Source organism: Martes martes (assembly GCF_963455335.1).
Source record: "Martes martes genome assembly, chromosome: 4".
In the NCBI taxonomy this organism is placed as follows: Eukaryota; Metazoa; Chordata; class Mammalia; order Carnivora; family Mustelidae; genus Martes; species Martes martes.
In genome coordinates, this window is record NC_137891.1 from 160,644,812 (window position 1) to 160,716,900 (window position 72,089).

Sequence of the window (72,089 nt, forward strand, 5' to 3'; positions counted from 1 at the left end):
AGGACTGTTATCTAAAATACAGAAATAATTTTTATAACTCAACACTAAGAAAACAACCTTACTTTTAAAATAAGCAAAGACCTCAACGGACACCTCACTAAGGAAGGTATACAGAGTTAAGTAAGCATCTGAAAATATGTTCAACATATTTTAACTAGGGGACTGCAAACGAAAACAATGACATACCACTATGTGCTTATTAGAATGGTCAAAATTAAAAATACTGACAGCACTAGATGCTGATGAGGCTGCAGAGCAATAGGAACTTTCATTCATTGCTGATGGGAATGCAACATAGTTCAGCCACTTTGGAAAAGAGGTTGGCAGCTTCTTACAAAAGTAATCATACTCTTGATATATGATCCAGTGATCATACTCCATACCATTTACCCAAATGACTGGGAAAGTTGTGCCCACACAAAAACCTGCATTTGAATGTTTACACCAACTTTATAATTGCCAAAACTTGGAAGCAACCAAGATGTCAGTAATTGATAAAACACGGTATATCCAGACAATGAAATACTATTCATTGCTCCAAAGAAATGAGCTCTCAAACCACGAAGAGACATGGAAGAATCTTAAATGCATATTTCTAAGTGAAAGAAGCCAATCTGAAAACGCTACATATTCCATGACTCCAACTACATGACATTCTGAAAAAACGATGGAGACAGTAAAAAAACAAAACAAAACAAAGTATATGTGTATGTGAGTGTGTGTATCTCAGTGGTTGCCAGGGGCTAGAGAAGAGGGAGGGATGACTAGGCAGAGCACAGAGGATTTGTACCACTGTGGCACAGAATACCAATAGTGAAGGAAGCTGTAGGAATGGGGAACAGGGGCCATACGGGAACTCTCTGTACTTTCCACTCCATTTTGCTGTGAGCCTAAAACTGCCTTAAATAAAATCTTCTGTTTTTTGTTTTTTTTTTTAAGTCTTTACCACGGGACTTTCCAGGGCCATTACTATGTGGGTATTATATTCTAGATGCACAAGAGGGGATAGAACATGCAGTCTTTCCCAGACTTATTTCAGCACTTTTGTAGAACACCTTTTAGCATCTCCCATGCCTCATAAGCAGCTCAAAAGCTGCTGCTTTGAGCCACTCCATCCCTCCTCCCCCCACCTACCATGGGCGGGGGGGGGGAGTTCAGCTTTTGCCATCTCTCTGCTCCCCTAAGTCTGGTCTTGTTCCCTCAAACACACTGTTCGCTGCAATGCAAGGGTGAGCTGCCTAAAACTCAACTCTGACCATGTCCCTCCACCATTCATAACTCTAAGGCCAAACTCCCTCTGAGGGTATAGGATGCGCCTATGATCTGGGCTGGCCACACCTCAGTCTCATCTCTCCCCATACCATCTCACACCAGACTTTACAAACATTGCATTGCTTGTGCTTCCCCAAATGAGCTGTGCTCTTGTAGGTGTCTTGGTCTTTGTTCACAGGGTACTACTGCCTGGAATGTTCTTCTCCCTATTCCCATCCAACCTGCTGGTTAACTACTGCCTCGCCTTTGGAACTCGACTCAATGCCCTTATCCTTAGAGAAGTTCCCCTGACTGGGCTAGAGGCCCCTTGGCTCCCACAATACACCATCTAAGCAATTCTACGTCTGTTGCCCCGTGAGACTGTGAGCTTCATAAGAGCAGGAACTATGTCAGATTCATTTTTCCTCAACTGTTCTTCCCAAATTCTAAAAGCTGATGGGCCCCCAAGGCAGAGTCCTCTTCTCTCTATGCTTTCTCCTTAGGTATTTCATCTGATCTCATGGCTTTATATAGCATCCATACCCTAATGACTTCCAGACTGATTCCTCCAGCCAAACAATTTCCAGAGCAGACATTTATACTTGCTCTATTCTTTTTCCAGATCTCCACACAAGTGGCTGCTTAGATCTCAGTTCAAATATAACTTCCTGACTACTTCATCTTAGGGATCCCACACCCACACTTTCCCCTTTACTCATCTTATCTTGTATCTGAAATTAAACAGTTTATTTACTTGTTTATTGTCTGTCCTACCCATACATCCCATGAAATTGGTAAGTATTGATTCACTGCTTTATTCCCAAGCCTATGACAGTGTTTGGCACATTGTAAAAACACTTATGAAATATTTGTTGAATGAATGCCCAACACAGGTCTGGCACATGATACTTGTTAATATTCGAATGCTAAGGGTCTGATACTGTGCAGAAGTACCACAGAAATTGCTTCATTTGACCTTAAATATGACCATTAGACTCCATTTTACACGGAAACCCAAGGGTTCAGTAGCTTGCACAGAAAGGGACATGAATATTGGCAGCCAGATTCAGAGCTTACTTCCTTTGCCACTGAGCTATCCTCTCATTTACCTCTGAAATATTTAAAGGTGTACTCAAAGGAAAGAAGGGAGGGAGGGAGGAAAGGAGGTGGGTCTCAGCTTCTCTATCTGGTTGGGGAGAAAAGGACTTCTAGTTTCGATGTTCTGTGGCTCTAGCAGGAGCAGATATCCACAGTTTCCTCAGCTCACAACTCCAGACACCACTGGGCAAAGGACAAAGGTCCCCTCTCTGACTCCCTGAGCCTGGGCCTGGTCCTTTGGCATTCCCAGTATAAAATTTTTTAAAATACAGGAAGTGGGGGAACTACAACTGGAAAGCAGGAAACCAATATGCAACTCACCCTCCTCCATGAGTGACACACATTAACAGCCAAGCAAAGGGTCCTTCCCTGCAATATTTATTAAGGAATTTACACATACACAGGAGAAAGGCAACCAGGAATTGTGGTTCCCACAGGTGAAATCTCTTAAGCAAAGTTTTCTTGTTTTAATTTTCAAGTAGGGTGAACAATGACTGACAGGAAAGCTGTCCAGGCTCTCTGCCTCACACACCTGGAGGAGGTGGGGAAACAGAGAGGCCTGGGATACACAGGCATGAAAGGGTGATTGGCAGATCGGGAGGGTGGGGGAGGAGGAAGGGAGCTGTGCGTGAGATTGCAAAATTTTTTTTTAAAACTATAAGAAAAAGTGGCAACAGTTTCAGGCTGTTGATAAATTAACTCCTCTCTGTGTAAACCTCAAACAAAAACAAAAACACCCAAAGCAGATGGGGAAAGAGTGGGAGGTGAAATAGACACACACACACACACACACACACACACACACACAAAGCAGTACACACATTAAGCTCTGCATTCCCACTGGAGGGGCTGGTCCTCCAGCCATAGAGCCAGATCCCACTGCATGTAGGATGGGAGGTGGGGCAGGGGTGTGTTCTTGTGTGGGACCTTTGTGAAGTCTTTGGTGCTAATAAAGGCTGACTGAAGCAATGAGTCCTGAAGCCTCAGATCCAGAAAGCAATTCAGGGCAAAGTAGAGTAATATTTTTGCTCATCCCCACAGGAGGGGGTTTGCCTCAGCCCAGGGCTAGGGCCAACGTGATCTAAGACCCAAGGAGTATTTAATTTGATTTCAGTACTTTCTTCATTCCCATAAATTATGGGAGCATGATATCTCCCTCTTCAACCAAAAATTCAAACATGTAGAAACAGCCAAGCAACACATACAGAAGTACCTCTAAACCGTCCCCTCTTTGCCTAAAAGACAACACCTCCAGACCTTTCTGAGAGTCTGAGAGGAGGTTTAACCTCAGGGGAAAGGTACTCAAAAGGTGTGCACCCTTCTCCCACAGTTTAAGTGCCTTCTGCCAACAATTCCTAAGGTGCTGGTGCCAGGAGAGGACTGGGTTGAGGCTGCAGAGGAAGTCGGGATGGCGAGGGGACACATACAACATAAAGCAACAGAGAGGTCTGCGTGTCCGGGAAGTGGCTGGGCTGGGCAGAATGCCAACCCCCAAATGACAGATTGAGCAATTTCTAAACCAAACAGAGAGGTAGGAAACAGGGATGGGATGGGGGAGTTGGGGAAAGAGGAAAACCGGGAGGGAGAGGGCTGAGGAGAGTGGTAGCCATACAGGTGTTTTGTTTTTATTTCCACATCTGAGGGCTGAGAGTCTGATTTGCTGCCTGTCCATTTCCGCCGCTCATCGACTGTCCATAGGTCAGCATGCCATGGGCTCCACAGAAGTTCATCCCAGCCATCTGCTGGGTCATCTGAAAGGGAGAGAGGAGACTTTCAGACCCGGCTGTGGGCATGCAGCCAATTACTGCAAAAAGGCAGGGTAGGAGTCCTTCCGTCTGCGGGGAGGGGTTGAATGAGACAAAGGGAAACTGTTATGGTACAGATCTGCCCTGAACCTTAATAGACCACTTTGAGGGCTCCAGACCACGTAAATAAGGACTTCCCAGAAGGGAGATGCTGACAGAGATTAATGCTCAGAGAGGGAAAGCAGTCCTGGAGCTAGCCAACATAAAAGCAGCATGAGACGTTATTCTCTTTTTCCTTTCTAGTCTCTCATCCTAAAAAGAAGGGGCCTATTGTGAACTTGCCAGCCCAGAAAGTATGCAGCCGAGCCCCCTCGGCTTATCTCCAGCAGAGTCATGACTGTCAGTGCCAGGGAAAGTGCTTGTGTGTGCTCAAGCCTAGAGAAAAGGAAAAAGAAACTGGACCGTTTAGAATGAACAAAGGCAGGCAAAAAAAAAAAAAAAAAAAAGAAAGAAAGAAAAAGAAAAGAAAAGAAAGAAAAAAAGAAAAAAAGAAAAGGCCAATGGTCTTCAGTGTGTGAGAGGGGAAGTTGCTGGGAGAAAAGAACCAGTGGAATAAGGTCTGGGTGGGGCTGGGGCCTCTTTATGAATGAGACTGAAAGACTGGCCTCTGGCAGTGAAGAGAGAAAACTATTTATTGAGGAAACTATTTATCAAGAAAAATGCCTTAAATCTCCCAAGCCCGGTACATTTCTGTGTAAGTTCTTTTCTTGAGGAGAAGGGCTATTTTCCTGCCACCAACTTTAAAAAAAAAACACCTCAAGTTTATAGAAAAGTTGAAAGAACAATATAATGGAATCCACATATCCTTCCTTAAATTCACAATTGTTAACACCTTGCCCTATTTTCTGAGATCTGCATATCTTGTATGGGACCTTTGTACATATATATGTGTACATTTTTTAAATTTTTTGTTTTAAAATCTTTCTCAAAGATTTTTATTTATTTATTAGAGAGATAGAGAGCACGTGAGATGGGAGAAGGTCAAAGGAAGAAGCAGACTCCCCTCGGAGCTGGGAGTCTGATGTGGGACTCGATTCCGGGACTCCAGTAACATGACCTGAGCTGAAGGCAGTTGCTTAACCAACTGAGCCACCCAGGTGCCCTATGTGTACATTTTTGATGAGCACTGAAAACAGCAGATGTCCTGACATTTCACCAATTAGTAAGTCAGGAGGCAGCTCATAAGAAAGAACACTTACCTAAACCCACAATACAAAAAATTTAACATGATCACAATACTCTAACATAGGTTACATTTCATTTTCATATCTCTGTAGTCTCCTTTAATATAGAACAGTTCCCCCACCACTTTTTCTTTCCTGACGTTGTTTTCGAAATCCAGGCCAGTTACTTTGCAGAAAATCCTTCAACTTGGTTTTACCTCACATTTTCTCATGATTGGATCCAAGTTAAACATTTTTGGCAAAAAATTCTATGGAAGTGATATCATGTCCTTCTCAGTACAAGACACCAAGAAGCACATGATGTTCATTTGTCCCACTGTTGGTAATCTTATATCTGAGCACTCCACTAGAGTACTATCCACCGTGAGGTTTTTGGATTTTTTTGTTGTTGTTGTTGTAATTAGTAAGTAATCTAAAGGGTATTTCTTTGAGAATATGTGAATATCCCATTCTTTCTACAATTACTAGTTGCCATTCTTCTCTGTAAAGAAGGCTTTCCTTCCCTCTTTCCCACACCCATTTCAAAAAATGTATCACTATAGACCCATGGATTTCTTTCCCTTTAGTGTTATAATCCATCAGTGTCATTCCTTTTGATGTTCAAACTGTCCCATATTTGGACAGTGGGAACCTCTAGAAGTTGGCTCATGTGTCCTGACATATTCTCAACAGTTTCATAGCACTTCATTACTTATACAAATAAATATGAAGGACTGAAAATAGCGAATTAAAATCCCAACTATGAAAGCTAGAAAAAGATCAGAGTAAGTCAAAATGCAGCATATAAAAGGAAATAATAAAGATAAACCATAAACTGAAGTCAAAAACAAGCAAAGAAAAAATTTAGACTAAATTAAACAAAATCCTGTGGGTTTTTTTAATATATGTAGATGTATAATTAACAAAATAGACCACTAGTTAGCCTAATAGAAATGCCAAGAGGGAAGGAAACCACAAACATACCAAATAAGACATGACAAGGGAGAAATAACCATTGAAAGAGGAAACTTTAAAAAATCATGAAACAGACTGCTTGGCTTAACCTTTGATAAATGAATTTGAAACCCCAGATGAGTTAGCTAATCTAGGTAAACAGAGTTTTCCAAAACTGACTTTCACAGAACAAAGAGAGAATGCTATTAAATTACTACACAAAAGGTCCACACAATTGCACGTGGGAATTCTACCCAATCTCCAAAGACCTATATAAATGATTCCAGACTACAGAGAAAGGAAAACAAGAAAGTAGTTCTTATACAGCAGGTAAACATTGCCACCCAAACCTGAGAAAGACAGTGTGTGCACGCATACGTGTAGGCACATATGCTGCTCCAATAATACCTCTTTTTGCCCATCTCTTTGTTTTCAGACTTTGAATCACTTTGTTTCAGTGGATTTTTTTGTATCCAGTGTAAAATTAGGCATTGCTTTGTAAGCCAAACATCTTTTTCTTTTCATAAAAGAGCTACCTGTTGATAAGACTGATGTTTGGTCTTAATTCTATCATGTTACATTTTTACTGTGTTTTGCTGTACTTCATAGTCTACGTACTCCGTTTTGTTGTAAAGTATTCCTCTGGTATTTATAAAGTTTCATTTTCGGTTCTAGTGGTTAACTTTATACTAATAACTTCTATCTTTTGATTCTTTTATTCTGTACTCAAGCTTCTTCCATTTGACATGTCAGCTTATTATACCCTTCAACTTCCACCTATTTCCTATGCAAAAATCAAATTTATCCTACCTCCTCCTTTTTACCTTCTCTTCCTGTTACCATTGTTTGTTCTGAGTAAAACATATATTCACCATCAGTCCTTTTGCCAAAATGTCCCCACTCATCTCGTAGATGGATGAAGCTTATCTTCTGGTACATTCCACAGGAAAGACTTATACGTATGGTATTCTCTGATTTCTTGCATATTCAAGATTTTTTAAAAATAGCCTCAGTCCTTGAAGGATAGCTTGTCTGGCTGTGAAATACTTGTCTCACATGTATGCATCTTGAAAATACTACTCCCATCATTGTCTTTTTTTTTACGTTGCAGTTAGAAGTCTAATGTCAAGCTGAGTGTTCTTTTTGTCTTTAAAAAATGGCAGATCTAAGGTCCTGAGTCAGTCTCATAAAAAATGGCAGATCTGGGGGGATGGGAGGTAAAGGGAGTGTTGGAGCCCTGAGAATTTTTCTTGTTCCATAAAATCTAAAAGTTTACCGGGATATATGTTAGAGTTGACCATTCTGGGTCAACTTTTACACAGTGGGTTCTTTCAATATTATATTCTTTTATTTGTAGGACGTTTCTTGTATTATCGATTTAAATATATTAATTTTTCTCCACTATTTAGTTTTTCTTCTTTGGCATCTCCAAATATATTTATGTTAGGCCTTCTTTGCTTAGTTTCTATTTTACCTTCTCTTAGATTTTACCTTCTCTTTTATTCTCTTAGATTTACCTTCCCTTTTATTTTCCTGCTTCCTTTATTTAGTTTCCATTCTCTGACCTGTGTCATGCCTTTCTTCAAGGCCAAGTATATTTTCAGTTGAATCTATTCTCCTTTGGTTAACTTGTAATTCAGACTTTATTTCTAAGATAATTGTGTCTCTTCAATTTCTTTCCTGAATTCTGTAAAGTTTCATTTCATAAATTCCAATTTTTGTCCATTTTGGTTCTGAGTTTTTATATTTCTGATTCAAGCTGTTTTGTCTTCAAGTGTTAAAAGACATCTCATTCAGGCTGGTGGTTTGTATAACAGTTTCTTCTGTTCATGGTTGTTTTGGGGGGAGAATTTTCATTTCTTGATATGTTTTGATTTTCATTTTCTATTTTCTTCTAGTAATAGTTTGTATAAATGTGACCTGCCACTTTCTATTTATTTTGTAGTGCCTTATTTTTCTGAAATCAGGAATAATAAATGGGTGTGAGAGTCCAGGGAGGCTTACTAGATTTCCTAGTTCAAGAGTGCCCTCTTCTGTTGGTATGGTGAAATTATTTGGAAGAAAGGGAGAGGATGGTTTATCTTCTCATTTTGTGATTCCCTTTTTCCACTTCTCATTTCTTAGTTTCCCTTCACTACCAGGTCCCCAAAGAGTACCTCTCCCTTCTAAGTCACCCCCACAGGGGATTCCTGAGTGGCTCAGTCTGTTAAGCATCTGACACTCAGTTTTGGCTCAGGTCATGATCTGAGGGTTGTGAGATCAAGCCCTGAGTCAGGCTCCACACTGGCTGGGCATGGAGCCTGCTTAAGATTCTAAGTCAACCCCATTACTTAGAAGAAATGCTTTTCCAGAGCTACCACCTTTAACCTTATATATTTCAAGACCCTCATTTTTGATTCTCCACATAACCAGAGTTCTAACTGGCAAGTCTCAGACCTCTTCTCATCATCCCTCTAATCTCATAAGTCTTCCTTCCAGGGGGTGATTTTGTCGATCGATGTTCTGTCACCTCCAGCCCTCTGCTCCTTCCCCTCTTTCCACATAGTCTCTCTGATGCTGGCACTGCTGGATTTGGGTGTTTATTGCCATGTAATGTGAAATTTGCAGTATACCATCTACTAGATGTGGCAGTCATAGGTTATGAGTGGTTTTATTTGCATTCCTTATTTACCTATATAGGTTTTTAAAAAATTCTTGTTTTGAGGAGTTGTGTGGAGAAACTTAGACTGAGGCAATTATCCTCATTCTACAGTAACCCAGAACTCCTCAGAAAGTCTGATGTTAGGTAGACCTTCTAGGAATAAAAAGGGTGGGGGAGGGTGGCAAACCTAAGAATGTCTCGCATTATCTCATTCATGTTATAAGGGTTCAAAGGATAAGGGAGAGGTGACGTGAGACAGCCCTGAGGGAGGCTCCAAACTCTTGTCCCAAGGAAAATGGGGTAGCTTACCTGAGTAAGGTTCCACTGCAGCTGCTGAGCGGGCTGAACCCCATACATAGTCTGGGGCACAGCTGCCATGCCAGCCATGTAGCCAGCCTGCTGGGTGGTCATCATTCCATTTGGCACACCCATCATTGAAGCCTGCATGCCACCCATATAGCCTGCAGGCATGGCCATGGGGGCAACCATCCCAGAAGCTCCTGGCTGCGCTACCATGCCTACTGGAGGGGGCATCATGCTCCCCATGATGCTGCTAGGAGGGGTGACCCCAGGGAAGCTGGGGTAGGCTGTGGGATATGCCATCTGAGCCGGAGCCATGAACATTGCTGCCAAGAAAACATAAACAGAGAACCGTTTAAGAGGAAAGTGCACCAAGTCAGTCCAAGCTCACTGGCTACTTACTCCTTGCCAGCTAAAATTTCTGAGCAGCATTTCTACTCAACTCAGAATGCTCTTTCACATAGCAGAACAGTGAGATTCCCTACAAGACTTGCAATGCCTTACCAGTGGACTGCTGACCTAGCCACTTTCCTTTCAGGGTCCATGTCCAGACCCTGAGTCAGACTTTACAGTGGTGTGACTCCAGACCCCACGAAAGTATGGCTGTGAGTTACATTAATATCTACCTGCTGACACTTTGTAACCTCACAAGGAATGTCATGTTCAGGCCTGTTTAGGGTATAATGTCCTGCGTCCCCAAGGCAACTACCCCCTATTACAACAAATAATTCCTGTGTGTAAGTCCTCATGTCTCTGTCTGGCATAATGCCATCATCCCTGTGAAATCTACCTTGGGCAGGCAGCTGAGGTGTCTGGGATCCATACAGTGAAAGGATGGAGTCTTTAGAGAGCTGTTTCTTGCCTGTTTCTTCCGATTTGCTCCCTGGCTCCGGAAACAGGTTCAGGTTTTCAGGAACAGAGCCGGCACTCCCTGCAGTTGGCATGGAACCTACAACCTTAGGGCAAAGAGGGCAGGGGGAGAGGGGAGAATTGGAATGGTCCTCACAGAGGTCTCGGTAAGGACCGCCCTCATTTCTCTGCTGCTTCTACATGTGCAATAAGAATTCATGGGCAAGTTAATAGCTTCCTGACGTTTCTACCACACAAATATTGAAAACACCTGATAGTTAAGCTCTGGTGCAATTCTTTATTCCACAGTTGGACAAGTGATTCGGTGAAAAACAAACAAACAAAAATCAACCTACAAATGACGCAGCCACGGAGAACTGAGTTTAGATCCCAGCGCAGCCACTTACTAGTTGCATAACGAGGGCTAGTCATAAATTTTCTGAATTAATGTTTCCTCATCTATAAAATACCCATTTTGCAGGGCTGTGGTAAATATTTTAAGTTATAAAAGAAATACGCAAACGGGTATACAAAATCACTTAGCAGTGTGCCTGGTCATAAGCACGTAGTCCACCAATGGTAGCCATTAACAGTTTCAAGTCTTTTACACCTACAAATTCTCTGGCAGTAACCCTCATGCTGGGGAGCTGACCTGAAGTATCAGCCTTTACAGTGAGACATACCTTCAACAGAAGCCCACTCAAAGAACCCACTTTTTTTGGGCAGGAGACAAAAGGGAATGAATAGTAATCCTAGGCTATAACAGACACGACACAAGGTTTAAGGGAAGAATCAAGAATTAAGAAAGCTAATTAATTAATTAACTAATTAATTAAGTCCAACCCCACCAAAGAAGTATGACTTCGTTCCATTTTATCAAAATTATCCTTTTCAGAATGTTCTTTAATCCTAAGGCGTCCACATGACTCACCTTTCTGGAAACTGAAGAAGAGGGGGATGGAACAGAAGCCAGAAAATCTAAATCCTTCTCTAGGGTATTGCTGGTCTTACTATTTGCCATGGAGCAGGACACAGGAGCATCTGGAAAGAGAGAGCAAAGCTCAACTGTAGCACTGCTCATTAAGCCCATGACTTCCTTCTACTCTAGACACAAACCACACAGAGAAAACCTATATGCTCCATCCGGGACCTGGAAATCTAGGCTTTGGACACCATCCAGCTTGGATGTAGCATTTCAAAAAAGGCCTCACCTTACCTTCCCCAGAGCATGCTGGAGAAGGCTGGAGCCCAGCTATCTAGGATGGGGCAGCAGAAACCCAGACCTGAAGGCTTTATTAGCCCCCTAGCAAAGGGGCTCGCTGGCTCCCTTCTGGCTATTTGAGGGGAACAGCTGTGTAGCTTTTCTCTCTTTTTCAGAGATAAATGGAAGGTATAGAAATTATAAACCTAAACAGCCCATAACCTAAATCAGCAGAAATGCACTGAAACCAAAGTACAGCCATGAGATCTGTGAAGGGTAGAGAATGGGTTCTATTTCTGAAAGGGGCAGACCACTAGTTCAGGGTTTCAAAGGTTTGGAGAAAAATAACCACAAGGTTAATAGGCCATCTCAGAAACACACTGCACCTGAAAGTGAGAGGGATGGGGGCATGGCTCATGGGTGTTGGTTTAGTGAAACTTTTTAATGTTTACTGAATACTTAGTTTGTGCCAGGAAAGGGGCAAAGAGCTTGAGAGGAATGATCTCATTGAATCCTCCCAACAACACTTCTGAAAGAGACAGTTATCATCCTTATGACACAGATTAGGAAATTAACGTAGAGGTTAAGTAAACTACCCAGGGTCACATACATAGTAAGTTGCAGAGATGGGACTCCGACTCCAAACCACTATGCTATACTATCGCTCTGAAAAGTGTAAACACTTCTTAGAATGACTGCTCAGAGGTGAAATAGGAAAAACATGAAAGAACCATCTTAGCGATGAAGACACAAAGTAAAAAATCCCATCACTATCTATCTTCCCAGGGTGACAGAGAATTCATCATAATGTGTAAGAGTATGGGAGTGGGAAAGTCTGACTCTTACCAAGGCCCAACAAATCCATGACAGGGGCTGAGGATTTCGGGGAGCTTTTCCGAGGTAGCTGTGGATCTTCTTTTTTCTGTGGCTAAGGTGAAAATATGTTAAAGAAAGAAATAAGCAGGTGTTTTTGAACAGTTTTTTTCCCTTCGTCACTGTAAAGCCACAGGTGTTCTTGTGGTATGGCTGCTGTTATTCAGAGTTCCAAAGAAAGAAAACTCAGGAAGTGTCAGGTGAAAGAATCAAGTCAGGAAGCGTAAGTGCATAAACCAAACCTAAAGTGAAAAATATATCATCTGTGCTTGTCTGGCTTTCTGAAACCAAGACAACCACAGATCAGAAGATCCTACAAAAATAGCAGGTTTGGGTCCCAGAAAAAGCCAAGAATAAAGGTAGGTGTCTGAGGGTATAAGAGCCCAGAGCCAACAAATCTCCCAGTGATTAGAAAAACTTTAATACCAAAAGGGAGATCAGTTTAAAGATTACCTAATTCACTCTGCCCGTATCATTAATGACTGTGTTCTGCAGACAGTGCGATTCAGAATGACAAAGACTCTTCCTTAAGCAAATAGTAAAAAGTCCTCTCTCCCAAGATTCCAAGCTCTTACATTAGAGTATCCACTACTATAGCCACAATGTCCTGTGAAAAAAAGAAAGGTGTCTACTTCAAGATGATAGAGCAAGAATACAGGAAGAATTAAAATGGATCGGTACGGCCCAGCTTCTGGACTGTTCTTAACCGCAACAGGAAAATGAGGTAGAGAGCGTCTAATGAGAGAGGATGCACAAAGCATCTGCTCAGGAGGTTATCACACATTCTGGCATGGAACGTGCCTCTAGCTCAGATGGGGCAGATGCCATTCCCAAACCCCTCACTGGCCCCAAAGAGAAGAATCACTGAGCAGATTAGGCAACAAGGCAATGGGAAAGCATCAGAAATGGCACCAGGCAATCTAATCTAAATGTGGAACTCTCTGGTCCCAAGTAAAACGGTGCAGTATGCTATCAACCCCTCCCCACCCACCAGAAGGCCTCCTTCCCCTCCCCTCCGCATATACACACACCCCAGGCCATCCCAGTGCGAAGACTTTCCCACTTACCATTTTAACTTTCTCAAAAACAACAGGTTCCATTTTTTTCTCCGGAGCTGGTTCACTTCCTCTTTTCCACTTGTCATCTTTTTCTTTCTGTAATGATTTAACAAGACAAAGAACACAGGCCCCACGGTGACCAACAGTTAGACAAATTATAATTCCAAATGTGCAAAAAGGACAGAAAAAATTCCTATTGAATCTGACACAGGAGTCTGACAAACGTAGGGGTTTCTTTGTACTACAGGAGCCTCAGTGCTGTAAGAGGCATCTTTCACATATTACTAAGTACCTCCTTGTTCTGTCTAACTCACCTATGACTCCTGAAATGTGAGTCCAGGGTACCTACAGAAGTTAAAAACGTTTCACCAGTTTGCTGCCCCTTTGTGACCCAAGTTTAACTCGCTCATGCTTTGAGGGGTTCCCCTCATTTTGGTACACCAGTAAATAAATTCGTGTTCATCTTACCTGACATATATCCTTTGTGATTTTTTTTTTAAAGATTTTATTTATATATTTGACAGAGAGACCACAAGCAGGCAGAGAGGCAGGCAGAGAGAGAGAGAGAGGAGGAAGCAGGCTCCCTGCCAAGCAGAGAGCCGCATGCGGGACTCGATCCCAGGACCCTGAGATCATGACCTGAGCCGAAGGCAGAGGCTTAACCCACTGAGCCACCCAGGTGCCCCATCCTTTGTGATTTTAAATTCAATCATAAATCCTCTCAATCTTCATCTCCTCTTTTTAAAATCAGAAAATAAACTGTAATTTCAAGCTTAAATATTAGGAAAACAAAAAATTAAGGAAATAAGGCTAAAGGGGAAAAAAAAAGAGCAAAAGGATTAAAATATCCCTTTTAGGGGGTCCTGAAAGAGTTGCCTGAAAAAAAAAAAAGCACATCAAAAATAAGAGGTTAGAAAGTCTCTTAGTTTTTGTTACTTCCAGAGGCAGTTTCATAATTCTTTCATAGATTATAATATTTGGTCTCATTTTTAACGTCAAATAAATACCTAAATGCAAAACAGAACCTCAGAGCATACTTGAGAGCACGGACTTATAAGAGGAAGTACATTCAAAAAAATATTCAGGGTGCCTGGGAGGCTCAGTGGGTTAAAGCCTCTGCCTTCAGCTCAGGTCATAATCCCAGGGTCCTGGGATTATGCCCCGCATTTCGATCTCTGCTCAGCAGGGAGTCTGCCTCCCCGCCCCCCATCCCGCCTGCCTCTCTGCTTACTTGTGATCTCTGTCAAATAAGTAAATAAAATCTTAAAAAAATAAAATAAATAAAATAAAATAAAATACTTTCTTGAGGGGAGAAGGATCTCAATAATAATAGTGTTGATAGGGAACAAGTAAAACTAGCACTCTTCTACAATGCCTAGAAGACAGCATAAAACAGTGTAACTTCTGGAAACTATATTGGCAAAATTAAAAAGAGACAAATACTGAAGCCCTTTGACCTAGATAATACCATATCTCGTCATGTATCTTAAGAAAATAATCCAAAATGTGGAAATATAACCTTATGCACCAAGAAGTTCATCCCAGAATTATTTATGCTGAAGAAACATTTAAACAACCTTTCTTGTCTTCTATATTGTCTCCTCCACAGGAGAATGGTAAAATATCTGTGATCTAGTAACTCACTGAAGGATGTAACAATTAAGTTATGAACATTATATAAGTAACATAAAAATACATTATATGCTACACTGAATGAAAATAGTAGACAATTTATATAACTATTATAATTGTGCCTCCTAAAAGTAACTACAAAAAAGAGGGAACACACACACCAAGGTGATCATCACTGGTAAAGATGATAAAGGTAGGCATGGATTTTCCACTTTAATTTTCTTATTATCTGTAATATGATATTATAATCACAAAGAACACATGTGGCTATGTCTGTTTCATACATGATGTAGTGCTTTAATACAGAACACTTTATTTCTTGAAGTGAAAAATACTTTATCCATTTAAAAATAATACTCTAACAGAGCCACTTTTTTTCAATTTGATTATTAACTGCCTTCACTCAGCAAATATTAATTCTTAGCATATAAATCTTCACAAGAATATTTTCAAAAACTAAGTACATCAAATAAAAATTCTTGGAAGAGCTTTTTGGTAAACAGAAGGTATTTCTTTCCTAAGTGAAAACATTCAGTGAGTAAAACAGGCTGTTTGCATGGGTACAGTACACCAGCAACATAAGTCTGAATGAACACTATCTTCATAAGGCAACTCTTCCCTCCTCCCCCATTGTCTAGATTATCTCAGATACTCATCTCTGACCTCATCTGATTTCATATCTTTTGGTACAATGAACAGCGCTGAGCAGACAGACCAGTTTTCTACAAATCAAAGGAAATTTGTGTGCTTTGGTTCCAAACTCTTTTTGATGATGCCATCCAAGCTGTGGCTCTACACTGGGTTGATTCTTTCACAGAACAGTTATGACAGATTCCAGGTCCCTTTTCTGGATGACTATGAAGTAAGAGTCCCTCATACTAAGTTGAGAAGGAATCATCTTTACCTAACTAAATATATTACCCTGCACTTACTTGCCTACATTGAAACTCACCTGCTAGTTGATGCCCCTTTTCACAAAACCCAAAAGATCAATCCAGAGCAGATTCCAACTAGTTTGACTTTAAATTACCTGGAAGGACTTAGAGTCCTGTATATTCTCCATTAAAATACAAAACTGGAAGATGATAGATTGGACTTATGTTAGAGCTGGAGAATCCCATACTCTATACTTCTGAAGCTAAAAAAATAGTCAATTATTCCTAAGCAAATTTACTATAGAATTTATCAAAGGCTTTTTTAGGTTGTCATACTGGTTCCTCTTTAGTTGTCATTAGTCAGGCACCTTTTCTTCTTTCAGAAACCTTTTGTATTTCACCTGTATGTTATTCTTGTCCTAGTTACACTGTGTTTCAGATTCTAACCAAATGCCTAGGATGGAAAGTGAGCTTGGCAACTGGTAGTCTCCTTCTAAAACCCCTTTCAGGAACAGGGTCCCACTGTGTCCATCAACACAAACTGAAGAAAACTTTGGTGATTTAGTTAATTTTGTTGACTTCATTTACAGAAAAAAATACATATATACACAGACATTTATACACATAGATACACAGACATATTACTGGTATGCCCAACATCTCCATTTGAAGGAATAATTTGGAACTGGGAATCACTAACGCCTAAATACAGATCAAGGCAAAGAACTCACTGACGGTTTGCCCTGTCTGTCCCTGACACGAAAGTCTGCTCCATGATATCTTGTGGCCTTGATTCAATAATTGGCTTTTTTCTATTTTTTTTTAATGATTTTGGAGTATTTCAGTAGCTCTTCTCAAATTCTTCCCTGGCCCGATTTATAAGCAAATTACTTATTTTAAACAAAGCTTGAAAGATTTATAACCAACCCTAAAGGCATTGATGTCCAAACTTCGGTCCATGTATTTCTTCTTCTCATATTTATCTCGAATAAATCCCTCGACAGCTCTGCAAAAGCTTATTAAGGATAAATCAAACAAATCTTTCCCATAGTATGACTCTAACAGGTCGATCTGTATTCAACGGAATGTTGTCCTCCTCTTCCCCTCCTGCCTTGTTTCTCCATATGGCTCCTGTTTCTTCACATGCAGTTTCCCTGAACAGAACCTTAAAATGCTTCCTTCATGGTTACTGCAGGGAATCACCATTTCCTATGATTTTCCTTCAGGATAATGATAGCAGCAAATGGGATTAATCTTCATACTGACATCAGAGGAACCTATGACTCTTCTAGAATACAGGTAAAGCAGCCAATTATCTATTTTAAAGGCCCCGGGTCAAAGGCCTTATACAAAGGCACCCGGAGTGCCCCTTAAAACTACAAGTCATTGTGCACCACTACCAGATTCTGATCAGTGTCTCTTCTGCAGGGCCCCAAATCTGCATTTTAACAGGTTCCACCCACACCCAACAAAAAGCAAACTCTAAAAAGACAGTCTGCAAACCACATTTTGAGAAGCACTGCCTTTATGACGTTTGGTTTTGTGAGCAGGGTGCTACCCCCTGTTGAGGGGATGGGGGAAGAAAGTTATTGATTAACTGGTTAATAACAGTTCGTTCTTTCACAGAGGACACAGAAAAGGCATTAAGAATGAATGGTAGTTTTGCTGATTCAATACAGCACAGTAATCTATTCTTTTTGGCACACAATAGTTTCAAAGATTCAAAAACTATCAGAGATGTCACTTTAGGGGGGAATTCACAGTGAGCCTCTGCAGTCTTAATTCCCAAATGAGTCTTCCCCATGTGACAGCACCATTCCGATATTAGAAAGTATAAATATGCTTTTTGTATGTGTTGGTGACAGGAGAGAAAAAAGCAAGACTTTGACTACACCACATAGAGATGGCCTGGTCAGATCAAGGGGCTTGAGTCTTGTGTGACTCTCCCAAAACACCAAAATACCAGTCAGCCTCCTAAGTCGCTCCAGAAAAGATACGGGTCTATTTGAGGTCGCCGAAAAGTCTCAGGAAGGTAGGCTTCATAAAGTCGGTTTGCCTTTCCATTTCCCATCTCCTGCATGCACTGCAATCAAAAAGATGTAGAAACATGGGATGTCGGATGAGGAAAGACTTGAAAAACTTCTTGCCCAACTGCAGCATTTTACAACTGAAGAAGCAACCCGATGGTGGCAGAACAAGATCTATGCGCATACCCTGATTTCCCATCCACGATTCTCTCCACACCAGTGCCAATCATTTGTCTCCATGATTGTCCATCACACACACACCCCCTCGTGCTTTTTATTGAAAAATTTGACAAGATATATTTAATTCAGTAATAATTCAAGACCCCATTTGAAATCTCAAGACACGCAACTACCAATTAAAATGTCTACTTGATAGGCAATAATCAGTATGTAATCAGGCAGGCAATAATTGAGTAATAACTAGAATTCTGAGTTTATACTGTTAATTAATCTATTCAGCTTTATTACCAAGACATGTGTTTCCCATTAGGCCTTTTAAATAGACTCCTTAACACTTGTGAGGGACAAATCCCTGAGTTTTTTATCTTCAAATTCCCAACTACCTCCATGGGATGTAATTTCCTTCATTAGATATAGTAAAGTGTAACTGAAAAATACAAATAATCTTTTAGACTTTTATAAAAGCAGTCTAAAGTAATTTCTAAAGCCCTTTTCTGGTTAAGAAAACCTCTTATTTCCACCACCAACTGTAGCAACTATTTTCTTTGGATCCTTTCTTCCCACTCCCACCCCCCTAAAAAAAGGAAAAAAGTTTTAATTACTTCTAAAAGTTTTGATGTAGGAAGAGAACAGAGAGGAATGAAGCTAATAGAGCTGCAGATCTTAAGCCAGCGAGACTCACCAACATAAGTGTCTTATTCCCAGCCCACCAACCTAACAGCAAGCAAGATTCACACACATATTTTAGCAATAAAATATGTCTGTAAGTTGGAGTATTTGTGTGTGTGTGTGTGCGCGCGCGCGCGCATGCACAACTATCTAAAACTACAAATGTTAGATCTGCACATCCCAGGGGCCTTAGAAAATAATCCAAAGATCCCCCTTTACACCTTGGGGGTATATCCATGGGGTCCTAGACCACAGACTTTGGGTTTTGAAGGAGGTAAAATATGGGTAGAATAACTTATATCTTAAAAAGAAAGAGTAAGAATGTTCTTTTAAGGTATAAGAATCTGACATAAGTGTTTCACAACTAAATTTTTCTTTTATCTTCACCCTTGTGCCCCGTATGATTGAAATTCATATGGAACTACTCTTACATGGAAATATGGAAACAGCTGACTCACTGTTGGGCTATGTAAGTACCTGAATCTGTTCTTGAGTCCACTGGTCGAGGTTAACTGATTTTACCCTGGATATGTGCACCCCCAGATTCCTGTGGATTCCAGCACATCGAATGCAGATGAAGACACCAATGTTCCAGGAGGCCCATCGTGGCCCTGTGAAGGTCAGGAACAGGGCAATAAAACACATATTAAAACAACATTCAAGGCCCAAGTGGGAATACTTAGATTATCAGACAACATTTCTGCTAGAACATAAAGGAGGGAACCGTTACCACATTCACCTTTTTAAATGGTTTTGTTCACTCCTCCAAAGATCAGTGCCTTTTTTTTTTTAAGTTTAGTTTAAATGTAAAGATACAGTAGTGTGGTTTTTTTAGTATATTCACACAGTTGTGCAACCATTACCACTATTTAATGGCAAAACATTTTCATCTCCCCCAAAAGAAATCACAAACCCATTAAAAGGCACCCCCTATTTCCTCTCAATTCCTCCCCACCAGGACCCTGGCAACCACATATCTCTCTGTCTCTATAGATTTGCCAATTCTGGATATTTCACATGAGTGGAATTATATAGTACATGGGTATGTATGTATGAAGCAGCTTTTTACAGTATTTGATAATGATTGCTAAAATGCAGATGTTGTAACACTGTTACTCATATAAAAAAGTATCCCAGGAGAACAGTGCAAAGTCACATCACACTCCATTTAGTATCTTGCATGAATAGCCTTCTCTCAAGAAACTTTTCAATGATTGTTGGGCCTGGATTCAGTTTTCCTACCAGGAAAAAAGATACAGACATGCCATGCCAGCCCAAGTCTCAGCCTGAAATTTAAAACTTTGTTTATCTTCCCCTCCCCACCAGGCCTATAAAATATGCATCCTGATTAACTTAATAGGATCTTCTCCCCTTGAGCTGATGTCCCCACTTTACCCAACTACAGAACTCTCTCGATTCAAGACTGTCAAATAACAAAGATGCTTACTGTAATAAAAAAGAAATCTCAGGTATACATTTTAATAAAAAACTTATATAATCTCCCACCCCTTGTCAACTTTGCTCATTCTATTAATGACTCTGGAAAATCATCAAACTCCTCTTCATTGTTTTTAAGCAGGAAAAAAACAACTTGCTTTTATATGATACCTGCCAAAAAATTACTGAAAAGTCACTAATGTTTCCTTCTCCATCATTCCACTAGGCAGAGGTTTACCATATAAAATAAGCATATCAAAGTTAGAGGTTGCAATAAAGAATGAAAAGACACAAAATGATTCTTTACAGAGATAAACAGGATCTGTTGGAAGAGCCAAGGGTACTGAACTTCAATTCTGCCAGACACAATTACTTGGTTAGTCTGCAGGTTCTGATAGCCACTTTAATGAAACAATGCTAGAACTTTATGGCAAAAAATTATTCTTAGAAATCTGAATTCACAATTATTATAAATAAGAATGTAATTTTCTTAATATTCAGATAACTGTGGCACAATACTATAAATACAGAAAGCTCCAATCCTCCCTATAACCACCAGGTGGTGTTCTCTGCCTGAAATTTTACCCCAGTACCTTCTTATTGCTACTATTTTGATAGGTTCAGATTTATCTTCTGAAAAGACCTTCAGCCGCTTGAAATCCCTAAATGGATTTGCACAGAGGGTCTGCCACACAGCTAATACACGCAAATGATGAACACACATCTTTCACTGGTGGGGAACGATATAAAGACAAAATGAAAGGCCTCAACAGATAGAAACGAGGTTTCTCTGGGTTTGTGTGTCTACACTGGGCTACAGTTTTCATAAGGGAATATAGGTGTATGATTTAAGTTATAGGGGATTAAAAATGGGACCAAAAGCTAATATTTCATGTTTCTTTACCATTTTCTCTTTGCTCTAGATTCTAGAATGCATAATGAGATAGTTAAAATACATTTGTTTGCTAACACAACCAGAAGCCACAACACTAACTATAAAGTTAGCTGTGGAATGTTACGCTGTTTGCTTCCAGGCCCTAAGTCCACAGACGCTGATTCCCAATCCTCTAAGCCACTGTCACAGCTGTGGAATTTCTCCAGATCCCATTATAGAGTATATAAAGTCTCTTTGCCTCTGAGGAACACAAGGCCAAGCCCTGATACTATGGAGCCACTAACAAGGCCTCAGTACAGAAATGCAGGCAACACTATTTTCATGAAAGTCAGACAGCCTCCTCTGATCCCCTCCCACATCTGTCCACAACCTTTTCCCAGTGGAATAGTGACAGTTGTAGCTCACTCAGCCTCCTTTAGTTTTAAGCCACTAGATTGATTAGTCAGTAACTACATGCACTGTAAAAGATTATGAAACTGGAGAAGAGGAAAACACAAAAGACGAAAGTTACTTTATACATGTAGGAAAATGTTGTTATTAAAAGTACAATTTTGGGGGCACCTGGGTGGCTCAGTGGGTTGGGCCTCTGCCTTCAGCTCAGGTCATGATCTCAGGGTCCTGGGATCGAGCCCCCACATCCGGCTCTCTGCTCAGCGAGGAGCCTGCTTCCCCCCTCCCCCACCCCACTTCCTGCCTCTCTGCCTACTTGTGATCTCTCTCTGTCAAATAAATAAATAAAATCTTTTTTTAAAAAAGTACAATTTTTGCAGCCAGAAAAAGCTTAGGTTTAAATGTTAGCTCCATTAATAATTAGCTGCATGAACTTCAGAGAGATACTTAAACTTGCTAAGCCTCAGTTTCATCATCTATAAAATACGTACATCACAGAATACAGAGGGATGATAATATAAGAGAGCTACATGTAATAACACGGTATAGAATGAGATTTCCAGTATCCATTTCCCATTCATCATCTTGCCTGTAAAGCCTGGTTAACTCATTAATATGCATATACCAACACTCTATGCAACACCACAGAACACTTCTTTTTAATTTTTTTTTAATTTATTTATTTGTTAGAGAGAACGAGCGAGCACAGGCAGAGAGTGGTAGGCAGAGGCAGACGGAGAAGCAGGCTCCCCGCCGAGCAAGGAGCCCGATGCAGGACTCGATCCCAGGACGCCGGGATCATGACCTGAGTCAAAGGCAGCCGCTCAACCAACTGAGCCACCCAGGCGTCCCAGAACGCTTCTTTTTAGACAGAAATATGAGTTCTAGTCTTAAAATGTCAGAACCAAAACTGACTGACTAAACATCTGAAAGGAAAAATTAACCCTGGATCCAATTTCAAATATTCTACAAAACATAAAATTTTATAAGCAGATTCCTTTATCTCCCTGAAAATATTCCTTGAAAATATATTATCTAAATCCCCACCTATTCCCCTTCTCTGTTGTACTCCCCTACCCTGCCTTTGTGCCTACACATGTATTCACCACACATACAAAGGCCCCAAACTGTCAACCTGACAGACTTGGATTCCACAGTACCTGGGATTGCAGCAACAAGGCCAGCCTACTTAAATCTGGTAAACTTCCAAAGATAAAAACAATTGTTCAGTACACATTGGTCATGGCAACAAAGCAGGAAATAACAAAAGATACCCCTTTCCAAGTTGAAAATGGAAAGGGACTCTGAGAGGCAATATTATCAACCATTTTGAAAGCAAACAGGATAGAGAAGCGATATAAACTGGTAGTAGTTAGCACAACACAAGAACAAGGTCATGGCTAAGTGAACATATTCCATAGGCCCCGAAGAGCAGGTTCCAGAAGCATTAAGTAGTATTAAAACTAACATGTAGTCACTCTGCAATAAGCAATCAGTGAAAAATTAAAAAGTATATGGATTTGGTTGATCTGTCAAGAATTTGACTGTGGTAAGCACCACCTCAGGATCAGGGAAATCTGGGCTTATAATGAGTAGTTGCATATGTTCTGACAAGTCTTTTTAGGGCTTATGTTTCCATTTGTAAAACGGAAAGCATGTAAGTAAATCCTATTTACATTCAACTACTGGACAGCTTCTACATACCAACTACTGCTGCCCCGCTATAAATTTCCTTTGCCGCTACAACTTCCCCCACCACCACAGCTGCTAGCTTTAGAGGGTTCTGGGCTTGAGAAGTTAGCAGAGAGAGAAAAAAACTACAGTTACAGATAGCTTGAAGCTAGTTATTCTAATAATTACAGCTTGTTGATCTCTAACCTATGGAGTTCTAAACAAATAAATACTGAGCAAAAGAAAAACACACTGATACATCGATGGCTTCACACACTGAGACTTGCTAGCATCCTGGAGCAGTTGAAAAGCTCTTCAACACCAAGGGCCAAGGAAGAAAAAAAATTTCTTCCATCTTTACATGCAAGCCCTGTTGAGTCTACCCTGGAAACTCCCAAGTCTATCAATCTCTACTTAAACCTATCTCACCTATAAGCACTTGTTCTTTGAACGTTATTTACTGAGTACCTACTATATGCCAACACTCTGTCTGCTTAGGTATAGGGATACAAAGGCAGACACAGTACAGCTAAGATTCCCTGAATCAAAAAGCTCACAGACTAACTGGTCTCTAGCCTCCAACCAGAATAATCTTTCTAAAACTCAAATCTGTACAGATCAGAACCCTGAATACAAATGTGACATAGTTCTCACATAGAAATGTGAAAATGTAAACTGGAGCGAATTTTCTGAATGGCATATTCCAAACTAAGTTCTCAATCCCTTGCCACAAAACCTGTTCTTCCTCCATTCTTCTTTGGATCTTAGTGAATTACAATTCCACCCATTCAACTGTATCAGTCAGAAATATACACCTTTCTCCCTCAATCCCCCATATCTATGCTATCACCAAGACCACAATATCTCTCAGTTCAGAATCCCTTCTCTCTGTTGGCAATGCTATTTCTCTAATACGACGTCTCCAGATCTCCTGGACTAGTGCAATAACCTCCTGAGGTCTCTCCACTTTTATTTTTATGTTCTCTTCCCCTCTAGCCCCAAACCAAAACCATTCTCCACAAAACAGCCAGCCTGAACTCTCAGAGAAGAAAAAGCAACCTTATCTTTCAGCTGTGTAAAACTGTGAAAGACTTTCTATTATCACTGTTGGATTAAAGAACAAAATACTTAACATGGTCTCCAAAGTCTATGTGATCTAGCCCATGCCCACTTCCCCAGGCTCCCAAATCCAATACCAGTCTTCTTTCATTTCCTCAAAAAACAAACATGCTCCTTACATAGGGCTTTTAGCCTTTGTACACGTGGACCCTACTGCCTAAAAAGCTCTTTCCCTGACCCCTATCCACCACTTGCAGCCTGGTCAACTCCTATATATATATCAAAGGTCATAGCTGTAAAGTTTCTTCCTCAAAGGAAACTTTCATTGGCCCCCCAATCTAAACCAGATGATAATCTTTCTTCTGTCCTTTCTTCTGGCTTTAGCATTTTACTATAGAAAATTTCAAACACACAAAAGCAGAGTATAATTAACTTACCACCTTCTGCAATTACAAACCTCTGGCCAATGGTTTTTCAGCTATGCTCCCACACACTTTCCCTTTCTCCCAACCTTGGAAACATTTTGAGGCAAATCTCAAATATCATACCATTTGATCTGTACATAATTTGGTGTACATCAGTAAAAGACAGGACTTTTTAAAGGTTACAAAATTTCATTTACCTTTTGCTTTTTCCTAAGTCACACCACACTTTATCATATTTTTATTTGTGTAATGGTTTAACACGCCTTCTCCACTAACCGAGTGCCACAAGAGCAGACAGCAGACCTGTGATGTTTGCTGTCATGTTCCCAGGACATACATGCCATAGTTCCTCAAAGAGCAAGAATTATTTAAAAGTAAATAAATTCTTTGACTCCCCCCTCCCAACCCATTCAATTCATCAGGGAAAGAACAGGTAAGAATTCATCAAGGAAACAATAGGTCAAGAACACATATATTAAGAATGTTCATTAATATATTTAGAATTATTTAATAAAAATTAGAAATAACAGATTACATAAATGTTGTAACTCTCTAATATATAAGTATTTCCAAGTTACACTAATTTTTTAAACAGACTTCATTTTTAAGTAATCTCTACATCCAACATGAGGCTCGAACCCACAACCCCCAGATCAAGGGTTGCACGCTCCATTGACCTAGCCAGCCAGATGCCCCCACAGTATATTAATCTTAAAATTGAGTTTCAAAACAGTATATGCAGAACAATTCCATTTTAAAGAGTGTGAATAAATATATGCATATGCACAGAAAAAATGTCTAGAAGAACATATATAAAATATTAAAAGCTATTATTTCTGGGTAGTAGGGCTGTGAAACACCTATTTCCTTCTCTATGTTTTTATGTACTCACTGAATTGTTTGCAATGAACTTCTATTACTTTGTAATCAGAAAAAACAGTACAGATATTTGGAAAACAACACAGCCATCCATGACTCCTTACTGGCTGCAGGAAAGGCTGAAACACCTTAACATGACATATAAAACCCTCTAGGAGCTTGAGCTTTACACATGCTGGGCAAATCATCATTCTGAAACTTGCCATGTACTCACACCTGTTTACCTATACCATTCTTCCTACGTGGAATGGCTTTCTCCCCATTTCCTGCTTCACAAACTTCAAAACCCAGTCCAATGTCACCTCCTCTCTGAGGCCCTCTAATGGAATAAACCTTGATCTTCTTCACGTTAGTAGTCAGTGTATGCTTTGCTCTTCTAATACTTAGTATCTTATTATACCTAGTTACTTACAAGTCTCTCTTGCCCTAAATAGACTGGGAGCTCTAGAAGGCAAAGACCACACTCCAACATTTATCTCAAATATTTAGCCCAGTGCTTGCAAACAGAACATCCAAAATTAATATTTGTTAAGTGAAGTCATCAATAAGATAAAAGTATATACAATTTTTTCCTGTTTTGCAAAATGAATGTTTTCAAACACCTTAAAGGTGAAGCTACCGCACAGAAAAGGGATTGGTTACTTTGGTGAGCCTCCAAAGGCCGAACTAGCACCAGTGAGTAGAAGTTAATTTTAGCACACTCTGGGGAAGAAGTTTGTAACAATTAAGGCTGTGTGAAAACAAATGCAGGCTATCCAGAAATGGTAGAATCCAGTAAGTGCAGGTGTGCAAGCAGAGGCTGGATGAACATCTCTCAGGGACAGCAGAGAAACCTGCACAGTGGATGGGCAAACCACAAGCCCCAAGGTCACTTCCACACCACAGTTCTATTAGCTGATTTTTAGGTAATTTGGGGGTCCCCTTCCATTGACCTTCAATGGCTCTGAGAATGCAGCATGAGATAATCAATTTATGAAGATGTTAGGTCTCGATGAATCTAAGGAACTGAATCAAATTCAGTGTGTGGAGCCTCTGACTTGCACTGAAAAATGGCCTGAATGTGACAGACACATGAGTAAGAAGCTAAATCAACAAACTCTGGTGTGAAAACAGGGATTACTTGACTTGGTGTGAAAACAGGGATTACTTGACTTGGTCCGTCATTAAATCCCAACACAAAATTTAGGAGTCAAAGTGATAAAGAAGCAGTGATTATTTAAAGAACAATTCTAATGTTACCTCAGTTCCACTCATCATGTCCCTTCACCCCGATTCACTACAAAGAATACACAGAAACACCAGAGTAATCTTGGAGAAATTAAGGAAGGCTGCTGAGAGGTATGTTTACCAGCCAATTTTCATCTACACAAAAGAAAAATTCACTTAGTTCTAAAATAACAATAAGCAGTAACTTTGAATGTCTGTATGCATGAACATTTTAAGGAACCATCAGATCAAAATAACGGCTTACTCAATCAACCTCTGCTCTCAGAATGTTCTGCAAGAGAAGTTCCTTTCCATCCGGTCTGTCTTACAAAAATACTGTTTCCTTTTACAAAATGAGACACTGTCCACGTTCACGTATTTGAGAAAAGCAGAAGTTAAGCTTTTAAATGTTTGAGACAAAGCAAACTGAAACTTTTCTGAGACCGATTAGAGAATAAAGGTAAATACTACACGAAGGAATTTTAAATTGGGAAATCAGAGGTAGAAACAAACTTAGCAGTCACTGAGTCTAATCCCTCACTGAATGTGGGCTATCCTTCTACAGGAGACCATCTGGGTCTTCATTGAACAGCTTCAGTGCTAAGTGAGTTACGTACCATTTCAAAAGGTGGTTATACTCACTGTTAGATGACAATCACTATTAGAGATGCCTTCCTAATACTGAATCCCATTATTCTGCATTTTTATCTCCTGGTGCTTCTTCTAGACTCCTCCCATATTTATATAAAATAACAAGGTATGCAAGATAAAGATGGAACTTAAGATAGTGTCTACTCAGGGCTGCTTGGGTAGCTCAGTCGGTTAAGCATCCAACTCTTGGTTTCAGCTCAGGTCATGATTTCAGGGTCCTGAGATAGAGCCCCACATGGGGCTGCACACTTGGTGCAGAGTCTGCTTGTCCCTCTTCCTCCCCCTCTTCTTCTCCCCACTCTCTCTCCCTCTCCAGTAAGTAAATAAAGTCTTTAAAAAAAAGAAAAAAAGAAAAGAAAAGATAGCAGCTACCCATACACCCAACCGAATATGAAACAGATGAGCCAACTCAATCCAGGTCAGTGATAGAACAGAGACAGCAACCAGATTGCTATGACATCAGTGGAGATGAAGCGAAGCAACATATCCTCCTACCAGGTAATCCAAAAAAAGGTTAGTGAAGTACAACGCTGCCAAGCACTCACTGATGAAATGATTAGTCAATCTACATCTAAACCTATTCCGGCAGTTAACTTAAAATGTCTTTTCTCTAAAGACATTAAAGCTCAGAAATCAACAGGGAAGCAGACATTCTTCATCTTCCTATAGGTGTTAGCAGGGCTTATAGACCTGGATTCGCCTTGACTTTGCTCAGCCCTTGGGTAAGGGAGAACCAAAAAATTAAATATAACTGAAAAGGGGCCTAAAGGAATCAATCCAAAATAATAACATAGCCAAAAGGCCAGGGGCCAAAACAAGACACATGTCTACAGCTGCATGCAGCAGCTTTGCTCAGCAGCTTTACACGGTGGCTACTGACTTCCTTGATATCCCAGCAAAAATAGTGCTTGCTTTGAACTAGTCAGAAACATGCCTGTACAGACCTCCTGTTATTTACTTAGCCCCTGCTGCCGCACGGTTAAGGACAGGGGTTATCTAAGCTGTGCCACTCATCAGCTGTTTGACTTCAGGCAAGTCAATTCACTTCTCCAAGAGTCAATTTCCTTACCTAGGTAAGATTATCTCTGAAACCTATCTCTTCTCAAAGGTAGTAACATTATCTCTAAAATTCATTGAGCTACTCTGAAAAGACTCAAGGGCAGTTAACTTTTAGTAAATTTAGGGTCTCACCGGTCTTACTTTCCTGGTTAGTAGTAGGTGGGGATTCACTGTAGGTTAGGCTGTAACTATTCCTTCCCGTCTGTCCCAGCAGTGGATAACTAGTGCATACTTAGGTGATGTTTCTAGTAATAAAAAAAAAACTACCCAATCAACCAACCTGCACCACTATTACTCAACTCTTCAGAACACTTCAGAATGGGAAGGGCAGGTCCAGTAGGGCCTTTTTTTTTTTTCCGGTTCTGAAAAGGACATTCTAGCAAGGTATGTTCGATGATGTTATCACCCCATTCAAAGACATGTAACTGGACCCCCACGGTCTAGTGAACTTCAAACTCCTAAGTGTGGCTTAAATTCTTGCCTGATCCAGGCCCTTCTATAATTAATTCTTATTACTCCTCTCTTCACCTCTATATACCAACAAAGACATCAATTCCCCCTTAAAACTGAGTATACAATACCAGCTGCTATGCTCCAGCTACAGAGAAATGTCTGAAGGCAAATCCTCCCCACAGACACCCAGAAGCCTTTTTCATATTCAGGAAAGGGGCACAGACAGAGGGACTCTTGGGCGAGGTGAGTCCCCGATTCCAACCACAGAGCCTCCAGCCAGTCCTGGAATGGCTGTGCAGTATTCTTGGTGGTGCTGTCTGAAAGCCAGAGACAAGGCCTAAGTCTCTTGGGGTTTCCCTGGGAAGTTCTGGTATGTGCTGCTATGATTGTTTTTACAGTAAAGAGCCAACATATTTTAAGGAGGGAAAAAGAGCTAGTCAAAAGATTCTCTGGCCAGGGTTGAAGAATCTCATAAAGTCAGTAAGAAGATTCTGCTGATTACACAAGCTGATGCCTCCAATGGAAGCCAGTCCTCTGATGTTATGAACATAGAATACTGCAAAAAATACAAATCTGAACATGGCCACCTGTTCGTTTGAAGACACAACAGGGGGGCACCTGGGTGGCTCAGTGGGTTAAAGCCTCTTCCTTCGGCTCAGGTCGTGATCCCAGAGTTCTGGGATCAAGCCCCACATCGGGCTCTCTGCCAGCAGGGAGCCTGCTTCCCTTCCTCTCTCTGCCTGCCTCTCTGCCTACTTGTGATCTCTCTCTGTCAAATAAATAAACAAAATCTTAAAAAAAAAAAAGACACAATAGGCTTTCTTGAAAAAGAACAGAAAAGTGAGCCCCCTAAGCTATCCTTTCATGCAATGACGATGGCTTGTCTTCAAGGACGCACACATGGCCACTCAAGGAGACATCAAAATCTCTCCTATTCCTACTGACTGGCGCCAAAAACACTAAAAGCATCTCGGAAGAATGTAGAACAACTTCAGAGGAAAAGAATGGATGGTATGGAATGGATGGTAAGCCTAGAGCTGCTTTCCCAAGAAGCCGGAGGGTGGAAGCAAGGAGTGTGGGAACCGGAGGGAAAAAAAGGCTTGAAAATTCTAAGACACAAATGAAATAGGCTGTAAATGATAAACGGACAGCCAGCTAAAAATCTCCGACTGAGACTGTGCTGGAGATGACATGCCTCCTGCTCTCTTAAGAGATACATGACTAATGGCAATTGGGATTATACAAAAAGTGGATCAGAAAATGGAGACCACCTAGACTATGAGTCCAAAGTCGATTGAAGAAACTCATCCATGACTTAAACATCTCCCTAAAAAGTCCCGAAGGGAAAAAGCTAGGAACATTTTTTAAATTATTTGAAGAAAATCTAATGAAAAAATAGCTTACAGGTCCAATGAGAAATTTCCAAACTGAGCAAGTATCATTGCAGTTTGAAGATTCACAGCTTACAAGTGACTTTCAAGAGCTTTAGCTGAAACTTCTAACACTGACCCAGCTACAGCAAGAACATATAAAGAAACGTGCAGAAAGCTAATCAACAAGGTAACATACTGCTTAGAAATGAAGAAACTTCCCAAAGTGTACAAAAGCATCAGCGGTATACACCAGCAGTGCAGCTTCTATGGAGAGAGGGCCAAAGACCTAGAGAGAGAACTGGAAAGAAACACTTCCTCTGCCAAAGATGGATTATGTCCCATGAGAAAAAAGCTCAACAAAGTTGGTTGGCTTCCCTGTCGACTGAGAGGAAAGCTCAATGAGCTAAGAAAAGAAACTGGTCATAGCAGACAAAAATTGGCTAAAAAGAGAGTTTAAATTCCAACTTCCCCCCAGTGGCTATTCAACAAGCGGAGGCCTGAAAGGGCCAGGGCATCCCTCTCCTTCATCAGGTTCCCCAGGAAGTAGGAGGGTTAAACTATGAGGCCAGAGGGACCCAGGGGCACATGTAGGTTTGACTTAGCTTCTACAGCAGCTACACCCTGAACATCCACAGCCAACCATGGGACATTTGCCTATTTCTCTCTTTAAAAGTAATTTTGATTTATCTCTTTTTAGGAAATGGCTGTTATTTAATGGATGCTGCATTTGCTTTCATTGTAATTCCTAAGAAACTGCTTATGTCATTCTTAGGAACATGTTATTTCCAGTTCATTGGACTCTCCAGAATTGGACCGTACAACTATTGCACTTTGATGTAAATAAAATATTCACTATTACTTAAACCATTAATTGAAGTCTGACATGATCACATAGAGATATTTAAAACAATACAGGAAATGCAATGAGCTGTTAATTCAAAATTTACAAAAGTAACTTAATGTTTATCTCAATAAATTTTTATTAGTTTTATTTTTATTTTTTTTAAAATATTTTATTTATTTATTTGTCAGAGAGAGTGAGCACAGGCAGACAGAGAGGCAGGCATAGGCAGAGGGAGAAGCAGGCTCCCCGCTGAGCAAGGAGCCCCATGTGGGACTTGATTCCAGGACCCCGGGATCATGACCTGAGCCGAAGGCAGCCGCTTAACTGAGCCACCCAGGCGTCCCTTTTACTAGTTTTAAAAACAATGCAACACAGGGGCACCCGGGTGGCTCAGTCAGTTAAGCATCTGACTCTTGATTTCGGCTCTGGTCATGATCTCAGGATGGTGAGATTGAGCCCCATCTGCTGGAGATTCTCTCTCCCTTTCCCTCTGACAACCCCCCAAAAAACAAATATACAAACAAAAACAATTCAACACAAACAAAAAGCAAATGACACCCCCAGCTAAACTTGGTAATATTTATATTCCTTTAGCCCTAAATTTATAGATTAATTTAGGGGAATTAACATTTTGCAATTATTTCTTAATTTTTAAATTTCCTTTTAACCATTGTTACTTCATTTAGAATGTGCTTTGCTATTTAAAAAAGTGTGCTTTGCTGTTTAACTCTTTTTAAATTTTAAGGCAGTCAAAATAAAAGTTTTCCCCTCTAAAAACAAACAAACAAACAAACAAAAACCAGTTCTTGTTAAATAAATGCTCCCATGAGAGAGCAGTATACAAGTTGTAGTACATGCTGCTGGGCCTCCAAGTGGAAAGCCCCACTCTTTCTGGAGAACTTTCATTTTCACCTGGAGGATGAGGTCTCTTATTGTGTCAACCACCTCAGGAAGAGACCTGGATGCCTAACTACAGAGAAATGAGTAAAAGAGCCCTATGTGAGCAGCAGCACTAAAAGGCTAATTTGGATTTTACCTCAGGTCAAGTTGTCTGGAGAGTAAACTCCTGGGTGGTGGATCTCTAGATAGTACCTCTCTCATGGAAGAGAGTATGGTGCTCAGCAAAAAAAATCAAGCCAAGTAAGCAGGAAGCTACACTGGTCCCATAAAGCTAAGGCATGGAGACCTCAGGATCAGGAAGTAGAACAGGGACTAGGAACAAACCAAGGGAGGATCAGCAATTAAATTTTGAAAGGGTGATTATTTTTTAGTCCAAAAATAGTGGATTACTTTTTAGGGGGGTATATTTTGTAATAAATTCCCTTTTTTGTTTTCCCTTTGTACTCAGAGTTCTAAACAGTCTTAACAGGGCTAAGGGAAAAGAATCAAAGGAAGTGATTTGTGTCTCTATACGAGCCAAAGCTTTAGAACAGAGATGGCAACATGAGGAAAGCATCGATAATCCAGGAGAAGCAACCCCAAGTGAGAAAGAGAAGCAGGCAGGACACACTGGAGCTTCCTGGGCACCTATCATTTCTACTTTGGACACTCCTTCCTGAATTCGTATTTTGGAGGCTCTAAGTTTTGGTCAATAAGGAAAACTGGACTGCTTATACTTTCCTGATTAACTCTGGATTTCTCACAAATAGCTGTACCTGGGCTATTATTTCTACTTGCAAAACATCATTTTGTTAAAATCTTGCTCTATCCACTTTCCCAATCAAGCCTCTTCTCCTTCCTGCCCTGATTCCCAAAGCATCTTGTTGTTGTCCTGTGGCACTCATCTATGGCTATTTTGTTGTTGGGTTTTATTTTTACCTTTGTTTATTTTTGTAAGCTCCTTTATGTAACAACTAATTTAGTATACTTTTTTAAAAACCTAGGATCTTTCTTATGTGGACTTGAGGTTTAAATTGCTTATTTACTCAGAAAATCACACAAAGATAATATACATCATCCTACATATAAAGTTAGGGAAAGGGTATCCTTAAGGGTGCCCTTAATGCTCTTTGCCTCCTGGGTAGCCCATGATATTTTAGCTCTAGCCAATTTCCTCTGCACAAAGACTCTGCTTAAAGCATTTATGAATAAGATAGAAGAGTGTCGGGTGAGACATGGCATCTCCAAAAAGGGAGGGAGGAAATAAAAAAATAGCTGCTTTCATTGGGGGCAGGAAGGAGATTGTTTCATTAGGAGCTAAACAGTGAGACTATCTCAGTACAAACAATTGTTTGGCTTGAAGGCTTTATGTGGGCAATTACTCCAGCAAAGGCTCAGCTGGGATGGAACACAGAGCCTGCCAGGATGGAGGGATAGGGACTGACACAGGCTTAAGTGTCTCAGTCATGGCTTTGGAATCCCAAAGCATCCCACCAAGGATGCTCACAAAACGTACTCTGCCCAGTTGACAAACAGTACCTAACCCAGTCAAGACTATGGATTTGCAAGAAATGAGGAAAAGATGGCATGGGGTGGGTGAAAAGTCATTCAACCTAAAATCAACATACTACAGCAAAAGTAACAAGTATTAAAAATAGATCTCATAAGAGAACTAGTACATTTCAATCATTACCTCACTGGCTAACAGCAGGCTATGGGGAGGAGGTGTACAGGGAGGCATCACTAAGCTAAAAGCTGGGCAATCATTTTTTTTTTAAAGATTTTATTTATTTGATAGAGAGAGACACAGTGAGAGAGGGAACAGAAGCAGGGGGAGCGGGAGAGGGAGAAGCAGGCTTCCCGCTGAGGAGGCAGCCCGTTATGGGACTCGATTCCAGGACCCTGGGATCATGACCTGAGCTGAATACAGATGCTTAACAACTGAGCCACCCAGGCGCCCCTAGGCAATCATTTCAAAGTTGGCCAAGTGGACCTGATGTTTCAAAACTTGGTATTATAATTGAAAGAATTTCCTATCACTCATGACCTCATTTCAGGTAACAAAAGCTCATCTGATTCACCTGAAGTCATTGGCTTCACCCTCTAAGGACATTTACTTCTGTACATTTTTTAGGTTCTTTCAGGTTAAAGCCTTAATTTTCTCTTGGTAACAACCAGCATCTACTCATATTGTGAAAAAATACTGAAGATGCCAAGGGAGCCCACCCCGTTAGGAAAGGCATATCTTGAAAAGAAGCCACTAAAGAAGAGTGATACAGCCCTTGACCAATGAGGTTGCTCTTCATTCTCCATCCCCAGGATCAGTAATAAGCAAAAGAGGAACAATATGAAAACACATATTAAAAATAGCCCACCTTCAAACAGTATCCCTCTTCTCTTCCTGGAGCATGCAACTGAAGCAATTTTCCCCAAGGGGCAATGTCAATGTCTGGAGACATTTTTAGTTATCACAACTGGGGGGGCGGGGGGGGGGGAATAGGAGCGGGGGTAAAGAATGCTACTGGCATCTAGTGGGCAAAGCCAGGGATGCTGGTAAACATCCTACCAGGCACAGGATAACCTCTCAACAAAGAAGCATCCAAAATATCAGCAGTGCTGAGGTTCAGAAGTCCTTCTCTACAGGCATCATTTCTAGGCCATTTAGTTTGAAGCATGTGAGATGAAGTACTACCAATTCTGTGGAAGAGTCTCTTCTCTTGTTCTGTAACAAACAGATAAACATTTAGATACAGAATTCCAAAACTGGCAAGAACCTTAAGGATTATCTAGTCAAGCACAGTTGGAGAAACTAAGGTCCAGAAAGGTCAGGTCATTTACCCAAGTTCATAGAAAAAATCAGCAGCTGGGCTGGAATTAGAATCATCTTTATACACTCCCACTATGGGTTATACACGGATGCTCAATGATGGTCGCTAAACTGATATCCTATTCTTTAGGTAGTCTTTTCTATTGTGATATGCAATTCACTCTCTACCGCTGGGAAGCCCAACATCTAAGATTGTGTATGAAGGTTTATTCACACCCCTTCCTACCCACATTCTTCTTTCTCAAAGGAAGCCCAGAAGTGGAGAAAATACTAGAGCTCAAGAACAAGTGGCCAGGGGGCGCCTGGGTGGCTCAGTGGGTTAAAGCCTCTGCCTTCGGCTCAGGTCATGATTCCAGGGTCCTGGGATCGAGCCCCACATCGGGATCTCTGCTCAGTGGGAAGCCTGCTTCCCCCTCTGTCTCTCTGCCTGCCTCTCTGCCTACTTGTGATCTCTCTCTGTCAAATAAAATCTTAAAAAAAAAAAAAAAAGAACAAGTGGCCAGGCAGAATATGCTTTCCAATTATTTGAAAGGAGGCTCATGCCTTTCCAGCAAAAGGAAGCTTTACACAAAACCTGAGTCCACAAACAAAGCCTTGTGCAAGACCACGGACACATAACGTTCTCTCCCCAGTGGTGTGCAGCAGCTTTCCTAACACATCAGAGGAGCGTCGACCGATGGCAAACAGATGGAAAATCAGTGCCAGTTTAACTGAATCACAACTGTATCCAAACAAGCTAGAGAACTTTCATTTCCAAACAAACAGCAGACAAGAAATTAATTCTGGGATTAAAGTATAAACGGTCAGTCCAGTGGCAAGCTAAATGTTAGTCATCAAAACAGCCCTGGTTTAAGGGAGGAGAACAAAGGGTGAAGATTTGGCCCTTTCAAAAAGAACACTACCACGTTTCAAAACTAGATGTTTCAGAATTGGGTGTAATGAGATTCAGGTCAGGTGTGGTGCAAGAGGGTGGGGCAGATGTCAGCCGTATTTGGATAGAAAGGTCCTGCGAAAAGAACATTGTGTAGAAGAACCCAGGGCAGGTCTCTAGGAAAAAAATCACAGCCTCAAAAGAGCTAAAGCAAGGTTCTTCCAATTAAACAAACCTGTTCCAGGGGATACAAGAAGAGCTGCAAGGTTATTATTAATTTCTGCAGCACCTGAGAACAGTGTCTAAATATTTACTCCCATCCCACAAAAAGGCTAAAGGAGTGCTTTTCCAGCCTCCTGTTTCACACCCCATGCTACCGTTCTCCCAAGATCCAAGATGATGCATCACACCAAAACCTCCCACTGAGAGGGCAGAGTACTAGCTTCGTGACTGGCTCCGGCTTTCAATGCGGCACGGATGCCAAAAGCACAAAAAAGAAATGGCACAAAGAAGTAACTACAACAAAGCAACCATGAAATTCACCTGCTCAGATTCCTGGAATGTCACAGATCTTCAAATATCTGAGTTAACAGCATGAGGCTGACTTTCAGAAGACAAAACAGAAAAAGAATATGATCTAAACACACCTTAATAGAATAAGAGAGCTCACGATGGAGGCACAGACCCTGTGTGCCAGACGCTGCCCATCAGGCATACATATATACACAGGACACAGTCCCTGTCCTGACAGAATTTCTAGTCCTAGGAAATCTCTGATTAAAAAAAAAAACCAGAGGTGCTTGGGTTGCTTAGTCAGTTAAACGCCCGACTCCTGGTGATCTCAGGGTCCTGAGACTGAGCCCCACACCAGGCTCTGCACTCAAGTGCTGAATCTGCTTAAGACTTCCTTCTCCTTCTCCCTCTTTCCCTGCTCTCTCTCTCTCAAATATATCTCCAAAATCTCTCTCTCTCAAAAAAAAAAAAAGAACAACAAAAAACAAACAAACAAAAACGTGGTAGTGTTAACCCCTTTCTACCAATGTAGGACCTCTACTCCACCTTCCCAGTGCCCTGGTTAAGTGAAGGAGGACTGTATGAACAACACAAGATGCTGATCAAAACCCAACAATATCTCCATGTATTAAGCATATAATGTGGAAGACGGTGCATGAGATAAGAATATATCTTGGGGGGGCGCCTGGGTGGCTCAGTGGGCTAAGCCTCTGCCTTCAGCTCAGGTCATGATCCCAGGGTCCTGGGATCGAGCCCCACATTAGGCTCTCTGCTCAGCAGGGAGCCTGCTTTCCCTGCGCTCTCTGTGCGCTGCTCTGCCTACTTGTGATTTCTGTGTGTCAAAGAAATAAATAAAATCTTAAAAAAAAAAAAAAAGAATGTATCTTGGCCCATCTCTCTGTGATCATATTCCATAAATCTGTTCCTTATGGTCAAGTCAGGATTCTCTGCAGCTCTCCACTCCTTGCCTCAACAGATGTCCACTACAGTGAAGCAGTTCAGAATGACAACCCCACAGCAGGGCTGTCTCTGCATGGGCTCAGCCCAGGGAACTTCCTGAAACTTTTTTTAAAATTAGAGGGCCCCCGTGACCACTCACCTCTGAACACATAAATAATCCATTAGTCTAACAGCAACAGAAAAATTTACATTGTAGCATTATTTATAATACTGAAAATCTAAAAATTCAAATGTCTAACAATTGGGCAGGAGTTAAGTGAGTAATGACATATTCAAATGATGGAATATAATAAAGGTATTTAAATGTTTTTAATGTCATGAAAAATGCTTATGATAAATGTTAAGCAAAACAATAATGACATAAAATTATTATGGAATAAGTGCAAGTAAAAAAAATGGATGATAGGGATTATGTGAAATATCTTCTCAATCATTATATTTTTTCACATCCCAGAGATTTTCTCCCCAAATCTTTTCACAAAGATTGTTTTCACAAAAAGTGTGCACTTTTTTAAAAGATTTTATTTATCTATTTATTCATGAGAGAGAGCTCGGGGGTGGGGGGGAAGGGATAGGGACAAGCAGATTCTGCTGAGCACTGCGCACAGAGCTCAAAGGAGTGACGGGGTGGGGTGAGGGGGTGAGGGGTGTTTGATCCCAAGCCTGAGATCATGACCTGAACCAAAATCAAGAGTCAGCTGCCCAACCTACTGAGCCACCCAAGCGCCACAAAGTACTTTTTTTTTTTTTTTAAGATTTTATTTATTTATTTGACAGAGAGAGAGAACACAAGCAGGGGGAGTGAGAGAGGGAGAAGCAGGCTTCCGGCCGAGTAGGGAGCCCGATGCAGGGCTCGATGTGGGACTCGATCCCAGGACACTGGGATCATGACCTGAGCTGAAGGCAGATGCTTAACTGACTGAGCCACCTAGGCGCACCCCGAAGTGTTTTTTAAAGAAATAGCATCTAATGATGTTTAGCTAATAAGCGTATAGACGCTCACACCTCCCCACTCACCAATATCCCACAAGACAAAAAAATAACTGGTCTATGGTAATGAATCTTTTCTCTTCCTTCAATGCATTAAGAAGTCTAATGAAACTGAGCCCTATTTTTACTCTGCCCACAGCATGGTCCCTTGATCTGAGTCACTTGTGTCAGACTCCTGTCCAGAAACTAGGCTCAGAACAAAGTCAGAAAGCTCAGAGGAACTGCTTTGGAATCTTCCGACCAGTGCTTCTTTAATAATTCTTCCCTTCTCTCACCTACAAGCTGGATGTTAACACAGCACTCGCACTTCAGGAAAGAGTTTTTCCCACAATTTTCCTAACTCAAACAGCTCCTCTAACCAAACTCCTCGGGCCTACCTTCAGAGAGACAGGGTCTCCAGCTCCAAATAGCTGTTCTTTCAACAAATGTGCTTTCAACATAGCAGAAGTGCGTGAATCTTTTCACTTTTTCTTTCTCAAATCAGCTGTCACACTTAAATTTGTTTCCGTTAACTGTGCTGTTTATTGCTATTTTGAATAAAAGCATCATGGTAAGAACAGGGGATTTCCTTCCTATTCCTCACTGAAGGGCTTGTGCCGGTTATGACCCAAGTGGTAAAGTATCCAAAGAAGAAGACAGCACCCTCTCCTCTCCGAGCTTCACACTGCAGCCTAAGACGTTACCGACTCACACGGGAAATTCTGTAAGAAATTATCTTTTGAAAGCATAAGAAGGAAAGCAACCATCTAAACAATATTAAGACAAAATGTTTAATTCAAGGCTTGAAACACCAGAGAACTCATTTCTAAATCTACACATGGGGGACTTCCAGTAAGGCAAGGAAAGAGGAAGAAGTTGAACAACAAAATGTACTTTCAGTGCACTTCAGGAAGTAACGCTGTAGGATTAATATCAGTAAACCCCAGTCTAAAGATGTAAGCTCTGTGGTAGAGGCTTGGGGATTTTACAGTCTTCCCAACACTAGCTGTGAAAGACAGCACGTTAGTTTGGAAAAAAAAGAAAAGGTGTTCTATTTTCTCAAATCACGCTAGGCCAGGTTTATCGACTATAGCTAAGAAGAGGTCTGTCTTACTCCTGTATCTGCCTTATTATTTTCGACACATCATAAAATGAGAACATTACACATTTATTTTTTGGGTGAGGAGAAAGGACATGGAGCCTGTGGGATCCAATTCACATTGTTTCAGATTAAGAAATTTCTTTTTGAAAGTCCTGACTTGAAATTTTTTAAAAAATCAACGTTCTCCAGTTGGGCTTATGAAATCCAAAACTTCCTAAATAAATTGTATCCTACATGCATTTAAAAGCACCCAGAATACACACAGGAAATATGCAGACTTGGGGGGCAGGCAGGGCTATGGTCAACAAAAATGGTCAGAGAACTACTTAACATTACTTGAAGATGAAAAGCAGCAGCGATATTAAAATCTTATTACTACCCACTGATATGTTACAAAGGTGGGATTCCAGAGCAAGTTTCGGCCACACATGAGGGAGGGTGGGGGGAAGGCTCGGAGCAGAGGAGTGTTGGACAAACTGAAGACAACCGCCTGGGCAACCTTACACTGATGGATGGCCACAGCTGAAGGCAGATTTGGCTCATCTCTGGGGTTTTCCACTGGGAAGGGGCCTGCAGTTCAGCCATCAATGGACCAGCATCCACAACGCCTGTGGGGAAATACAGGAGCCAGAAAGGTGGGGTAGGGAAGGAGAAAGTTTGGAAAACGGAAGAGTCAAATACAGTAGCAAAATGTTGTAATTATTAAACATGAGGCTTCAAAAATGCAGATGTACCTGTTAAATTGAAATGAACTGGCTGAAAAGAACTGGTACTCTGGGAAGCAGTCTCATATGTTTTTTAGAACCAAATTACTTTTTAATTACATCTGTGAATTATACCTGCCAAGAGGAAATTAATTTTTGGAGCAAAGAGGAAAACAATGAAACTTATGCAATTTTTACAGACGGTAACTTTACTCAGAGTCCCCTATCCATGTCCTCTATGGAAAATAACAGCCTAAGAAGAAACATACTCACACTCCACTGAAAACCTTTGCTGGCCTAGTTCCACCAATTCCATTAATGTAGCAGGGGCCCAAAGGCAGGTGACCTGATTGACCAAAAAAAGCCCTTCGAGAAAGTGCCAAACTTCTATCACGTAACTCATTAAACACTTTATAATCAAAAGAAAACTACTAGCAAAAACTTGGAAAGCTTGGCCTTTAAATGGAGCAGCAGCAACCTTCCTTATAAAACAAAAAATACTTTCCAGAAGAAAGTTATCAGTGGTCTCAACTCCCTCCCCTAGTGCTAACCTCTCTGAAGCCAGGGGGAAAAACCCCAGACAAACCAATAAGACCAGTTAAAATGATATGTGGCATAAGGAAAATTAGCTCTACTATAATTTCTGTAACTGTCAAGGCAAGTCTAATCTGTACCATGAGGCTACAATCCTCAAAACTCTCTTTGTACATCTTACGTGTTGATTCAAGTCTTTCAGTGGTAGATGGGACAAGCTCAATGTATGTGTGTACATACACATATGTACACGTGTATACACACACACACACACACACACACACTCATGCCCAGGGCATCCCAGGATCAACAGGGTGGCAAACTTATTTCCTGAGTAACCAAATTGATAAACTGCTCCTGAAAGATTCAACAGAAGCCAATTTTCCTAGACACACACCCTAATTATTTAGGCAATAACTGAGTTGTTACATTACTTCCTCGGACTAATTATTACTTCAGCAACAGTTAAGATTCTTTAGAAGCACAAAGGTTGTATCTGCCTAAAAACCCTTATCTCTCATTCAAAATAACTCAACTATTTACCTACAAGGAAGAAGAATTACATCTTGGGAGATTTTTTTAAGTGCCTTTGTGCCTCAGCCTGTTTCCACTTGGATCCTACCTTGTTCCATTCCATCAGTGGGAGCTGTAACTCCCAGGCTCTCTTGCCAACCAATTTTTGGGTAAGTTCCACCAACAGGAGGTAACAGATAAGGATAAGATAGAGGAGGAGGAGGAGAAGGGAAGCCAGGGTAATGCTCTCTTAATAGAGTCACAGCTCCTGCTGCCACGAAACAGCTTTTCTTTCCATGCTTCTAGCTCATACCAGATAGCTCAGACTTCTGGCCTTTGGTGACATCAGCACCTTCCAATTTCCTTAAAAGCACACTAGCTCCCAGGTGTTGCGAATCTCTGGGTTGCCTCACCAGCCCATTTACCTTCTAAATTCTTACATCATCCATGTAACCTAGTCTGTATATTAAATCTCTCTGCTTGGGGCACCTGGATGGCTCAGTCAATTAAGCATCTGTCTTCAGCTCAGGTCATGATCCCAGGTTCTGGGAAGGAGCCCCACATCAGGCTCCCTGTTCAGTGGGAAGCCTGCTTCTCCCTCTCCTCTCCACTCCTGCTTTCTCTCTCTGTCTCTCTGTCTCTCTCTCTTTCAAATAAATAAACAAACAAAATCTTTTTTTTTTTTTTAATTCCCTCTGCTTGTACTATCTACAGTGGGGCTTGTTTCTCGGCTAGGTCCCTGACTTTAAAATATGTTTTAAAGCTTAGGTTTCTTAAGAATTAAACAACTATTCAGATAACCTGTTTTAAGATTTCTTCTTATAAAAACAAACGATTTAGGGACGCCTGGGTGGCTCAGCTGGTTAAGCGGCTGCCTTCGGCTCAGGTCATGATCCCAGCGTCCTGGGATCGAGTCCCACATTGGGCTCCTTGCTCCGCAGGGAGCCTGCCTCTCCCTCTGCCACTCTGTCTGCCTGTGCTCGCTCGCTCTCTCTCTCTCTCTCTGACAAATAAATAAATAAAATCTTAAAAAAAAAACGATTTATAGATGACAAGATCAATTCATTCATTCAAACACATATTTACTAAGAGCTCCATCTATACCAAGCACTACTCTTAAGTGTTGGGAATACTTCGGTGAATTAAAACAGGCACAATCACCCTACCCTCATGGAGCTTACATTCTAGTGGACACGTTAACAGTGGCACAGTATAATTTTTAAAAAATTTATCAATATAAGAATATTTCTTTAACAATAGAGGAATTTTGTAAAACTGAATGAACCTTAAGGTGTTCTACTCTACATAGATTTGGTTCCTACCTTTTCAGTGTGGTAAGCTGAACTGTCACATTCCAGAGGCCAATACAGTACTTCTTCAAAATTAGTATCTACTTAAACTGGCCACTTGCTCAAACAGAAGTACAACTGTGATAAGGATTTAAGCAGACACAATAACAGAAGTTAGGCACTGTATGCTTAGAATGTAAAACATATGTGTGTTCTATGCAGATTACTGCTTGGCATCTTTTCTACAGGGAATATCATTTGGAGGAGTTGAGTCTGAGTCCATTTAACAAGTCAGTTTGTCCCTTGGCTGTGGCATAGGTGGCGTCCATCAACATAACATACAGAGCCAGCTGTAATGTGCATAATGAGTAAAGTGCAGCAGTCACTAATTGCATGACATCATTTCCAAGACGGAATTTTCAGGCAGAAGAATAGAAACAGACAATGACTCATGTGGTGAACAGTTAGTTATATAGACAACTGTGCCCAAGAAAGCTGCCACCTACATGTCATAATGACATCAGATGAAAAATGCAGAAAGTAGTTTTCTGATTTATTGGAAAGCAATAGGTTTGCTGAAAAGGATACCGAGAGATCAGGCTGCAGCTACCTGCTTACACTTCCTGAGCACCGAGCAACCAAGAGCACACATCAAATATTCAGCACTCTTAGACCACTAGAGTATATAAGCGTGCTCAGCCTCAAAAAACTCAGTGTCAACTCAGAAATGACATAATATCTATTGCTGGCATTTCACTAGGCTTTTGTAAGATAATTTAATGTATTCATGTACACTTTCATGTTGGTCTTGTGGGCACAATACTGAGATCTTTCTTCTACTCATCAGGAAACATTTCATGTCTGCAATGGTTATAATTTCATTTGAGTAGCAGGTAGACTTCGAATAGTATGGGGTTCTTACACAACACAGAGTCTAAAGCATATTCATAATCTCAGTACTATATAGGAAATGAACTACAGGGCTAGGATTTTAACCTTATTGGCCCCTGCCTACCTTTATCCCTTTCCACGCCCCAAGATGTAGTTAAAATACACGAGAGAATTCCACCCTCCAACACACACATTCAATACCTTAGAGGCTTTGCACATTCTGTTTCCTCCGCTTAGAAAGCCAACTTCCCTAAATTCACCTGGCAAAGTCATGCTTATCATTCAAGACAGCCTACTTGTCTCTTTGAAGCCATAACTGAGGCAGACTTGTTTGCTTTCTCCATAGCTTTCATTTCTCCCTGCACACAATGCCATCATGATAATACCACATTGCATCATTTATCAGTTTACACATCTGCTTCCCCATTCAACTGTACGATCCTTTGGACCAAAGACAGGGTCTTTGAATCTGCTACATATCCTCATATGGTGTCCGACACAAAGTAAGTGCTTAATATTTTCAGAATGAATATATATAGTGTGGGATTGCAGGCCTGCAGAGTTCCCCCTAGATGATAAGGCATTTTTTATTCCCTATTCCACTGCCACAGAATGATATTTAAAGGACAAGGAGAACAAACAGGAAGGTATCTCCCAGGGAACAGGCTTAACAAGTTGATATTAAAAGACAATCTAATGAGGACTTTGATAAATTACTTTCAGTGTAACTGTGTCAACCTAACCATGACTGTTCGAGTTAAGGTGCATTAGCTGTAAAAACCCAGAAAAGCTATTTAATCTTCACTGGAGAAGGGTGTTTAACAACTAGAGATGGACACAAAACTTCTGTTGTCCAAATCTGATGTAATTTTTTATTTAACCTCTCAAAAGGTGCCACAGATAGAGGTAAAATAATTAAAAATTGATAGGAAAGTTCATGTTCTAAGGAATACTATTTAACAAGCAATGACTTAGCTATCTATCAACACGAAACAAATATAAAGCAAAGTTAGAGATTAATTTACTGGAGTTAAAATTTAGGACTACTGTAGAAAATTTCTACACAAAGATTCCCTGGTCTAATCTTTCATACAAGTTTAAAAAGTGAGGAAGCATCCAGAGACCATCCTCAAGGGTACTATAAAGTCCATTTGCAAAAATGCCAGAACCCCCATATATAGGAGATGGTTTTGGCTTAAAGACTAGGGAATTATTGGGTGAGTCATTCTAACCATGGCTTCCAGTAACCAGAGTATTTAAGGGCATAGAGTCAGAAAGTGAAACAAATAAAACCAAGACAGAATAAATAAGACCAGCAATGGTGGTAATAAGCAATGATTACATGTGTGTAACACTTTAGTTCCCAGGCACTTTCATTTTTCAAATGAGGAAAATTTAACTGAGAAAGTTCAGTGTGGTGCTGAAGGTCACAAAGCTAAAATAAACAGAGTGAAGGAGTTTAACTGGATGTTTCAACCTCAAGTCGACGGTCCCTTCCATTATTTTGCTTCTTTGCCACCTCAAAGGTGGGTTCATATGAGCTATGGATGAGCCTAGGACACTAAGATGCCTTCAACAAGAGCAGATGTTTCCAAATCACTTAGGCATATCTTTCAACTTAATCAAGATAACCTAGATAGAGCCTTAGAAAATCCCTTAAAAGAATGAAGAAAGCTCAACATGCATGGGGAGAGCACTTTCATGCTTTCCACGTTATGCTGCTGATTGAAAAATGCAAGGTGCCATGGACTATGAATAATACACTACTACTTGCATAAAAGCATTGCAAAAGAATATATTTAAATGTAGTTGTTTGCCTGCACATATATTCTCTCTTAAAAGTCCCCTAAGAAATTACCAAAAGTGGTTACTTCTAGGAAGGGAAAATGGTGGCTAAGGGATCAGGAATAAGAACACAACTTTTCATTGTACATATTCACCTCGGTACCTTTTATATTTTGAACAAATGAAAGTGCTACCCTTTCCAAAAAGCAAATTTAAATCTAAGAGTATATAATGGAAACTGGAACAGAGGCAATGGTTTGGTAATTCAAGGTAAAACATTTCAGAGATAGGATGCAGCAGAAGAGAAAATTACAAAATATTACAAAGCTTCTGCCAAGCTCCAGAATTCCAGGTGGGGTTTCACAGACCAAAGTAAAAATTCCACAAGACCATCAAATCTCTTCTATTTTAATTCTTTGCTCGTTAAAAAGCTCTCAATTTTTTTTTTAACCAACTTTGGTACTGAGAAAGTAATATCCCAGTAGTGGACACAGGTATTCGGGTCATCAGAAAGACAGATCCTTACACAGTAAATAAGAGTGCCTAGTTAAAACCAGTCTCTGAAGAAGTTGATTAGGAGTTATTCCAGGCACACTGATAGAATATGCAACCACAGAGCTGATGACTAAGCCTTGAACTAGTACAGCCTCATAAGGATCTATCCAAAAATGGGACCCAGTCTAAACTAGGTAGAGTTACCACCTGACGTATCTGGAATTTTTAGTATGTTTGTCCTTTGTTCTATCACTACTTAAGTCAGTCCAAAAATTTACCCTAAAGGTCACAGTGTCTTTGGGTGATGAGGAAACCGTATCTTTGGGCCTAAAAGTAAATCAAAGCATGTTTTCAAGGCAGTATCCAAGCAGCTTTCTTTGCCACACAGGAGTTATTTCAATGCCTTAGGGGTCCCAGGAACTAGTGAGTCTTATGCTCAAAAGAGTTAAAAATCCCCAAATCAACAAAACTCATACTACATAAAGACACACACTTGTTCTCTACTCTTGATGTTCACATTACATATTCAAAGATAGTTAAGATCCTTAAACAAGTATAAGATTTTAAAAGAAGAGCCACTGCCAAAGGGTTATTTTAGAACATCAGAAAAATACTGCTCATATAGTCTGCGGTCCAGGGCTATATCATCTGATTTAATATTAATAGATTAGCAAACACTCACCAAGTCCTGTACAATTAGCTCTCAATTTTCAAAGAAACATGAGACACAGGGATAAACCCAAATCCAAATCTCACTTTCCAAACCCAATAGTTTTTAAATACATTCTCCCACTACATGTATTTTTTTTACCAGAGCTAATAGGTAACTTAATCTGATACGAGTGTCTTTTCCTTCTGTATGACCCAGCAGTTGTCTGTGTGATCATTACGGCGACCAAAATTAGGGAAAAGGAGGAGGAAAATTAGCGAGAAGGGCTGAAAGTGTGGAAGGAGCAAGATAATATACAAACTGGATAAACTGAGGCCTAAACAACATGTTATTTAACTGAACTGAAAGATGACTGACACCTTATAATTTCATGTTTAATACAATGGCCAATTCACTGAAGCCACCAAGCCAAAATGTAAAACTAATTTTTGAAAAATCGTTTCAGGAACCAGGATTCTACCATTGATAGGGGTTAACAAAGTTTACAACCCAACAGTTACTACTTCTCATCAAGAACTAACTAATATTTCATTATCTGATCCCCACTAATGCTATTGATAAAGAGCAATGGAAAATTTGGGGGAAGAAGTGATGAATCAAGCTCTCTCTTCCATATGCTATATTTCACTGGAATATGAGTAAGTATGAGTGGTAGGAGAAACAGAGAGTTGGGGGTAGTACTAATCATCAAAATGGCATCTGACTCCCCAAATGTAGCAATGTTCACTCTAGTGGGATGCTTCACTGTGACTCAAGATCTGTCAACTGAGGTCATAAGGGAATTTGAGTAAAGCCAGGAAATACACTCCTAAACTTTAAACTGAATCTTCCAAAAAGTCTAGGACGAGATTTAACAAGACTCAACTATAAGAAATTAACCTACTCAACATAAATGGATTCGAAAATACTTTTTTTTAAGATTTTATTTATTAGTCAGAGAGAGAGAGAGAGAGAGAGAGCGCGAGCACAGGCAGACAGAGTGGCAGGCAGAAGCAGAGGGTGAAGCAGGCTCCCTACTGAGCAAGGAGCCTGATGTGGGACTCGATCCCAGGTCGCTGGGATCATGACCTGAGTGGAAGGCAGCCGCTTAACCAACTGAGCCACCCAGGCGTCCCTCTAAAATACTTTTTAAAGCAATTTCTCACTAAGGCAAAAATGCAGGAAAGAAGTCTGGAGACATGCTTTCCTAAAAGTACATGCCATTTATTTACTGGCAGAGGACATTAAAATATACTACTAGATGTGTAAACCAATGTATCATTCCTCTGTTCTCCTTACATAACCTTTTTTTCCAAAATAAAAGGTAATTACCCAAAGGCATCAATTAGACATGTACTTCCTTTCCCAATATTGATAAACACAAATACATTTGAATCTTTGGTGTATACTATGCACCCAACATACTACATGGCAAATGACTGTGGCAAATCCACTGCATTATGAACAGAAGCAAATTAACAATAGCTCCCAAAATATAACCATCCCCTTCTCTCCAAAGGGAAAAGAATTTTCCCAACTTCTCCAATTACATTCCAAAGAATTCAGAAAGAAAACAAGGAGACAAAATATTTACAGAAGTTTGTATCTATAAATTTTGAGTGCTAATAACCAAGCTTTCACTTAAAACCCAGCTTTCCTATACTACTGATTTTTAATCGGATCAAATCCTGCATCTTGGAGGGCACAGCAAACAAAGACTAAATGGTTCTAACAATATACAATGATCATTTTTCACCTTTGGAAGGGTAATGACCACGGAAGCAACAAATTTGATGCATCCCCTGATTCCTTCTCTCCACTGATTGAACGAATCCTGCACTACAGCCACAATCTGCTAATTTCTGCCACCGCACAAGCGCGCGCGCACACACACACACACACACGCGCGCGCGCGCACACACACACGGCCTCCAACGCACTCCACGGCCAGGGCTAGGCTGTCTAGAAATCCGCACTGTGTCACTGCATAAGGCAGGTTCCCACTTCACACATCCAGGAAGAAGAAAGCCACCTATGCACTGTCAGATCTCAGCAAGACTGTAAAATGACAGAGGGAGCTGCTAAGCAGATAGCGGGCAGCAACAATCACCACCTTTAAAAATTATTTAAGCGGTTTTCCTGCCGTCATCTCACTTCCCTCCTCCCCCTCCCTCCTTCTCTTCCTCCCCCTCTCTCAGCCTCTTCCCGCCCCCCCCCCGCCTACACACACACACACACACACACACACACACTGCAGTTCATCCCCCCCCGTTTTGCAAGTGAAAGGGGGTGGGCTCTGAGCTGCCTCGGGAAAGACAGTCGGCTCGGAACTCATTCGGAACCCTAACATACAGACATTCTCACCTGCACACACCACGCCACTGCCACCCCCCCCACCACCGCTCTCCCGCCCCCATCCCTCCGACCAAGCACTCACACTCGCCCTCGCAGCCTCTCCCCACGCCGACCCCGGCGCCGCAGAACACCCAGCAGCCTCCTCAGTCAGAGGAGCACGCCTTACCATTTACCAGGATTCGGGCGGCCTAAGCTCCAGAAACCCCCTTCCCACACAGGTCACCTCCCAGAGGCGGCGGGAGGCTGGACCCCTCGCCCGCCGGAAGGGATGCGCTACCTTTGGACTGGCAGTCCGCGCAGAACTTGTTATCCTCCTCCAGCAGCAGGTTGGCCAGGACCGCTTGGTACCGATCCACGTCCTTCACCGACTTGCCCGTCATGGCCAGGGTGCCGGCGGGGGCAGAGGGCGATGCGCCCTCCCCGCCCCCAGGAACCTCTGCCTCAGTCGGGAGGTGAGGACTCCCGGTCCCCCGCCCAGGGGCACCTCCTGAGCGGGGGGGAAACCCCTCCTCTCGGGCCCGGCCCCGCGCCCCTTCTCTCGTCAGCCGCGCTCGCCCCCACTCTGCAGCCCCTCAGTGCGGCGCCCCCTGGCGGGCTTAGGGAAAGGCCCGAGTCCAGAGGAGGGTGCCGGACTAGAGACCCTCAGCCCAGGCAAACGGAGCGCGCAGGGACGAACCCCTCGCCGGCCCGTCTGCTGGCCGTGCGTCCCGCGCCTCGGTTTCCCTGGCAGCTGCCGCCTGCTCAGCCACCACCTCGGCCGCCTACTTCCGGCAGCTCTTCCTCTCCACCTCCACCCAACCCAGCCCGCGCATGCGCCCCGCCCCTACCGCGTCGCACAGAGCTCTTCCCTCGGTTCCGCCTCTCAGGAGCCAATCCGGGCAGAAGTGAGGGGCGGAGCTTGGGGTGGGCGGAGGGAGGAGTGGGCACGCCTCTTGCGTGTCCTTGGAAAAGAATGAATGGAGCCTGGCCGAAAGCGAGTGTAGGGAGTGGAAGAAAGTGAAGGAAAACAATAATTAACATTTGCTGAGTTCTTACTAGGTGCCAGGCTCTGTGTTAAGCGCTTTATTAGAATTATCCCAATATAATCCTCAAAATGTCTCTATGAGTCAAATATTTATCGTTCTTATGTAACCTGAGGGTTGCGGCTACTCCAAAGTCATCCGTTTATTCTTTTCTTCAACAGCCAAATGCAAGGCCAAACCCCCTAATCCAGGATAAAGGGGACAGCAGGTCCTCCCCAAGTTTTCAGAGGATTCTGGTTACCTCTTGCTGCTCCCACTGAATTCTGGGTTCTTCTGTTCATCAGATTTCCTGCCGTCTTTGGACATTGTTTACCTGGTGCCTGGATACTTTCTTTCATTTCTTAAATCCTTCCCAAACAGTGCAGTTTTGTGCAGCAGACTTTCACTGAAGGTTATTTGGAGGGTTGTGGTGGAGGGGAAGGGTGATTACAGCAAAACACACAATAGAGAACTACTTAATTGACTATTTAACATCAGTGTTCAGGGACGCCAGGCTGGCTCAGTCAGTTAAGTGTCTGCCGTCGTTTAGGTCATGATCCCAGGATTCCGGGATCGAGTCTGGCATGGGACTCCTTGCTCAGTGGGGAACCTGCTTCCCCTCTGCCTTCTGCTCCACCTGCTTGTGCTCTCTCTCTCCTAAATAAATGAATAAATCTTTAAAAAAAAAACACACACACAACTAAAAAATATAAACATCCCCAAACCACCCTCACTACACAGAACTCCTCCACAAAAGTCCTTTTCTTGGGGCACCTGGGTGGCTCAGTTGGTTAAGTATCTGACTCTTGATTTCAGCTCAGGTCATGATCTCAAGAGTCCTGAGATCAGCCCCACATGGGGCTCTGTGCTCAGCAGGGAGTCTGCCTGGTGTTTCTCTCTCTGCCCTTGCCCTCACTCACCCTCTCTCACTCTCTCTCTCTCTAAAATAAATAAATAAATCTTTTTTTAAAAAAAAGTCCTTTTCTTTGGGGATTCACCTGCTCCCTGGCAAATGTTTTTGTTCATTCATTCGTTCACTCAACAAATTGTTACTGAGAAACTCCTAAGTCTCAGGCACTGGGCTAGAAGAAAGGAACAACATAATCTAATCAATGGTTTTTTTTTTTTTAAAAGATTTTATTTATTTATTTATTTGACAGACAGATCACAAGTAGGCAGACAGAGAGAAGGGAGGAAGCAGGCTCCCTGCTGAGCAGAGAGCCCGATGTGGGGCTCGATCCCAGGACACTGGGATCATGACCTGAGCCGAAGGCAGAGGCTTTAACCCACTGAGCCACCCAGGCGCCCCTCTAATCAATGGTTTTAAAAAGCTTATTCTGGCTGCCAGGGGAAGAATGGATCAGGGAAACTGATTAAGACCAGATGCTCATAGTTCTCTCCAGTGAAACCTTCCCCTCCATCTTTACTTTTTCCCAAGCCAAGGTTTCCCTCAAAACTTTCATCTCACCAGGGGAAAACCAAAATTTTCTATTACTTTATTAATCAAAATTATTTAATTCTCTGGTCTAAACCTCTTCCCTTCTTGTCATGCCTCACAGACTTGACTTTCGTAAACACATCAGTTCATTAAGGTATTTTTCCTAAACAAAATCTCGGTTATTCTTCTAGAAGGAGTTCTACATTTCTCTTGAGCTAATTTTCTCAACCTGCAACCAGTTTGTAATCATTTTTCTTACTTTAACTTATTTAACGTTTCTGACTTAAACGCGTGTTTTATAAATGAACAAACAGACTTAAACTAATGATCTAGTGAGTAGTAGAGCTGGGATTTTTAATTCAGATGTCTGTAATTCCAGAGCCATAGAACTGTCAGGTGTTGCTTATGTTATTTTTATAATCCTCAGAAAAACCCACTAAGATAGGTATTACCATAATCATGTTTCAAGAAATGATGAAACGGAGGCTCAAGTTGATGGAATGGAGGCTCAAGATTACTCAGTTAATTGTAGTAAATGTGCCTTAGTTTAATCCTCCTCATCTCCATCCCTTCACTATGCAAATAGACTTCCTGCCTTAGTTTAACCCTAGTTCAATTTGATTTTTCACCCTACTCTCTGGAGAGAGCTTTCTCAGTAGCAAATCTGATTAAATCATACCCTCCTGTTTAAAAATCCTTTAGTGACCCTCCATCACCTCTGACTGTGCCTCTCAAATTTTCCCATCTAGTGACAGACTGCATTGTCCTGTTATAGGACCAGAATGACGGGGTTTAAATATTCATTCAGCTTCACCTGTATTGTCTGTGTGACTTTGATCAAGTTACTTAACCTCTCTGTACCTCAGTTATTTCATCTATAAAATGGGGATGATGATGATATTAATGGGACCTATTTCATAGAATTTTTATGAGGCTTAACAGAGTTAACGCCTGTAATATATTTAGAACAGCTCTTGCTGCAAAGTGAGTGATAGACTATTAATTCTCTTCAGTAAATATTACTGACTTTCTGCCTTCTGGGCACATGGTAGGATTTTATTTCTTGGCCTTCTTATGTGGCCAATGAGTTTGAGCAGAAAGGACATGTGTCACTTCACACCCAAATCACTTATTTGCTACTTTGAGACTCCCCTGATTCTCTTTCCCTCTGTCATGGCGACCATCAACATTCAAAATGGTGGTTTTTCTTAGTTCAGAATGCCATAACGATAGATTTGGTGGGTTATAAACAACAGAATATATTTCTCACAATTCTAGAGACTGGAAGTCCAAGATCAATGTAGCAAATGATTTCATGTCTGGTGAAAGCCCACTTCCTAGTGCATAGGCTGTCAATGTCCATAGCCTGACACTCTTAGAAGAGCCTTAATTTTCCATTGCTGATGGAGCCTACTATGAAAAAGCTGGTGTCTGTGTCAACAGTGCTATTTCTTAATGTTCATAGCACCAGGACTCTTCCGGATTCTAGGCAATCCCTTGCCAAGGATTGAATGGCCTCTCCCCAACTCTGTGTCACACGTTGTCATTTGGGCCCTAAATGACTTGTGTGCCGTCTCACAGTCTTTGTTAAAGACAGCTTGGCTGGCTTTTGAACCTCTCCCTCTAATCTAGGACCTCAGGACCTACACCAGGGACCAGAGGAGTCTGATGGAAACAGACTTCAGGCCATACTAACTTATCACTTTCTTCAAAAGAGTTTGTGCCCCCTACTCCTACAAAATATCTCCCTCTTCCCTCCTCACCCTTAGTTTTACAATATCATCGCCCATTACCATCAACCAGCAGAGATTCTGGGAGAGAGAGGGGGCAGAGTTGTCATAGTAGTGCCCGAATCCCAGCCTCACTCCCCACCATTGCAATCTTGCTGTATTGTCCACAAGTGCCTAATAATGACCAGACATCACACATGAGCTGTTGCATTGCAGCTATGTACTGATGCAGGAGAGTAGGCACCTACATCTATATTTCTGGCCTTTTCAGGGCCTTCAAGGGACTGAGGAAGTGTGCCTGACCTGGGCCTACTCTGGGGACCCTGTCATATAATGAGAGAAACTCACCCCTCACCACATTGGAGAACGCTGGGGGAAAAGACAAGATCTTAAGTTTCCAGGAAGGCAAAAACAAGTCACATGAAAAGGATCAGGAATCAGAACGGCACAGAGTTCTCAACAGCCACTCTGGAAGCCAGGAGACGATGGAACATTGCCTTTAAAATTCTGAGGAAAACAAGAGTCACCAACCCAGAATTCCACACGAGCCACAGCATTTCTCTAGAGGCGGTGTGTTGAATAGAGACAGTTTTAGATACACTAGATTTCAAACTTTTACCTCCTGTGCTGGCTGTGCTCTGTTGCCCCTCTACTTCCATTCCACTCTTCTGGAAGCTCTGTGCCCCCAGAGGCAACCTCTGGGTAAGACATCCCCCGGACTCTTGCTGGCTTCTGACTGGCTTCAGCCAATGGGAGGCATGACTGGGAAGTCAGAGGGCAGAGGTGGGGAGAGGTAGAGCTATTTTCTCTGCTCCCTCCCTGCTGGCAGAAACATCACATCCCTAAAGGACAGCTAGAGTCTTGTGAGTGTGGCGTTCTCCTACAGCCGAGGCTGTTCTGGGAATACCTTCTCCTCTCACCCTTTCAGGCTTTGTGGATAACAGCTTTTTGCTGTTGCTAGCCCCAACGTACATCATGCTGTTTGTTGGTGTTTTTAACCTTGCCCATATTTTTTTAAAATGGTCCTTTCTTTAGGGGCACCTGGGTGGTTCCGTCAGTTAAATATCTGACTCTTGATTTCAGCCTAGGTCTTGGTCTCAGAGCCGTGAATTCAAGCCCTGCATTGGGCTCCATACTGGGCATGGAGACTACTTAAAAAAAGAAAAAATCCTGGGGCCCTGGGTGGCTCAGATGGTTAAGCATCTGCCTTAGGCTCAGGTCATGATCCTAGGGTCCTGGGATCCAGCCCCGCATCAAGCTCCCTGCTCAGCTCCCTCTGGCTCTGCCCTCTCTGCCTGCGTGTGCTCTCTCCCTCTCTCTGTCAAACAAATAATAAAATCTTAAAAAAAAAAAAAAAAGCCCTTTCTGTAAACTGTTCAATTTCCGCTTTAGTATCAAGCTATATGCTTCCTCTTGGAACTCTAACCAGGTCACCTCCCCCGCGTATCAGAGTAAACAAAAAAAAAAAAAAAGGAAAACATCAAATCCAGAAAACAGAGCACTTAGCACAGGAAAAGACAAAGGTCATTTCCAGTGTGCTGGTGAGGGGAGATTCCTAGGTGATGGTTCTGCAGAATGCCTACTCCTGCTTGGAGCTGCAGGACAGAAACTTTAAAACAGATGGCGCCAAGAAAATTGAAACATACAGATGAGCCGATATGTTGGAACTAAAAGGAAGTTCTCCTCTGTCAGAGGATACGTGGATGGATTAATCAGAGATTCATAAAAATGAAGTGAATAAATAAATGGGGTGATTATTGACAAGTTTAACCAGAAAAGAGGTGTAACCAGGTTCATCTGCCAATACTATTTAGTCATGACATCACAGACCTCAAGCGTTAATGTAACAAAATGTTGTTACCTAACATTGGGAAAATGTGGGAGAGGACGTTTATGGCATGGAAAGGGGGGAGGATATACAAAAAGAAATCTGAATTCTTATCTTCCAGAGCAGAAAGTGAATAAACAAAGACAAAAGGTATGTAATGGTAGTATAAGCATGTCCTTTAGGTAAATCTGTAAATTCCAGAAGAAACATTACAAAAGTTGAGAATGGCTGCCTTGGAGGAGTAGGCATCAGGGTGGGTTAAGGGTGAGGCAGGGCATTATCATGTGTCATTATAAACCTTGTATAACTACTTGACTTTTTAGCTATGTACAAGTTTTACTTTGACTTAAAAAATTTTAATTGGCCCTAGCATTTTTAAAACCCCACAATCTTACCTTTATCAAGCTCAATGATGCTAAGAGATGTTTCAAACTATTTCCTGTTGAGGCAGTTTTGACTCCATGCTAAGTTAGCCCAGGATGAGTGTTCCTCTGGATTTTTCTCTCCTTTTGCCTGCTCCGCAGTGCCCAGCTCCCTGAAAGTTCAGAATGCTTTTGAATGTACATCATAAGAAACCCAACTAACCATAGCTTAAATAAGTAGTGACTTTTGGGGCACTTGCGTGGCTCAGTGGGTTTAACCTCTGCCTTTGGCTCAGGTCATGATCTCAGGGTCCTGGGATTGAGTCCCACATTGGGCTCTCTGGTTGGCGGGGTGCCTGCTTCCTCCCCTCTCTCTCTCTGCCTGCCTCTCTGCCTACTTGTGATCTCTGTCTGTCAAATAAATAAATAAAATATTTTTTAAAAAAATAATAATAAATAGTGACTTTTTGACAGAACAAGAAATCCAGAAGCAGGGTTTTTGTTTTGTTTTGTTTTGTTTTACATTTATTCAGCTTCCTGACAAGGCCATCAGCATCCGGACTCTATTATTCTGTTTTGCCATCATCAGCCTGTGGAATTTTCATCCACATGTTCAGGGGATCTCAAAGTGTGTTCCCAGCCTAAAAGCAGAAGCATCACCTGGAAATTTGTTAGAAATGCTCATTCCCAGGCCTACTCTAGACCTAGAAACCAGAAACTCTGGGGGTGAGGCACAGCAGTCTATATATTAAGAAGCCCTCTGGATGATACTGATGCACACTCAAGTTTGAGAACCACTTCTCATGCAAATCGCCTTATGGTCACAAAATAGTTGCCACAGCTCCAAACATTACAACATCTTTGAAGGCAGGAAGAAGGGAAAAGGGATGTCTCCAATCTGGATGTTCCTTTTATCAGGAAAGTAAAACTTCTCCTAAAAATTCTTAGGACTCCTGGGCCAGAACTAGGTTTCATGGTTCAATACGTAACTACAGAGGCAACCAGGAAAGCATGTATCTAGATTTCCAGCCCCTCCAGTGGGAGGCAGCAGGAGAGAAAGAGCTGGGAATGGCTGTAGCCAGCCAGAAGATAACGTCTGCCACAGGGCCTATGGTGGTCAAGGCCACAGATAACATCATTCCTGACTTTCACCTGGGAAAGCAGCCAAAGATCTTAACACTGATCTGCAAGAATAGGCTTAGAACTTCCAAATTCTTCAGATGGGAGAATCGAAGGCAGAAATCTCATTCTTACTGATGTTATCAGTCTCTCATGGAATAGTAGTTCTGGTCATAATTCATTATGTCAAAAGGCTCCCTTTCCATCAGAAATGAGCAGGGGAGAGAACGATGGAGAAGAGAGGACAGAAAAACCTGTCCTGCCACATTGGCTTAAAGAAAATCTTTTTACATTTTAACATGGAGATTTGACGTTGTGGTTACTTTGCTATCATTGGCCAAATGGCCCATCAAAATGCCCTGTTTTCATACCCATCACACAAAAATAGAAGTGCTTAACTCTTCCTTAATAGAGTTAATTACAGTTTCCAGGCAATCAGGGAGAACATGTTAGGCAGGGAAATTAGCATGAAAGTGCAGAAGTGAGAAAGGAGAATTGCAAATTGTTGGAGAGGATGTATGTGACGGGCATCAGGAGAAGCTGGAGAAGGAGCAGAGGTCAGATCACAAAGGGCTTTGTGTGCTGTGCTGAGGAGTTTGGACTCCACACTCTTCCTAGTATCTTTAAGGGTCAGAGAGTACCTTTACCTGGGTCCACAAATGGACTTTGGCACTTTTTCAATGCTCTACAATCATATGACAAGTTTCTTGGCTGTGTGGGTATGTGCACTTTTCTGAGGAGTGGGTGCTAGATTTGCAAAGACATGTGTAACTCAGACTAATTTAGGAATCACTTCTTTAAGAAGTCAAAGAATTAGTCACTTTTTTTTTAAATCACCGGAATAAATTCAGACTCTAGATTCTAGATCCAGGTTAACTAGAAAAGGACAGACCTCAGACTAGAACCAGGATTCCATTTTCCCATCCAGAGCCCTTTCTTTGCAATTTCTGCAATGGACAATTTCCAACAAGTGCCAAGGGAGGGACAGGTTCTCCTCCAGTATGGGAGAAATGCTTGCCAGGTCACAGAGTTCCTTCTCTCTCCAAAAACCTTGCAGTCCTGTCACTGTCACCATACCCATACAAGGAGAAATGAAGGAATGGGACACCTGTGAAAAAGATCTACCAGCTTTCCTTCATAGCTGGGACACTCCAGAATAGCACCCCAGGAAGGCACCAGAAAATGGAACTGGAGCACCTTTTACCAAGGGGAGTGGGATGAATGCAAGAGAATCTGTCCATGTCCTGCGGTTCCTGGTAAAGTATGGGATCATTGGGTCTGCTCCCAACCTTGAGTCTTCAGAAGTCTCAACTCTGGAGGCTTGCAATCATTTTTCGTAATGAGTGGGCAAGCACAGTGGGTGGGGCAGAATATTATCACTTAGTTTTCTTAACTCAAAAAGAGATTTCTTTACAAAAATCACAATGAACAACAGAACTTTAAAAACATTTGCTTCAGAAGAGGACACAGAAATGTCCTTCATGTGACTAAGCCTGCTCACCAATGATGTTATTTGGGTTCTTTGGGATTAATTCCTGAGTTTTATGTTCTTAGCCCTTTGGGTACCACACATTGGAAATATTCAACCAAGTAGACTCAAAAGACCTCAACAGTTAGTGCCCTTGATTAGGTAAGAACTTCCCTCGACCCAGCTAGTCAGGGCCCCACTTACCCAAACATATGATCCAACTAGTGCCTAAACAGGAAGTGGCCCAGATTCACAAACTACTGCAAAAATTCAGTTTTGCACCAAGAATACCATCTTCCTCTTGGTTTTGTCTCTTACCAGAAAGAGACAAGTCAGCCTACTTTCCTCTATTCCCAAAGTCCTCACTGGTTCCTGGGTCTCTTCTGGTCATGCTCTTACGGTGTCATGGCGCAGAGACCTCAGGTTTGCTCACTGCCCTTTGTTCCCTTTGCTAATCTCCAACATGGTGTGATGGGTCGGATCTGAGTCCCGTGTATCTGGCGCTGATGCACCCTGAGGCACAGCTGGTTCTGTTTGGGTACACTGCTGATCCCTGCTAAAGGTCATGGCTGAGGAAACCACTGATTTCTCTGCTGGGTCAACTGGCCTGGTCTCTGGTACTAATGATGTTTAGCTATTGGCTTCATCCTGTGGCTCATTCAGTAAATTCAGAGCACCTAGCTAGGCTACCATTTCATGGCTTTTTGAGACTGGGATCCCATGGACACATACCTGCTCGTCTTCACTAGAGCAAGATTCACCCCCCAACACATAGCCTCTTAGAGGCCTGGAGAGTCCACCCCACCAACCTCAACTCTGTGGAATGGTTGGAGACAACACTTGTCTTCTTTCTGACTTACCAGCCCTCTGCTTTCCAACAGCTCCCTACCAGCTACCGTGCTGGGAAAGGTTCTCCTGTAAGTGACCCGAGGATGGACGGGGGAAGGGTGCTTGGACTGTAGAGAAAAGAACATGAGGATTAGAAACCATAAAGTGTCCTCCACTTACTCGCTGTGTGACCTCAGGCAAGATATTTAACCTCTGTGTGCCTCAGTGTCCTCCTCCTTAACATGGGATTAAAAGAGTGGTTACAAAAATTTGAAAGAATGTATGAGATGGATCTGGGATATTGTGGGTGTTTAACAAATGTTGTCTGTCTTTATCTTAACTATGAACACTGGGCTATTCTGACCTCCACTTTATCACTGAAGTCATAAAAGCTTATGCATTAAATAACATAGCAGCAACATCAACAACGAAAAGCAGAAATACCGATCTCAGAAAAAGTCACAGAAATGCAATTATGAGAAAATTTTATAAATTAAAAGTCCCAATAGAAAAACAGGCTAGGGGATATGAGCAGGCACTTTGATGAAAGAAAAACAAAATGACGGGGCGCCTGGGTGGCTTGGTTGTTAGGCGACTGCCTTCAGCTGAGGTCATGATCCTAGGGTCCTGGGATTCAGCCCCACTTTGGCCTCCCTGCTCAGCAGGAAGCCTGCTTCTCCCTCTCCCACTCCCCCTGCTTGTGTTCCCTCTCTCGCTATCTCTCTCTCTGTCAAATAAATAAATAAATAAAATCTTTTTTTTTTAAGATTTTATTTATTTATTTGACAGACAGAGATCACAAGTAGGCAGAGAGGCAGGCAGAGAGACAGGAGGGGAAGCAGGCTCCCTGATGAGCAGAGAGCCTGATGTAGGGCTCGATCTCAGGACCCTGTGATCATGACCTGAGCCGAAAGCAGAGGCTTTAACCCACTGAACCACCCAGATGCCCCAATAAATAAAATCTTAAAAAAAAAAAAAAGAAAGAAAAGAAAAACAAAATGATCAATAAATAAAACTTTTACTTTTACTAGAAAGAAATACAAATTAATGGAATAATAAAATCAGTTTCATCTGTCATTTTGGCAAAGGTTTTAAAATTACAATACCCTCTTATGGGCTGGAAAGTAGAAAACCAGTAATCTTGTATATTGCTGGAGGCAGGGGCATGTGACTTTTTTTTTTTTTTAAGATTTTATTTATTTGACAGACAGAGATCACAGTAGACAGAGAGGCAGGCAGAGAGAGGAGGAAGCAGGCTCCCCACTGAGCAGAGGGCCCGATGTGGGGCTGGATGCAGGGCTCGATCCCAGGACCCTGGGATCATGACCTGAGCCAAAGGCAAAGAGGCTTTAACCAATGAGCTACCCAGGCACCCCAGGGGCATGTGACTTATTAACCCAATTCTGAGGAACAATTCAGGAATATATGTTAGGTATCTTAGAATAATGCATATCCATGATGATTCTGGTTTCAGGAATTTATCCTGAAGCAGTAAATATAACTAAATGCAAGGATACTCTTTAAGCACTATTTATGATACTGAAAAATTGGAAACACACCAAAATCAATTTTTAAAAGGTGACTATCTGGAGGTTACCACCACAATGTCCTAAGGATAAGAACTATAGTAGAATTCACATTGCCAAAACAATGAAATCTGTATGTTAAAAAAACAAAAAGTATGCTTAAAAGCAAGCAACAAGCTTGTTTTGAATATGCACCACAAAATTGCCAAAATAAGGTCCTACCACTACAAATAAAAAAGCCTCCAATAGAAAAAAGACAAAGAGTTAGTTATCTGAAGGCAATTCACAGAAAAAGTATAAATGGTTAATAAACATAAGAAAAATATTTAGCTTTATTAAGGGAAATGCACCAAGTCAGCAAAAGAAATTTAATTATAATACCCAGTGTTGTTACGGTATATAGGGAACTATATATTTCCTACTAACTGTTGTTGGAAGTTTAAACTGGTTTAAAAATTTTTTTCTGGAAAACCTCCAGGAGTATATTAAATAGCTTTAAAAAAAATCACCCCTGGGGCAAATAATACATTATATGTTAATTAAAATTAATTAAATTTAATTAATTAAAAATAAAGTAAAAAAATAAACATGTAATATTAAAGGTTAAAATTGTTGCCCAGCAATTCCACTCCTAAGTATATCATTAAGAAAATGAGAATATAGGGGTGCCTGGGTGGCTCAGTGGGTTAAAGCCTCTGCTTTTGGCTCAGGTCATGACCCCAGGGTCCTGGGATCGAGCCCCGCATCAGGCTCTCTGCTCCACAGGGAGCCTGCTTCCTCCTCTCTCTGCCTGCCTCTCTGCCTGCTTGTGATCTTTGTCTGTGAAATAAATAAATAAATAAAATCTTTAAAAAAAAAAAAAAAGAAAGAAAGAAAATGAGAATATAAAAAACAGATCAGACCCTGTGCTCCAATTCTAGCACTATACGAAGGAAATCATCCCCCAAATCTATTAATAATTATGTATTGTAACTTTCTTCACAGCATTATTCACAGTTTTGTGAATGTAGAGGCTAGTTAAGTAATGTGTTTCTGTAGGGATGGAGGAAGAGGGCAAGGAGACCAGTTGCATTGATCTCATCTAGTTCCTCATGCATATTCTAGTGGATACCACAGATAGATATAAAAATGATTTGAGGATAGCCTGTGTGGCTCAGTCGTTAAGCATCCTTCAGCTTGGGTCATGATCTCCGGGTCCTGGGATTGAGCCCCATGTCAGGCTCCCTACTCAGCGGGGAGCCTGCTTCTCCCTCTGCCTGCCTCTGTCCTATTTGTACTCTTTCTCACTCTCAAATAAATGCATACAATCTTTTAAAAAATGATTCAAAAAGTATGACATATAGTGGGAAGACTATTTTTCTTTTTTAAATGTTTTTAAAAGATTGTATTTCTTTATTTGACAGAAAGAGAGCACAAGCAGGGGGAGCAGCAAGCAGAGGGAGAAGCAGGCTCCCCGCTAAGCAGGGAGCCCATGGGCCTGATCCCAGTACCCTGCAATCACGACCTGAGCCAATGGCAACTGCTTAACAACTGAGCCACCCAGGCACCCCTGAAGACTATTTTTCTAATAGTCTTTTCTAATAGACTATTTTTCTAATAGGATATATAAGAGGAGGGAAAAACTGACTTCACACTTTTCCCTACCTCTGCCCTCCAGCCAGATGCAATTTCGGTTCTTCTAAGGGTCAGGATTCTCCTCCCCTCTGGGCCTCCATTTGCTGTTCCTCCTGCCCGGAAGACCACACCTTATTTCACACCCCTCATCCCTACCTCATCTCTCCTCTTCCCTTGGCCAGCTCCCATGCAGATCTAGACCCCAAATAATAAGCGGAAACCCTGGAAACATAAATACTGGTTATATTAAAAAAGAAAAAAAAGTCAAACTCCTTTCAAGAGAACTGTGTATAACTGCTGGGTGTGCATGTAGGGCTTGAGACTCCAAGACTTTGCCAAGGAACCACTGAAGGTGATGCAAACACACACACAAAAGATTTTATTTATTTTAGAGAGAGAGAGAGCAAGTAAGCATGAGCAAGGCAAGTGGCAGAGGAAAAGGAGAAGCAGAGTCCCCACTGAGCAGAGAGCCTGATGTGGGGCTCCATCCCAGGACTCAGAGATCATGATCTAAGCTGAAAGAAGCCATTTAACCAAATGATCTATGCAGGCACCCCACAGCCGACTTCTAAAGAAGATGGATGAGGGGCTCCTGGGTGGCTGTCAGTTAAATGTCTGCCTTTGGCTCAGGTCATGATCCTAGGGTCCTGGGGTCAAGACTTGCATCAGCCTTCCTGCTTGTGTGTTCTCTCTCTCCCTCTCTCACAAATAAATAAATAAAATCTTGAAAAAAAAAAAAAGATTAAAAGGGTGGGTGGGTCTAGTCAGTTGCAGAACATTTGTTTTGCAAGTTTGGGGCCAGAGCTGAATTGCTTAGGATATAATAAGAGAGAAAGAGAACACTTCCCCCAAAGATCTTCTTCTCCAACCTTTTTTTAAATAGTATTCATCCTCTCTCCTAAATAAATTTAGAATAAATGTTTAAAGACTATTGGCTTAGGTGGTGCCAAATTAATATCCTGCTCCAGACACTCAAGGAAATGTCCATCATGTTTCCGCTTATCTGCACAGTACTGCCAAAACATCACTTTCATTGTTGCAGGCTCAGTACTGAGCACTCTAAAAAAAGCTTATAGAATGAATAAGTAATGGGATGCAGTCAAATGGAGACATGACTGGTTCTTTCAGAGAGATTTAATAGGAAACTTGGGACCTGAAAAAGAAGACTGTGACATAAGGCCATTTTGTAAATTGGATTGTTCCACTCTAGGCCAGCTGCTTCCTGCTGGGGTGGGGGTGGGGGGTGGTCAGCATGACCTGGTAGAAATAGCCTAGAAATGAGTGAGATTCAAGAAAGCGGATTTCTTTCTTCTTTTAAAATTTAATTCCAGTAAAGTTAACATACAGTGTCAAATTAGTTTCAGGTGTACAGTATAGTGATTCAACAATTCCATACATTAGCGCTCATCACGGTAAGTGTCCTTTTCATTCCCTTCTCCTATTTCACCCATCTCCCCCACCCACCTCCCCTCTGATAACCCTCAGTTTGCTCCCTCTAGTTAAGAGTCTACTTTTTTGGTTCTCTATTTTTTCTTTGTTCATGTGTTTTGTTTCTTAAATTTCATGTGCAAACGAAATCATACAGTATTTGTCTTTCTCTGACTTATTTCACTTAGCATAATACCCTCTAGATTCATTCATGTCATTGCAAATGGCAAGACTTCATTCTTTTGATGGATGAGTAATATTCCATTGTGTGTGTCTGTGTGTCTGCATGTTTGTGTGTCTGCATGTATACACACACATACATACCACATCTTCTTTATCCATTCAATTATCAGTGGACACTTGGTTTGCCTTCATATGTTGTCTATTGTAAATAATGCTGCAATAACATAGGGGTGCATATATCTTTTCAAATTAGCGTTTTCATATTCTTTGGGTAAATAGCCAGTAGTAGAATTACTGGATCAAATGGTAGTTCTATTGTTAATTTTTTGAGGCATCTCCATACTATTTTCCACAGTGTCTGCACCAGTTTACATTCCCACCAAAGGGTTCCTTTTTCTCCATACACTCACCAATTCTTGTTGTTGCTCATGTTGTTGATTTCAGCCATTCTGACAGGTGTGAGGTGATATCTCACTGTGGTTTTGATTTGCATTTCCCCAATGATGAATGATGTTGAGCATCTTTTCATGTGTTTGTTGGCCATCTGTATGTCTTGTCTGGAAAAATATCTGTTCATGTCTTCTGCCCATTTTTTAATTGGATTATTTGGGGGTTTTGGTGTTGAGTTGTATAAGTTTTTCATATATTTTGGGTACTAACACTTTACCTGATGTGCCATTTGCAAATATCTTTTCCCGTTCAGTAAGTTGTCTTTTCGTTTTATTCGTTATTTCCTTTACTCTACAGAAGCTTTTTATTTTGGTGTGGTTCCAATAGTTTATTTTTGCTTCTGCTTCCCTTGCCTCAGGAGGCATATCTAGAAAAATGTTGCTACAGCCAACGTCAGAGAAATTACTGCCTGTGCTCTCTTCTAGGATTTTTATAGTTTCAGGTTTCACATTTAGGTCTTTAATCCATGTTGAGTTTATTTTTGTGTATGGTGTAAGAAAGTGGTCCAGTTCCATTCTTTTGCATGTAGCTACCCAGTTTCCCCAACACAATTTAAAGAGACCTTCTTTTTTTTTTTTTTTAAGATTTTATTTATTTATTTGACAGACAGAGACCACAAGTAGGCAGTGATGCAGGTGGGGGTGGGGGGAGGGGAGTCAGGCTCCCTGCTGAGCAGAGAGCCCGATGTGGGGCTCAATCCCAGGACCCTGGGATCATGACCTGAGCTGAAGGCAGAGGCTTTAACTCACTGAGCCACCCAGGTGCCCCAAAATACCTTCTTTTTCCCATTGCATGTTCTTGCCTCCTTTGTCATAGGTAAGCTGGCCATATGATCATGGGCTTACTTATTGTCCCTGCTTTTCTGTTGATCTATGTCTCTATTTTTGTGCCTGTATCATCCTGTTCTGATTTCTACAGCTTTGTAGTATATCTTGCAATCTAAGATTGTGGTACCTCCAGTTTTGTTCTTTTTCAAGGTTGCCTTGGCTATTTGGGGTCTTTTGTAGTTCCATACAAATTTAGGATTATTTGTCCTGGTCTTATGAAACATGTTATTGGTATTTTGATAGGGATTGCATTAAATGTATAGATTGTTGGAGCCCTGGGTGGCTCAGTCTGTTAGGCAGCTGACTCTTGATTTTGGTTCAGGTGACAATGTCAGGGTTGTGAGATGGAGCCAAGGCCCTCATCAGGCTCCACACTCAGCATGGAGTCTGCTTGTCCCTCTCCCTCCACTCCTCCCCCACTCATGCTTTCTCAATCTCTAGAACAAATAAAATCTTTTTTTTTTTAAATGTGTAAATTACTTTGGGTAGTACAGACATTTTAAATATTTGTTTTCCCAATCCATGATCATGGAATGTCTTCCCATTTCTGTGTAACATCTTCAAACTCTTTTATCGGGGCTTTATAGTTTTCAGAGTTTAGGTCTTTTACCTCTTTGGTCAAGTTTATCAAGAAAGCTGAGAGGGGACGTTTTTAAGAGGTGGGAATCTGAATGCTATTTACTATTTTGTTTTTTTTTTACAAACAACAGTGCAAAGTAAAGCAAATAAGCACCAACCTTTCAAGTCCCTTTCCAGCAACGGAAAGGAAACTCCTCCTTGACTACTCTGGAGTGTGACAGCAGCAGGTCACCGTGTTGTCTCCTGAGCTGGGGATGAGCTGAAACCGGCACAGTCATTAGTGAGTGGTCTGGCCCGCCGCTCAGCCTTCTCGCTTACGCCACTCCCATTCACAGCTCAGATGGCTGCCACTGGCATGATGATTGCCTTCAACACCTCTGCCAAAGTCCTGGAGCAATGAGGATTTTGTCCTGCCATGAGACCTCACAGAATGGAAGGCGTGAGCTGGGAGGAATCCTGCCCATTAACATCTCAAAGCAAACACTCATGAAGAGCCTCTCTCATAGTGGACCTGGGTTGGGCCCCGAGGACGTAGCAAAGAAGCAGACACAGTCCTGCCCTCATGGCATTTGCGGTCTACCAGAGGAGGCTGAGAAGTTCATGGTCATGCCAATGCCATATGGTACACCCCGATGGGGAAAGTGCTGGAGCATGTTGCAGAGGAGGGAGGTGGGGAGAGGGGGGTCACACAACCCAGGGAAGGCTTCTGGAAGAGGATGAAGCCTAAACTCAACCCGAAGAACAGTAAGAGTGAGCTAGCTGAACCATGACCTTGATGGCATCGTGGAAACTGTGAGGCTGCCAGCAGGCAGTGTGGCTGCAATGCCGGGTGCTTGAGGCGGGAGGGAGGGAAAGATGAGAGGCAGTGTTTAACAACAAGAACAACCAGATCACAAAAGTTGTTCTAGATCAGCGGAGGTAGGAATTTGGTCTGTATCCCAAAGTCCATGGGGAGCCATTACAAGTTTTAAAACAGGAGACAAATATGACCGAGTCTGTTCAGTGAGATCACAGTGGCTAACATTTGGAGGGTGCGGTGGGCAGAACAGTGCTCCATCAGACGTCCACATCCCAATCCCTGGATCCAGTGAATATATTCCAAGACAAGACAGAAGGGGCTTTGCAGGGGTGATTACATTAAGGCTCTTGAGAAGAGGAAACTGCTCTGGATCAAGCAACTGGGCTCAATGTAACCACAAGCATCACGACAGGGGAGGAGAGAGGAAGAAGAGAGAGGCAGAGGAGATTTTGTGATGGAAGACAAAGATGTATGGTTGCTGGCTTTGGAGATGGCAAAAGGGGGCCACAAGCCAAGGGATGTGGGAAGACTTTAGAAGGTAGAAAGAGAAAGGAAATAGACTCCCCCTAGAGTCTTCAGAAAGGAAGGAAGACCTGCTCAAATTTTGATTTTATCCCAGTTTGAAAGAACTATGGATGTTAAAGGATGTTAAGGCGCTGCCCATAACAGCTAAGAAGGAAATGAGAACATGTTACTGGAGACCCATTTCACGGTAGCAAGAAGCATCGAATTGCATGTCTGCTGTCATGTGGAAAGCAGAATTTATGGACAACGAACTTGGGTATTTTGCTGAGAAGATTCCAAACAAAGCGTTTAAGAGTGTGGTCCGGCTTCTTGAGGCTGGCAGTAAGCGGGAGGGGACAGAGATACACTGAGAAAAGAACCATCAAACAAAAACGAACCTGGGCTCGGTGCCATGGGGGCATTTGCAGCCTATCTAGATCGCAAATGATATTAATATGAAGAGAGTCACTGTCAGGAAAAGGATGTTCTAGAGAAAAAGCTGAGGGTGTGCCTGGGCCACCTTTTGTTAGCATCTCTGAAAGATGTGAAGGTCCAAGTAGGTGGTCACGTAAAAAGGCTTTTTGAAGAGCTTTAGCGTGTGACTCATAGATCACATCAGCTGTCTCGATGGAAGCCAAAAGCAGAAATGGAATCATCCAGAGAGCATCTGTGAAGGAGCCTCTGGTGTGAGGGAGCGAATCCCTGAGACACACATGAGAGACCCACAGGGTTCTTGAGACTTTTACACCAGGTGAAACAGGGGCACCTGGACTGAAAGGGATGGAGAGAGTCTGAAATAAAAGAAGGCAGCAGGTCTCCCAAAATTCTTCAGGCAGGAGACAGGCTGATAAAATGGTCCAGCTGAAAGCAGATGCTGTCTTTCATGAGAAAGAAAAAAAAAATGACTTAGAGAGCTGAGGCTTAAACTACAGAGAATTATCTTAGGACTTGAAGCTAATGGAACTTGACCAACCTAATTTTGAAATTACATGAGACCCAGGACTCCTTTATTTCTTCCATTTGCTCTCTGTTGGCACAGGAATGTCTGTGACTCTGACCATATGCAGGTCCTGACATTCTATTCTGGGAGAGAGAAGTTGTTTCTAGTTTCTTGGATCCACACAGAGAGAGGAGCTCTACCTCAGCATAGACCACACTGAGTCTCACCGTATACCTAATAGAGATGATATTGATGATGAGACCTGGGAAAGTGAGCTGATGAGGTTGGTTTTGGACTTTGAGTTGATGCTTTAATGGGCTGAGACTTTGAGACAATTTTGGGAACTCTTTGGAACGAGGTAAGTGTATTTTGCATGCAGGACAGACATGAATATTTGGGGGTCAGAGAGAAGACTGTGGTAGGAGAATAGGAGCCCTCCAAGGATATCCACACCTTAATCCCTGGAACCGTGAATTTGTTAGATTACGGCAAGAGGGTCTTTGTAGATATAATTAAGTGAAGGATCTTGTGAGGGAGAGATTACACTAGATTAAATGAGTGGGTCCAGTGCAAACACAAGAGTCCTTAAAAGTGGAAGAGGAAAGCAGAAAAGTAGAGGGACCTCCAACTAGGGGAGAATGATAAGAGTTGTAACTTTTTTGCCTTTAAAGATAGAGGAAGGGAGTCATAAATCAAGGAATGTTGGGAGGCCTCTAAAAGATAAAAGTGTTAGGAAATGGACTCTCCTAGAGTTTCCAGAAGGGAACATAAAAAGCAAAGAAGGGTAAAACTGAACCCTACAGTCAAATTCAGGCTGCAATGAGTGAAAGAGGATGGTGTCCAGGCTGAGGCAGAGGCAGGGGGAGACAGAGGTGGAAGAATTAGATAAACATACATGAGTGTAGTGAGTGGAGCGTGGTGATAAAGCCGGCGGAGGAAAGAGGGTAGAGTCAAGGCTGACACCCCTATTTTTGAAGTAAGCAATAGGGCAGAGAAACCATTGGCTGTGTAGGCCAGACAGGAAGAAGAATGGGTTTGGGAGCCAACAGATAATTTCATTTTGAACGTATCAACTGCCTATGGTACATCCAAGAGGCTGTTGGATAAGCAGGTCTGAGGCTCTGCAGAAGACATAGAAGTGATAGTCAAAGTCAGAGAAGGGGGTAAGATGGCCCAGGAAGAACATGGGGAATAAGGGAAGGACAGGAAAGATGCTTCGGAGTGGTAAGTGAGGGTGTGCAGAGAAAGGAAACCCACAAAGGAACATCAGAAGGAACAGCCAGAGAGGTAGGAGGAAAACCAGGAGAAAGTAGTTCATGGGAGCCAGCACCACAGTCTGTCAGTGTTGCACCAGCACTGGGAGAGAATCAGATGGAACAAATAGGGGGTCAGGTGGAACCAGGAGCAGGGCTGGGCAGCTTAGAGGAGGTTGGAGGAGCTCTGCTCCAGTGCAAGAAGGGAATACAGAGGTTGGCACTTTCTGCCCAGGCATACGACAGCAGCCAGAGTCCAGAGTGAGCAAACCTGCTTAGGACTGGAGCTCAGCCTGAATGGGCACCTGGTTCCCTTCCAGGAAAGGATTCTAGCAGGCAAGGGGGATCACGTCCCCTACCCTGTGTTCTAAATACTAGCCCTGTACCCTGCCTTTGCTTAAAAAGTTCCTTCTGCCTAAAGTAAGTATCCAAAGCTTGCTGGCACTGTGCTAAGCGTTTCCGGGACATCAAGAGGCATTGGTGTTTTCCCTATGTTGCCAGTGAGGAAATGGAGACTCAAAGAGGTGAAGGAACTAGCCCAAGGGCACACAATTCGTATGCAGTCGAATCAGGACCCAAGTCTAGCCGAATACAAACTCTAAGCTCTAATTCCCCCCAAAGCTATGATCTCTCCCTCCTTGAGTTAACACCGCGTTTTATTTTCTTCTCTCCCCATTTCATGTCCCCGCGAATTTTTAAGAGCCTTTTTTTCAACTTGTCATGTTGTCGGCACTGTGTGCTGCAGCAGAGAACCACTAGGTGGCGCCAGAGTACCAGGCAGCCTGATTTCCTCCTGACCAGGAGTTGGACTACCTGAAGAACAGGAACCGCGGTCGGGGCGAGGAGCGGGATGGTAAGGGAGGGGGGGGGGGGCGGGGCGGTAGACAAGAAAGCCTGGCCTTTTCTTCTTCCTCTCCATGCCCACCCCTCCTCCCCATCAGAGCTGGGGAGAAAAGAGCAGGAAATCCGAAGGTTAGAGATTAGAGGTCTGAGGATCGTACACTGGAGTGGCCCAATTGAAGACCAGCAAATCAACGAGGACCAGCAAAATAAAAGCTTGTAGCAAGCTTGTGGCTGGGGCTGGATTTCAGCCCCACTCTCGTCTCTGTCATCCGTTTTTGTGCAGAGCCCAAATTGCTGTGATCATCTGGGGGGGGGGGGGGGAGGAAATGCACATAATTGGTACTTACCTTGAGCCAGAAATGGTGGAAATACAACTGGGTGCCCTTGGGAAAACCATTTGTTCCTCTAAGCCTTAGCCTTTACATAAAATGGGGATAGTCACGAGACCTACTTCACTGAGTGTTGTGAGGACTTAGCAACAAAACCCACAGAACGGACTAGTACAATGTCCTATAACAGGCGCTCAATAAGTATGATTAAAAATATAAAATAATTATAATCATATAACTATGCAGATGATACATTTTATTAGCAGTAATTAGTAGTTCCGAAGGACACCTGGCTGTCTCAGTCTGTGGAGCATGGGACTTTTGATCTCAGAGTTGCAAGTTCAAGTCCCACATTGAGCATAGAGCTTACTTAAAAATAAATAAATAAATAAAAATCTTTGCAATAATTAGTAGCTCCTAGCTACCCTTTTTATGATTATGTCAATTATTTAATCATTTCCTCACACTATAGGCCTGATACATAGCAGGTCTTTGGGAAATATTAGTGGAATAAAATATTTTAAAAATGAATTTCAGTCCCGACAACTATCATATGATCTCTTTGATATGAGGAAGTGGAGATGCAAGGCAGGGGGGGGGTTGGGGGGAGGTAGGAAAAGAAAAAATGAAAAGAGGGGATTGGGAGGGAGACAAACCATAAAAGACTCAATCTCAAAAAACAGACTGAGGGTTGCCGGGGGGAGGGGGGACGGGAGAGGGTGGTGGGGAAATGGACATTGGGGAGGGTATGTGCTATAATGAGTGCTCTGAAATGTGTAAACCTGGCGATTCACAGACCTGTACCCCTGGGGATAAAAATACATTATATGTTTATTAAAATTAAAAAAAAAAAAAGAATTTCAGTCCCGTTCTCTGGGCTGCTCCAATTTGTAGAGTCCGGAAAGACTTTCTGGAGGTGGAGTCTTTAAGGACGAGCTAAGGATGATCACACCTTTGGAGTACAGAACAGTGCCTAGGGACAGACAGGAAAAAAAGACAGGGAATGAGGAAGGAAGGAAAGAAAGAAATGAGGGAGAAAGAGAGAAAGGAAGGAAAGGAAAGAGAAGAATGAAAGAAAAGCTCAAGGAGGTTTTGAGTTTCACTGAGGATCTCTGAGAAGGGGTTGCAAACAGGATCCCTAGCAAAATGCTTAGTAGAGAGTTGGTATCAGTATATTCTAGGTCCCCAAAGTCCTCCAGATTTCCCCATATACAGCCCTCAGCACACTTCTTTCTTACTTGAGCCCCTGTCTCCCAGTGTGAGTGCTGTCAAGGCAGAAACTGTGTCTATATTACTCAAAAGTATACATACCTTGTACAAAGCAGATGTTCACTAAATAGTTGTTTAATTGTTAAACAGGGCTGAATTCCAGTTCTGGTCATGGTGCAGTAAATTGTCAAAATATGGGGCGCCTGAGTGGTTCAGTGGGTCAAAACCTCTGCCTTTGGCTCAGGTTATGATCCCAGGGTCCTGGGGTCGAGCCCCACATCAGGCTTTCTGCTCAGCAGGGAGCTTGCTTCCTCCTCTCTCTCTGCCTGTCTCTCTCCCTACCTGTGATCTCTGTCAAATAAATAAATAAAATCTTGAAAAATAAATAAGTATATCCACCCAGCTGATTAAAAAAAAATTGTCAAAATATGTAACAAAAAACTGTAAAGTGACCAAAAGCAACCATGAACTGGAGGAGGATTCAGTATTTAAAAGAAGAGAACCACATTAGATATGGTCCACATTTATATGGATTTTCTGCCAAGGGGATCCCTTAGTCTTCACAGAACAGACAAGCTAAAAATCAAGTAAAAAGCTAAGATTCTATGGGTTTGATGAATCAGAAGACAGAGTTCAGGGCTGCCACAGTGTATAAAAGATCGAGGGAAAAACCCCAGATACAAAAAAGCCAGAAGGAGAGATGGCCAAAAATCTGTCCATCAGCTAACTCCCTTTGAATTCATGGCTAACCTCTGAGCTGCACATGCACAGACAAGATTCCAAATAACCCATGTGGAAATCAGTGATTGGAAGGATCAAGGAACTGAACCAAGATTTCAGCTACTGCCTAATGCAAGGAAGACAGTTTGGAGCTTAAGTTATGCCAATGTAGAAGTGCTTGGTAAACACCCAGGGCATTCTGTTAAAGTCCCAGAAGGGTGATACCTTAGGAGAAAATTCTATATCATGTAACTAAGAGATATACCCAAGGAGTAGGAGCAAAGCCAAAAGTAGAATTACCCTAAAAATGGGTAAAATTCAGCATACACAAGTTCAAGATAATCCACCAGTAAATTGACTGTTGGCTGAAAAAAACATTGGACACTCTCCAGAGGACTATAACACAATTCAGAGTTTCTATAACACATCATTTGTGCCCAATATACAATAAAAACTAAGAGACTTGCTAAATGAGCAAACAAAAAAACAGGAAAACGTGAGGTCAAATACAAAAGTACGTCGATAGAAACAGAGCCATAGACAAGCCCCAGATATTGGGATTAGCAGCCAAGGACTTAAAAATAACCAGAAAAATATGGTTAAGAGACTATTAAAAAGCTCCCACCATACAACCTAGAAGAAGAGCAAAATTCAAAGCAAGAACAATGAAGTAATCAACAAAGATAATAAGAGAAATAAAATTGAAAACAGAAAACAATAGAGAAAATCAAGGAAATTAGGAACTAATCTTTTGCATGAACAGCCATTTCTGCAAAGAAGACATCCAGATGGCCCACAGACACATGAAAAAGTGCTCAACATCACTCGGCATCAGGGAAATACAGATCAAAACCACA

At 41.8% G+C, this 72,089-nt stretch overlaps 1 protein-coding gene across 1 annotated transcript; it reads right to left on the bottom strand.

Annotated features, from left to right (window-relative positions):
• Positions 1–2,710: 2,710 nt before the first annotated feature.
• On the bottom strand, positions 2,711–49,060 carry SMAP2 (small ArfGAP2). Its single transcript, XM_080800022.1, has 10 exons — positions 48,532–49,060; positions 19,054–19,187; positions 17,698–17,783; positions 16,628–16,706; positions 13,203–13,289; positions 12,109–12,190; positions 10,993–11,102; positions 10,003–10,168; positions 9,222–9,538; positions 2,711–4,100 (listed from the first exon to the last, which is right to left on the bottom strand). The coding sequence occupies exons 1-10, from the start codon at positions 48,632–48,634 to the stop codon at positions 3,975–3,977; spliced, it is 1,290 nt and encodes a 429-aa protein (XP_080656148.1). The 5' UTR covers positions 48,635–49,060; the 3' UTR covers positions 2,711–3,974.
• Positions 49,061–72,089: the final 23,029 nt, after the last annotated feature.

Coding starts and splice junctions, on each gene's coding strand:
- SMAP2 (XM_080800022.1), bottom strand. CDS start 48,634: ATGACGGGCAAGTCGGTGAAGGACGTGGATCGGTACCAAGCGGTCCTG. Junction 16,707..17,697: donor CGGCGACCTCAAATAGACCC/GTATCTTTTCTG, acceptor AAGCTTTTGCAG/AGCTGTCGAGGGATTTATTC. Junction 13,290..16,627: donor TGGACATCAATGCCTTTAGG/GTTGGTTATAAA, acceptor AAATCATTACAG/AAAGAAAAAGATGACAAGTG.